Source organism: Thalia democratica, chromosome 7 (assembly GCF_965202585.1).
Source record: "Thalia democratica chromosome 7, ktThaDemo2.hap1.1, whole genome shotgun sequence".
NCBI classification, from domain to species: domain Eukaryota; kingdom Metazoa; phylum Chordata; class Thaliacea; order Salpida; family Salpidae; genus Thalia; species Thalia democratica.
This window is the reverse complement of record NC_139171.1, coordinates 4,304,304-4,376,392: the sequence shown is the minus strand read 5'-3', so window position 1 is coordinate 4,376,392 and position 72,089 is coordinate 4,304,304. Positions and strand designations below refer to the sequence as shown.

Sequence of the window (72,089 nt, the reverse complement as noted above, 5' to 3'; positions counted from 1 at the left end):
ATCAAAGTTCGTAGAAAATTTTGTTATTGAGAAACTTATATTGAATTTTCCTTGGCTGAATTTTTATTTGTAACACAATTAAGAATTTTTCTCCTTCAGTTTTATACCCAGTTGTTTGTTTGCTTTTGATAAATTGTAATTTCTCATTCTTTTCAAGGGTTTTGTGTTTTTTAACTTATAATGGATTATTTTTTCTCAAATTTCTAAAGGTTTAAGTATTTGCTTGTTTACGTAATAATATTTGTGCTATCTGATTATTTGTTTATTGTTCTGCTATATACTTACTTTGTTACACAACTAAAGATTACTTACTAGTCAAATACATATTAAGGGCATAGGGGGGGTAAACACCCTTTTTTGGTTTTTGATCTTACTTTATATAGTTTTTACTAAGTTACAAGATGCTTTTTACAGATTTTAAAAATTCAAAATAATTTTTGAGATATAGCCGGTCAAAGTCGGAGGCAACAATAGGTTTCTTATGGGAGGCACAAACTAAAACAGCAAAAATAGACTTTTTCACTAAAAATCTATCTTCTCCTACGTTTTTTGAGATAACTACCTCAAACTTTCAGGAAACGTTCCTTGATATATTTAGAAAATTCTGTCGGAAGGAATTTTTTAAAAATTGAAAAATAAAAATTTTATAAAAAAAATAAACAAAAAAAACAGTTTTTTTTAGTTTTTTTATTATAAAATTTTTATTTTTTAATTTTTTTAAATTCTGTTCCGACAGAATTTTCTAAATATTGCAAGGAACATTTCCTGAAAATTTGAGGTAGTTAGCTCAAAAAATGTAGGAGAAGATAGATTTTTAGTGATTTCTAGTTATTTGCTGTTTTAGTTTGCGCCTCCCATAAGAAACCTATTGTTGCCTCCAACTTTGACCGGCTATATCTCAAAAATTATTTTGAATTTTTAAAATCTGTAAAAAGCATCTTGTAGCTTAGTAAAAACTATATAAAATAAGATCAAAAACCAAAAAAGGGTGTTTACCCCCCCCTATGCCCTTAAAAGGATTAATACTCATTCCAACAAGTTATTTAAACAACAAGTAGTTATTGAAGTCCATATTTAGTTTGTTTGGTCAATAATACCACAAATATACAATATATTTCAAAGTCCAAGTTTAAGTAGGCTATTTCATGTTTGATTAGTACCACAATATTACATGTTTATTTAATACAAGTACAAGTGTTTTGATGCAAGTTATTAAAGTACTGTTGTTAACTCGTTTTTTCTTTGCTGTTTATACATGATTTACAAAAGTTTCTTAACAAGTTACTCAAAGATCTAGTTTAAAGAATTTAATAATAAATTTATTTCTATTTGTCATTTCAAATGTCTAAATTTATATTTTATTAAATGTAAACAGTAAATGTGTGTGGGCACAAGTTTAAGTCCAACTATTGTTACTATTTATATTTATGAGTGTTAAATAAATATTATACAGTTGTACAGAAATCTAAGACAAAATTCATTCAAAAACATCTTTATTAAAGCAACAAACAAGTAAAATCGATTTCGGCTAACGCTTTTCAATTACTTTTGTTAGCAACTAATTTTAAGATTAAATTTTGAGTATATAAATAGTTAGAGGTTACATCAGAAAAATCAATTAACACTAATTAGCATAATTTGAGCAAAAATTAATTAGACATTCACAATTCATAAATGCATATATAAAACAGTTGATCAGTAATTTAACTAAGATAAGCAACATTAAAAACAAAATAAAAATAAGCGACAAAATTCAAATAAAATCTATAACAACTTATAAAGATTAGGTTTATAAACGTATTGTTGCTTACACAAATAACAACAATACGTTGCAACAATACGTTTATAAATCTAATCTTTATAAGTTGTTATAGATTTTATTTGAATTTTGTCGCTTATTTTTATTTTATTTTTAATGTTGCTTATCTTAGTTAAATTACTGATCAACTGTTTTATATATGCATTTATGAATTGTGAATGTCTAATTAATTTTTGCTCAAATTATGCTAATTAGTGTTAATTGATTTTTCTGATGTAACCTCTAACTATTTATATACTCAAAATTTAATCTTAAAATTAGTTGCTAACAAAAGTAATTGAAAAGCGTTAGCCGAAATCGATTTTACTTGTTTGTTGCTTTAATAAAGATGTTTTTGAATGAATTTTGTCTTAGATTTCTGTACAAGATATGTAGTACTAAAAAGTTATATTATATAGTTATTGAATACAGCTTTATAATTCTACAATAGTTGTACACAATTGTTTAATAAGAAAATACTTGTTAACTTTAACTACCTGATAAGTACTGTGAAGAAGCAAGAATTTCTGAATATTTCAACTTTTTAATAGTTTTACATAATTTTTCAAACACAAGTTATTAAGCATTACATAATTTTAATGCATGTAGTTCGTTCCAACTAAGTTATTATGCAATTTGAAAAAGTTTAACTGATTAGTACAAGTATTTAGTGATATTAGCAAAGGTATTTTGTAATACAAAGTTTGTCTAGGCGAAAATGCCAACAAAAGTTTTATAGATATAAACTAGTATAGAAGTTTATTTAAAATGCAGTTGAAAGGTTATTAAAGTATGTTGCGTTTCATATTGCCTAGGCAAAAATTTCCCACAAAAAACATTCTTTTTTTTTGTGCAAGTGATTGTTTTCAAATATTTTGAAGTTTTTAAATCATGTTATTAAAATAAATTATTTGTTTTCTGAAAACTAATAAGTTTACACATTTGCTTTTTTAAGAGAACTGTTTTATGAATTTTTAATATTAGTAGTAATAAGTTTTAACAAAAAAAAAGTATTATTTCACATGTTGAAATTACTGAAAATGTAAGTTAATATAAAAGTATTTATGATTTTTTACTTTAAGCTAATAAATCCTTATAAAATTTAGACCATGTGTAGCCTATTTTTATCTTTTCAAAGTAACTCATGTACAAAAAATGTTTTCTACATTGAATTTTGTGATTAAAGGTAACTATTGTGTAATTATAAAATATTAAACATAGTAAAAAGTAAAAAATTTTAAAAAGATTAATAAAATAAATAATTTACTAGTTTTCTTTATTATAAATAGAATAGCTAAACTTATGCAGTGAATAATATTTTATTTACTTATCATTAATAACAACTAGTTTTAATTTGGCTAAGTTTTAGCTTCGCATTTTACAAAAACATATTGTTATACAAAAATTATACTACAATGTTTTTATTCAATGTACTTGTACCTCTATCAATACTAATCATACTGTGTATATACTTGAAAAGTAATAGACAGTCTCACTGAAGTAAAAAAAAAGTAAATAAAAAACTAAATTAAAGTTGAAAAACCATAATTCTATGTATAGCAAGTAAAAAAATACGTCTTTATATGTTTTTTTGTAGTTTAAAATAAAAGTTTGTTTTCTTTATAAGTATTTTTAAACTGGTATAAAGTTAAATTGATATTTTTATTTACACAGTGTTACTATTTTTTATTTAAGTTTATAACTTGAATATTACTGTTCTACCATAATATAGACTAAGTTTTGAATAACTAGAACTTATATTATGATATTCAACTGTAATTTTGTTTTAAAATGTACAGCTTTTAGTATTAAAAACATTTTAATTAAAAAATTATGTTATAAAATTTTAGGTCATTTTAACTTTTTGAGTTTTTGAACTACCAAAATTTAAATAATAAATAAAGATATTAAAGCTATTACTTATGTTTAAATTTTCAACTGTTAACATTTTTTTTATATATATCTAGATATAGATTATAGTATTAAAATAATTTTGTTATAATAAATTTTGTCTCAAAATTACAAGTCAATTTAACTTTTTTAGTTCATGTGACCTTAAGTAGATTTTTCGGTTAAGACAATTTAAAAAATGTTAGTTATACAAATGGTTGCATATCAAGAGCTTATATACATTACCCTAACATAGCATAGTATATGTATTACGTTAATATATTTAATTTTTTATTAAATTACTTATAATTTTAAATATACAAAATGACAGCATAAAAAATAAAATTTACAAGTTTGTAAATAAATAATAAATAAATTGATATTTTTAAACAACGTTAGATTTTTATCTGGATTAGCGTTGTTATCAAGTTTGAATATAAAATAAGTTTTATTGTTTAAGAAGTTCAAACCAGTTTGTTTATTCGTAACAAATATGAATAGTTAATACGTTAAATAAAATTTAAAATTGTTTGATTAAAAATAAAATAACTGATAACGAGTTTATTAGTAACTGTGTTAAATTTACTTGCAAAAACAACTACCTTAATTTACTTAACACTATTTTGATAACAAAACTTTGAGTGTTTTTCAAGTTTACAAGCCTCATAAGGTTTACTCAAATAACTTTAAACTGATAAATTAAAAAAGTGTTTTTCTAAGTAAGTTGTGCTTAGTTTAATAAAAATTTCAAAAAGTTGTATAATTATGTAAAAGGGTTTTGTTAAATTTCTGTTTTTACATTAAACTACAAATAATCAAAATCACTTCAAAATAAGCTAATATAACTTTGCTCAATTAATTTTTTCAAGTACTACTGTTACAACAAACATATGAAATCACTGAACATGATTTAGCAAACTATCATTGGTAGCATTACCACTGTGAAACTATATTTTTATTATTAACTTATAATCTCTGAACAGTTTATTAAACTAAAGAAATAAGTTTAAAAATGGTTTCAATATTTTGTTAAATGTTTCTAGCAGAAAAAACAATCAAAAAATAGGTAAACTGTTGTATAAAAAAAGTAGCAGTTTTTAGCTTGTTTCTAAAGATAAGCACATTACTTAGTTTTAAGAAGCACGCATTCAGAAATTATATTAATTAAAATAGTTCTTTTATTTCTAAAGCAATACTCAATGGCTGAGATATTCAAAGAATATACACAATTTGTGTTTAATAAAATAAATATTCAATAAATAGTTGTTTTGTTTTTACAACTATACTCAATGGCAGAGATACACAAAGTTTTTTCTTAGTAAGTTGTGCTTAGTTTAATGAAAATTTCAAAAAGATTGTATAATTATGTTTAGGGTTTTGTTAAATTTTCGTTTTTACATTAAACTAAAAATAATCAAAATTACTTCAAAATAAGACTTTGCTCAATTAAAGAATAAAAGTTCAAGAACTTCATATAAACTGTTCAGGGATTAAAAATTAATTTTAAAACTATAGTTTCACATTGGTAATACTAACAGTGATTATGACTAACATGATTATGAATAACATGCATGAGACATTCAAACGCATATACAAAAATTATGTTTAATGAAATAAAAATTCAATGACAAATAATTATTTTGTTATTTACAGCTATACTCAATGGCTGAGATATTCAAACGAATATACACAAATTGTATTTAATAAAATAAATATAAGTAATAAAATAACTTTATTTTTTACAGATATACTCAATCGCTGAGATATTCAAAGAATACACAAATTACGTTTAACAAAATAAATATTAACTAACTAATAATTTAATTTCAACAGCAATACTCAATGCATGAAATCTTCAAACGCATATACACAAACTACGGTGTGAGAGGTATCTACAAAGGGTTGACAGTTACAATTGTCAGAGACATGCCCGCCTTCGCTGTCTACTTCTACGTGTTCTCATACCTTTCCGAAGATGTTTTCAATGTTAGTTTTATTTATTTTATTAATATTTTTAGTTGTTTTCATACCTTTCCGAAGACGTTTTCAATGTTTGTTTAATTTTTTCGATAGATTATTATATATGTTTTGATATCTTTCCGAAGATGTTTTCAATGTAAGTTTTATTTGTAAAAGTTATGAATGTTTTGTTCTAGATAAATTTTTGATATTACATTTATTCTATTTTTTATATGCGTTTTTTACTTATCTGAAGATGTTTTAAACGTTCTAATTTATAAAAAATGTTATAAGTATAAGCTTTATTAATTAACGTTTAGCTTTTTAATTAAGGGTAGAACTGAAATTAAAATTATATGTTTACTTTCATATCCTTAAATTTACAAAAAAAGTAGTAGAAAACAAAATAATCCAGTTCATTTAATTAATATTTGTTTACTAAACTTTTACGGAACACATTAACCGCTGAATTCCGTGTACGCAGTGTAAACTCAACAAACCATCAAAAAACGAAATATTTCGTCAGTAATTTGACCTAACGTTACATCAGTTGCCACTTGACATATCACAACTTCTCAATAGCGACCTCTAGTGGATAAATTTTACACAAATTACACGAACATTTTATCAAAATGAAGCGTATAAGTTATCTCAATAATATTATTAATGATTATTGCCTTAATTTAACTAAAAGATTATACAAGTTAAGAACACCGACTTTTACTTCTTAAGTAGCATATAACTAACACAAAAGATTAAAAAAAAAATTCCTATATTACAAGTATTTCATTCAATAAATGACCAAATATTTCACGTATTATAAATGCCGGCAAATTTCAGCAATATAATTTAACTAGATATGACTAGCATAAAAATCTTGAAAATAATTAGATACATTTAATTGTTTAAATTTTTCTATTGTTCTTCCACTTATTTTCTAAAAGATTTCACACTACTTTACTTTAATTGCAGAACATTTATTAATTGAGTATCATATAGCTAATATAAAATACCCAACATATAGTGCATGGAAATAAAACTAATGAGATATAAACAAAAAGTTGTTTAAATAAAAAAACTTATAACAGATAACGAACTACTTCACCTTATACGGGTTGATAGCAGCAACATTCAGTGGAGGTATTGCAGGATGCTCTTCGTTCGCCTGCAATTATCCGGTTGACGTCGTTAAATCGAGGGTGCAAGCGGATAAAATAAGCGGGCACAAAACTAAGTACAATGGTGCGTACGATTGTTTCAAGAAATTGTACAGGAGCAAGAAATCAGTGAGGGGAAAATGTAAAGTTTTCTTCAGGTTTGTTGTTTGTTTTTTACTTTAACATATATCGGGCATGAAATGTTTTCTTTACCTTTTTATTGTAGCTCTAAAGTTATAAACTTTAAATACAAAATATTTAAAAGTTTCGGTTTGTGTTTCATATAATAAAAGAATAACGTCTCTTGAGTGTATATATGTGTGTAAGTATTTTTTTTTACTTATACCTTCACTTACTTTATTATGTAAAACAAACTTGAATTTTTTTTTCATCAAACTAACAAAAAAAACTTTTTGTATGCACTAAAATTTAAGGGGCAGCAGATCAAAATTCCATAACTCTGCCAAGGATATTTTTAGATTAGATTTTGGTTTAGTAGTCAGTGGCAATTTGTTACATATTTTAACTGATAAAAGTTTTAAGAACAGATGTTAATTAATTAAAAATTAAGTAACATTAAGTTTTACAGTTCAAGTTTATGGGGTAAGTTTAAATGTTTGGGACTAAAATTAAGTTTAGCAGTTGAAATTTAAGTTGATATATGGTTTAATAAGATAGAGCTCGAAGATTAAAGTAATGTTTATTCATGCAAAATTAATGAAATTAATAAGTAAATTAAACTTTCTACATACAAAACTTTAATTTCTTTAACATTATTATAAAACACAATATTTTTCAACAGTGGTTTCAACCCAACAATGGTGAGAGGGTTCATACTGAACGGGATAATGTTCTACTCAATAGGCTGCATAAAACAGTACATGCAAATGTTGCAAAATGATAGCACGGATGAATACACCACGGGAAACTCCCTGATTGAAAACTCGTCCAAGTGGAACGCTGTGGCAGAAAATTTAACTGCTGATCTGACGCTCAGAAAAGACTTATAATATTTATTATATATTGATTTTTTACTAGGGACGCATTTTTCCTGCCATTTTCGGGTTTTGTCCATCAGAACGTCGTTTTTAAATTTAAAAAAATTAATGATGTTTTTTACAAAACACAAAATGAAAACAGCAAAGAAGTTTGATTCGAAAAGCATTTTAGTGAGGTGTTGTCATATAAAATAAAAAGTAAACAAGCTTATTCTGTAAAATTAAAGTTTTTTTTATTAAAAGGTTTAATTAAGTCTACAATCTACATACAATACTACCAACAATAAATTAAAACATGTGTTGTATTCATATTTAGTTTTATTCATTACATCAGGTATTCAAACTAAAAGGTTTAATGTTTCACAATATTTTCTTTATATACAACATAAAATGCACAAAAAGTTTTCATATTGCAATAAAAATCATCTTAGTTTGGCTTATTAACCTTTATTTAACTTAAATTACACAATTTTTTTTAATTTATATTGCTTTTTTACATTTTAAATTAATTAACATTGAGTTTTTACCAATCTAATTGTATTCAAAATTAGTTTCTTTTTTTTATTTTAGGTTAACATTAAAAAAAAACTTTAATAATCAACATACAAACGTTACAACTGTTTTTTATGTATTTTTTTTTGTAATTTTATTGATTTTTTTTTCATACAACAATAATGACTTTAGATTTTTTTTTATTAACTCAAACTATCTATTAATAATAAGTTGCAAGTTTCAAAATCATAAGCAAAATGAATAATTTAAAGCTTGTTTTATTTATTGCATTTTTTTACAGAATATGCATAAATTTGATAAGCTTATATGTTTTTTTTATCAATACCTCTATTATTTATCCGATATTTATAAAAGTTGCTGAAAATTAAGTTTATATTTTGAATTGCTTTTAATATTATTCAAAGAATGGTTGCCTTATTGTTTGTTTTTGTTATTTTTATTAATAAATTGCACATACAAATGTTTTATTTTAAATAATAAGTAGTTATAAAGCGTTGGTGTTTAATAAAACAAAATTATTTTTTTCCAAATAGTTCAAAATGTGTTCATATTTTATAATTTATTTGAGTGTTAGTCAAATTTATTCAGCGATTAAAAATTTTTAAATGTACAAATTCAAGTTCTACAGAAAAATAAAACTGTGTGTAATTAAATATTTGGTTTACTACCATTAGTACTACAGACATAAAATGTGTACGTTTTTATTAAAGAAAGTCATGTATATGTGTTTTTTTTTATAGAACTTCTGTAAGTTTAGATTTAGGTTAAATAACTTCTAGTTTTAGTTTTTCAACAAAAACCCCTTTAAGTTAAAATATTTGTAATGTTATAAGTTCTAACATCTAAATTACTAACTTACAAAATTTTTAACCGTTTTTTATCTCCAGTGTCCATAACAGTGCTAACCCCCTTGTTCAGACAGTAAGCAATTTAAATTAATACTAAGAACAAAATTTCGGACCAGCTATAAAATTTTTATTATAAAGTCTTACTTTATGCGCTGACTGTATTGAAGTTTGCAAAATGTATATTTTTTATTTATTAAAGACTATAGTAAATTTTTTTCTATTAGTTTAAGATTAACAAATAGTTGTTTTGCCACTTTAGGAGACTAGTATTTTATACAAGTTAACAAAAATCTAATTGTTTATAAAGGTTCAAGTTGACTTTGTCAAGCTAACTGGAATAAATATTTGTTTTAGACACTACATAAAAAAGTCAACTAATATTTTATGTGATATAGTGTTTTAGAACTAGCAATTTATTATAACATAATGCTTTTCTACTGTTAAAAAGGTGTAATATCCTGAAAAATTACTAACTGGTTAGTTTTTCCGTGTGCTTAAAAGTTATTTTCTGTGTTTTATAAAAACTTTAAAAGTTTTTTGCAATTGGATTTATTTTACAACTTTTTTTGAACATTCAAAATACTATATCATATTTACTTTTTAATGAAAGTAACTTTAGTATGTGAGTAGTAAATAAAGTAACTTTGTAGTTTACTTTCAAGGGAAGTATTTTAAGTAATTCATAATTTTAACTTTTACAAATTTGAAATAACTATCCAATAAAATAGTTACTTTCGTTTAAGAAGATTTAAATGCAAAACTTCATTTAAAAAGTTTAAAAAATGTTGTTCTACTAAAAACTAAATAACTCGCAAAAACAAGATTTATAGACTCTTTCTTTAACGCTAAGTTTTAGAAACAATTAAATAAGTTAAATTTCAAGGAACTGAAGAAGAAATATTAAGCTTTTTAGATACTTTTAAAGATACGGAATCACTGAAATATAAAGTTTTGTTGAACCAGCTTTAATATGATTTTAAAATACTCTGCAAATAATATTCAAAACTGTTTATTTATTTATAATGATCTTTGTTTTGGAATTTCATACAGAAAACTATATGTTGATTTTTTGAAACTGCAAATGTTAAGGTTATTCTTAAGAACTGACAAATTTATGTTTTGTTTAACTAATCTAACAGGTTTAGCTATTAGTACCACAAAAAGCAAATAGCTTTATAAAGCACAAGCTAGATTTTACAACGTTTAAGAAAAAAAAATCTTTGTTCTGTTTTGTTTTATTTAAAGCAAATCGTGTGCTTTGTTTGAGTGACTTAAGTAACTGCATAAAATACGTAGAAAGGATTTTAAAAAGACTAATCGTTGCCCCAGAGTAGCTTTTTATGAGATTCACCGTAAAAAAATTCTTCGTGAATCAATCAAAAAAAGTCCTTTTTTAGTCCCCACAATATTTTAGAAAGCTTTTAGCTTAATCCAAAAAAAAAAGCAAATATATATTTTAACAAACATAAAACAGGTATTTAATTCTGGCCACATGCAAGATGGAGCGTATTTATGAACTTAGTAAAAAAGGTAATCTTATTTCTGTTATTTTATTTGTTTTCGAGCTGTAAACAACGTAGCTGGTCAAAATCTTTCGAAAAACCTGACCCGAGGGCAGTAGTCAACTTATCGCTGTTCAAGAGTAACTAGAAAATGATACTTTTAACTACTTTTTGTAAAAAGTAGAGCTTAAAATTTAGTTATGTAAACTGATCGTCGTAAAAAGGCTTATATTTGGCTTATAAATAACATATGTAACTTTTCATAAACAACTTGTACTAACTATTATAATGTCTTTTATGGCGTCAATGTACTTTTAGTTTTTGATATCTGAGGTTCTAATGCTCTTGATTATCTATCACACTACCCTAAATTGCTTGATCTAATTTATGCTTTTGGTACAAACTAGTTGATGTGACAAAATTTGTAAGACGTCACAAGTGTTTCAAAGATCATTTAGATTTGATCAGATTAGTAATTTTGATTTCTGAAGTCCAAGTAAGACTTAAAAACTTCGATTTATGGCCATCATATTCAGCCAGCTTTACATACTTTTTAAAACACAAAAGTCTGTACAGCTGGAAGTCAAAGAACTTGTTAGTAAGTATAATAATTAGTTTCGGTTTAAACTAGTCGTTACGCTTTTTGTTACAAAAGTCTTAAAAAGAAAAAAAGTTGTGCTGAACATATAGTTTTTATTAGATTTAAAGTATGAAATACTAATAACAAAGTTAAAAACTAACTCTAAACAAAAGTTAACTACTTGAAAAACATTGTTGCCTTTGTAAATAAATAAATTTAAAAATTAACTTTGTCTCCAAAACCAAAATTTTCGAGACCTGTTGTGCCCAAGGAATAATCCTTGCATATATACTTGAAAAACGTACGTTAAGTAAATTAAGTTAAGTAACGACTAGTTTGTAGTTAAAACTAGTTTCACTTCTAAATAACTACTGAAAATAACTTGTCTAAGCTAAATTCAAATATTTAAATGGAAAAAGATAAGATTTTGAAAACACTTATAGATATTTGGTATACTTACAAATTCCACTTGCGATCATTTCTTGACCATGACTTGTTTTTATAGCTGATAACATACAAACTTTTAAACTTAATTAACTAGTAAACTTTAAATAGTTTCTTACTGTTTCTTATGCTAAAAATTCAAATTTAGTTTTTTTTTCTGAATTAATTAGCTATAACTAAAATTTAAACTTAGATGCTTTTAAAATAGGACTCACTTAGCTTTGTAAATAGCAACAATGGTTCTTAATTAAGCGTTAGAGATACTTCTACCAAAGTATCTACATAAGAAAGTTGCATTTTTAAACCAGCGACTACTTAAGTTTATTCTTAAATGAAAACTGAAAAAGAGAGTTATTTTAAATTGTAGTTGTTACATGCTTTATAACAATCTAAATATATTAAATATAATTTTATTGAAGTAGTACATTAGCTATTCATTAACTTTTTTGGATTTCTTATAAACTTTTAATTTAAATTTTATCTACAATAGTTTTTAGAATACCTTCAGTTTGCTTAAAATGCTACTTATAATTTTTTTTTACACATTTAAAATCACCGTTAGAAACAACTTTTATTAAGATTATGTACAGAAACATTTGAACAAAATAAATTCAAAACTCACTTACAATTAACAATTCATTTATAGAGAAAAGTGTATTTTACATCTACATTTAGTACAATTTTAAGTTTATTTTTAGTAGCTTAAACTAAATAAAACACAAAAAATGTAGGACTGTACCAAACAATAGCTCCAAAAAGATTTTTGTAAAATGCTAGTTGCAAAATAGTGTTTTGCTTTAAATGCCGCTTACAAAAGCTTTAGATCAGGGTTTCTTTTTTTTTCAAATGACCCCCTTTGAAAAAATTAAAAAAGCTATGGCCTCCTTGTACCAAGGTTTCTAAAAAACTACCATAAAAACACCTAATATGTTTTTTTTGCTCTTCATCAGCAACTCGATAATACCTAGTCAAGTTTCAAACTATGACCTCATACCCCCCTTGTGGCTCCTTTACTACTAATGCCCCCCTCCCCCCTTTTGCCCCCTAAGTATACTTTGGGAAACCCTAATTTAGATAGATATTTTTTGATCATAATGTTGTTGTAAGTAACTGTAAGAAAACAAAAAGTATTAGTTTAATTTAAAAATTCTAATTCGACTCTGAATAACATTGTAAATAAAAAATTGTTTTAGAGCTTTAAACATTAAAAAGACTGTTAAGACATTTCAAAAACCAAAACGTTGGTTAAATTCAAACAATGCAAACATTGATTAAGGTTGAGTAACTAAATCAAAGTAGCCTTAATAATATCCAATAAAATGCATTACTTTTACACATATTCAACTAAATTCCTAATAAAAATTTTCTTGCGTTCATTGTCTTATGTAACACATTTGAGGTAACATTTAACTATTATTTAATAAAAAAAATATTTAGATTTACTAAAAAAATTATTACGTGGACTGCGTAGTATAGTAAAATAAAATCTATTAAGAGTAAAATTTTATAAAATGGTTGCCTGATGCACATTTTGTTATTGAATAAAAATTTTTAGAGCACACATCAAACACAAAAGTTCAATTTTATTTGAATATGTAGTTTTAAAGCTAAAAAATACGTCGTGAGTCAAAGTTTATGCCTAGCAGACTGTACGGTTCCCACATCTGTACCAAGTATTTAGATGCACACTGCCACTGGTTTTTAATAAATTTAAGGTTTTTGAAAGTACACGTTTTTACGTCGATTTTTAGTTTAAAATTTACTTTAAGGTAAAAAGCTGTTTTAAAAAGTATAATAACACTGAAAAATAACTGTAAAGCTACTTTAATAGTGTTAAAAAAAATTTGATGATGACGATAATTTACATCTATATGAAAGATTTTTCGTGTCAATTCAAAATTTTATTACCTAAAATGTAAAAGATGTTTAAAATTTCAGTTTTTTCAAAATCTCTCAAACTCCAGATTTTTCCAGGCTTCCAGATTTTGTGGCAACCCTGATTAAACGAATCTAAATAAAAAGCTAACATGATATATAAATTAATAGTTTATAATATAATCTTGTTATAACAGTTACAGCAAAACTAGCAACAAGTTACATTATAAGTATGTTTAATTTCTACTTGATGTTAAAAATATAAAACAAACAAAAAAGTGAATTCTTTAATAATACATAAGACACAGTTACTAAGTTTGATCAAAAAATTTATTCGACAAAATTTAAACAAAAAAAAAATCGAAAGTAAAAAGTTGTAATAAAAACAGTGGAAATAAAAATAGTACCGAATTTAATTAATTATTGCAAATGAAGGCAATTTTGATCGTTTTTATTCGTTGATAAAATAGTTGATGCTGTGAAAATTAGTCGGATTTATTTAAATTACAATAATGTTTTCAAATGTGATACTTAGAAAGAAAAAAAAACTGAGTTTTTAAGTTTATTTTTGATAAACTTTACTTGCTAAGAAGTCATTTTATAACTTAGAAGTGACTTATCAAAAAATTCTCAAATTATAACTTATCTTAAATAAAAACATTTTTGTTCACTCATAAATTAAAAAAGTTTTTGATGTGTTTTTGTTTCTGGTTTCAATATAAAAAAAAACTTTATAAGTTTGAATTTAAACAAAGGATATCTATGTGCAAAACTTTAACTTGTAGTTCTCAAGAGTTACGATAAAACTTATTTATAAAGGTAAAACATGTTGATAGTAGATTAGGAAGTTTTAAATGTTTTCAAAATGATAATAACTAAAAGTTAGTATTGTTTTATTTACTGTTGATTTGTACAATTAATTTGATTTTTAAGAATTTAGAATTTAAACAAATAAACATAATAGGTAAATAAAACAAATCACAGTAACTTTAAAAAGTGGAAATAGTATTTGCCATTTCTGAAACTTTTATTTTTCACATTCTTGAAAATTTTTTTTATTTTCTTGTATTTCCTTGCTTCTTTGCTTTCACTAAAAATAAATAAACTTTTATAAAAATGTATTTTATAGAAATATACATCTAAAAAACTATTAAGGTAATAATTAAGATTGATTGACAAACTTCTACGTTAAGAGTTAAGTAAGCTTATAAAAATAAACTTCAGCTTATCTATTTGTCTAAACAAACTAAACTATATAATAAATCATAAATTTCTATATTTTATTGACTTATTATTTACAACTTACATTAATTGATATGTAGGTTTATTTTAGGAGTCTTTTTAAACATACTGTTTGTTATTTAATTATTTTTTTTTATACTTACACTTATTTACATGCGGGAGTCTCCTAAGAAGAAATTATAATTATCAACTTTAGTACTAACACTTATATTAATACGGGGTAAACCTTCAAGGTCTTTACTCACAAATACTTATTACAAATTTACAATAAATTTCAGTCTATACTTAACCAAACTTACACTTATAAATATGAGGTAAATCTTGTAGATCTTTCCTTACAAATTTACAATAAATTTTAGTCTATACTTAATCAAAATTACGCTTATTAATATGTGGAAGTCTTCTAGGTTTTTCCCCACAAATACTTATTACAAACTTATATCAGATTTTTGTCTACACTTAATCGAACTTACGCTTATTAATATGAGGTAATCTTCTCGGGTTCTCTTTACAAGAATCTCTTTTTCCTCCCATCAGATGTTTCTTCCAAAATTCCTCTCCTGCGTTTTACAAGTGTTAGCAACAAACAAAAAGTTGACAAATAAATTGTTTGTTGTATTATTTACCTGAGTTGATGTTCTTGTTACACATCGGACAGTGTTCTTGAAGCGCTGGATTCAATACTGTTGAGAATGATTAGTGAAATTTTAGAAAAAGTTGTAAAGTACTGTATATAATTATGATATATATTTATCAGTTACATATCGGACTGTTCATAGTGAAATAAGTATCTAAGACTGTGAATAAGTCTAATATATATAAACAGTAATAAATACTGTCAAAGTAGTAAAACATCAGAAACTAGTGTGAATATACTTTGTTCTATTGTTTAAGTGAATGTATTCCTGAGTTGATTTTATGGAAATTAAAATGTTGTATAAATAAGTAAGTACTTGACATTCAAAAATTAATTTTCCTACAATTCTGGATTCAATTCTCAAAAGTAATAGTTTTTAAGAAACCTTAGCATTCGTAACATAACTCAGTAGAAAACTTTTAAGAGTTTATCATCAGTAACTAAAGTTTAGTAAAAATAGGAAAGTTTCTTGAGTTTTTAGTAATAAAACTGGAAATTGAAACAATAATATAACTTATCAATTATTGTGATACGAAAGTGTTATAAGAAAAAAATCCGAGTTTTTGAAATTTTTTTGATTTAATACTAATAAGTGTACTAAATGTTTCTTTTAGATATTTAGTTTGTAGAATAACATACTAGTCTGTTTTAGGGTTTTTTCTAGTTTAGAAGATTCCTAGTAAAAATTAATTTTAAAAACTAACAAAACTTTAAATCTTCTCACAAACTGCCAGTATTTTTATGCATTTACAAACTTTTAAACATTGAACTAAAAGTAAATTTTTGGACAACATATATACTAAAAATAATTAAAAGCAAAATAATAAATCTTAGTTTTTATTATTGAACTGTTGTAACAGTTTAAGAAGGTTGAATATTTCGTAAATTTGCAAACAAAATAAAAATTAGTTATTTTTGAAACTCAAAACTTTATAATTTAACTTGTATAAACAAATTTCATAACTATTTTTTTTTGTAAAAAAGTGTTTTTTCTACTTATATAAAAGTTTTTGCCATAAAAACACTTTATGTTTTATGAAAGCATTAATACAAATATTTTCATACGCTTAAATAAACATAATTTAACACAAAACACATTATTTTGCTTTTATTTATATTGTAACCTGAACGAAAACAGCCGTACATTTATCTAAATATGCACAATAAAACATCAGTAACTAAAACTACTCTTATATTTAAGTAGTAATTGGTATTGTATTTAAGTACTTAGCTATAAGTATTAAAACGTTGATTTATGAAAACTTTGACAATTATCAAAACTTATAAAAGTTTAGTATATATAAAAGTTATAAAAACAACAGTTGATAACGACTAAACATTAAATACAGTTGAAGTATGTAATTTGTTATTATAAGCTAATTGTTTAAAAAAATTCAGTTTATTTAATATATGCTTGACATATAGTATGAGCATATTAATTATATTAAATGTGATTATAATGAAAATATTAACTGTGTTTTATATTTTTATGAAGTACATTTTGCTTTTAAGTAATATATTTTGAGTAAACATTTTACAAAAGGTATACTTATAACTGTTTAAATAAAGGTCTTTTGTTGTGGTTCATAAGTTTGTGTACAAAGCTTTTTACAAAGTAGTTCACACATACCTTGTAGGAACATTAATCATATACTCACTTAATTTTTATCAAATAGATTTGACTATATCACAAAAACAAAATAACTTAATAAAGCTTGTTGAAAAGTGATATATAGTTCACACATTAAGATTCGTCATAATAACTAACATTTACTGTAAAAAAAGCTTTGAACTTTCGCAAAGCATTGAAACATAAATCATTATAGTTCTTAATGTTAGGCATACAAAGTGATTAAAGCCTAATACTTTTATACAACTACAAATTTATAAAAGTCCTAGCTAACACATTTAAAAATATTCATTTATGAACTAAAAGAAGTAATGAAATTTACTATTTTTTTTGCTTTTAGTAACGAACCAAACTACTTTACAAATTATTTTCAAAAGCAACACATATTTCGACAAGTTACGAATATTTCAGAAAAATCAGTAAAACATTTTTAAACGATTTCGTTCAGAGTTCAAGTAAATTAAAGGTGTGTTAGTTGAAAACTTTGGTTTTGGTTTAAAATTAAACTTTTGTTTGTATACATTTTTAGTTTAAAGAAAAGAAAGTGCATAAAGTTTAAGTAACAATAGTTTATATCTTACTAAATCGATTGATAACCATAGAGGATTGATTTTCAACAACTTAAAAATACTCACATGAATACTTATATGGTGTGTTTTTTATCTGAGCAATTGTTTAAAAAAAATTATGTTTAACTTTTTAAACTTCTGAATGAGTTTTTATTTATTAGATAAGGTTTTTGCGGCAAAAATTTATTAAGCATGGTACTATTTTGAACGTCTAATTCACCATGACATACTTTGTTGGAACAGCATTCAAATACTCATTTAACTTAATATAAATTAACTCATCTATAGTTTGAAAATAGATTTTTACTCATTTAGGCACTTTTTGTAACAAAAAAGAATAAAAAATATTTTTTTGTTTTTTTCAGAGAAAATATCTATGGATTAATCATCCAGGACAATTTTATGAGGTAAAATTTTATATCTTTACTTACCAGGACACTTTTTGACAGGAACATTTGTAGTTTTACTTACCAGGGCATCTTTTGGCAGAAAAACTTACATTTTTAATTACCAGGACATTTTTTGAAGTGAATATTTTAAAATACAACTTACCAGGGCATTTTTTGGCGGGAACGTGGGTTTTTAGTTTGGTTTTCAACATGACCTCACCACATCTGGGACATTTTCCGAATTCCGATTTTCTTTCGCACTCGTTCAATAGATGTTGTCCGTATAACGGAATTTCTACTACCTAAAATGTTATTATGTGCAATAATTTAAAATAATTCCCCATTTCAGATAGCTCAAACTCAATACAGACTAAGATTAAACTTAAGTTTATTGTTCAACTACATTTTTTTGGTTATTTACACTGTTTGAACACTTTTTCCAAATACACTCAATCAAATAAATTAAAATAATTGCAAATTTATGAATTAATTAAATATACCGGATTACAATATTCGCATCTTTTCAACATTGGAAAATCTTATAACTAACAAATAATTAAATAAAAAACCTGATTACAGTACTCGCATCTCTTAAGCATGGGACATTCTTTCCAATAATGCATGTCTAATCCGGATTCTGTGAAACTTTCATCATGCTCTCCACAAAATATGCACATCCTGATTTAAAAAAAATAAAAAATAAAAACAAAAATGGATTCATTCAGTATAATAAATAACTAAATAAAATATTTTCCGCAAAATATACACATTCTGTAAATATCACAAGAATGTCAAAAAAAAAAAGTTCACGGAATATGTCAATTTTCAGGGTTGCCACTCATTTTTCAAGTTTTTTTCCAGGTTTTCCAAATTTCTTCCAGGTTTTTAAAAGTAAACATTTTTGGGTCTATTTTTAGTCTTAAGTTAATTTCTATAAAAGAAACTGTGTTAAATAGTACAAAAACATTTAAAAGATGCTGTAAAGTTACTTTAAATGTGTTTTTTAATAAAAATTTTTTTGATCATGACAAAAAATTCTTATTCATATGATAGATTTTTTGTGTCAAATTGAAATTTTAGCACTGAAGATGTTAAAATTTTTTAAAATTCAGGTTTTTCCAGGTTTTTTGATCAAAATTCCAGGTTTTTCCAGGTTTTTTTTTAAATTTCTCAAATTCAAGGTTTTTCCAGGTTTCCAGGTAAAGTGGCAACCCTGAATTTTGAAAAAAAACCTTAGCTAAATGTTTTTCGAAAATGAAAATAAATTAAAACATAAACATTCTGAACAAAATATAATAAAAAATACTTAAATTACTTGATAATAAACACGATTTTTTTTAAATTTTAAATAATAAAAGTGAAGACCGAAAATTAAAAATTTTTCAAAATAATAATACAATTTGCACACAATTTATGTTTATAACAAACGTTTGAAGCCTAATTGTAATAATTTATACAAAATGATTTAAAATAAGTAAAACATTTGAGAAAGTTGTGGTATAAAAACAGAAGTCATGTTTTAAAAATTATTTGTAAAATTTTCTATATAAATTATTAATATTTTAAGTATACTAACTGATGTTAATAAAAATAATTTTCCATTTTTTAATTATATTTAGATACTGTTTTTGTTAAGATCTTTAAAGTAAAATAACGTTGTAGATTGCTTTAGTTCAAAAAAACACCTTAAAATGATGTTGATTTATTTCAAAAAATATATTTTTTAAAACGATCTTATTTAAATTCTAAGAAGTTTTTTGTTAGCTTAAAATTTAATATCACGTTTTTATTAAATATACCTCAAAATATACGGTTTTAAAACTGCATTATCATGAAATATACAACATAATAAAATATACAAATTGTAAAATTAATAAACAATTCATCTATAAATAATAAAAACAAACTTGTCCATGAATTCTTCGGCTTCAGTATCTTCCACAGGAGCTGGGGCAGGCTCTGTTTATTTTTAATTAAAATAACAAACTATTTATGTAAAAAGTTCTAAAAGTGCTACTGGCACTCTTTATTATTAAAAATTGAAACATTTATTACTTTAATTTTGCTTTTTACCAATGGATGCACTTTTGTGAGATTTTTAAAAGCTGAAATAATAACTAAACACAAGAAAAACACTCACACAGTTTTTATAAAGCATTTATTTTCTAAAACACATTTTCAGCGCTTAAATATGTAATTATTTATTTACTCTCATACCTGGCTGAGGAGTTGGTTTTCTTTTGGTTTTATTGTTGTTGTTTTTATTTGCGTTTTCCAACTGAAAATAATAAGCTTGTTTCGTAATGAAAGGAAATCTACATTGTAATTTATCATAAAACTTAAACACAAGAAATTTAGAGTCAAGATAGTTTTGTAACAAATGTAGAGAATCTTTTTGTAAGTAAATTTACCTTCTTGAAAATAAGTAAAAGTTCAGGAAAACTATGTTACAATGTTTTATTAATTTTTAATTAAATTTTGAAATAAAAACCAAAAGAATTACTGTAAAGTCAACTTTACTATCAATAAAAAAAATATTATAAACAAACATCTTTATTTTGAGCTCTCAGCTGATTCACTTGTTCTTGCAAAGCGTCCATCTATTAAACAAAAATAATTATTTAGTTTTTATACAAATTTTATCTGTATTCGTATTACAAGCTGTAATCAACAACTTCTTATTGATGTGTTTGTTATCTAAAAGAACTCTATTTTAACTCTATTTAAAACATTAACAGACAAAATTATCTGGTATTTCAAAATCTGCTCAAAAATGGTTCATAACGTCTTGTATTATCAACTAACTTGATTATTAACATTTTCTTAAAAGCTAGTTGTAAACAAAATTAAACAAAATATCTTTTTAAGAAAAACAAACAAACAAACTTCTTCTTTTTTTCTTTTTTCTTCTTCTAATGCTTGTTGTTGAAGTTGTTTTTCTGTTGGTTTTCCGTCGATTACATCAAAATTGTCGAACAAATTCCTGTTTAAATAAGTTAATATTTATACAACAATATTGATGGTTTGTTTTAGTTTTACAGTGAAAAATTATCATACAACAGCTGCTTAATAAGAAAAAAAATCAGTTGGAGTTTGAAAATATAAAAATTTTTATCCACTAACAAATAAAGTACAATTTATTGTCAAAAAAAAAATGTAATCAAATCCAGGGTTACCAAATTTTTATGGCAAAATTTTTCCAGGTTTTTAAAAGTACACATTTTTGGGTTTAACTTTAACTTAAAGTTAAGTTTGAGGTAAAAAACTGTGCTAAGTAGTATAAAAAAATTGAAAAGATACTGTAAAGCTATTTTAAATGTGTTTTTTAATAAAACAATTTTTGATGATGATAAACATTTCTATCTATACGATAGATTTTTTGTGTTAAACCGAAATTTCACTACTTAGCATGTAAAATTTATTAAAAAATCCAGGTTTTTTTTCGAAATTGTCAAATTCCAGGTTTTTTAGCTTGAATTGTCAAACTCCAGGTCTTCCAAGATTTTTGGCAACCATGCAGATTTATATAAGTTATAAAAAATTCTTACACCTTTCTGTATATTGGTAAGCCTTCCATTACCAACTTAAGATTTTTACGGTATTTTTTTTGTTTGTTTACTCATGTTATTTAGTCATTAAACACTGTTTTTGTTAGAAATATGCTTATAAGTTGGTCTTTTAACTAGTTTAATATGCATTTTTACTACCAACCTATAAAGTGGGCTTCACAATAAATACCAAAAATCTTACTACAATCCTATAAAGTTTCAACAAATACTAAAAATCTTATTACCAACCTATAGAGTGGATTTTTCTTCAACTTGTTATCAGCTTTTGGGAGGTAACTCTTTACTTCATCACCACACAACTTGTAACACTTTATTATTATCTTGCTACTTCCTTCCCTCACTCCTCCGTTGGAGTGTTGCAACGAGGGAACGGCGAATTTCATGAACGAACCACATGTTAGGGAGGGTTCCTTGATTCCTGTACGAACGTATAACATTTTAAGTTAATTTTTTGCACTTATTTGTTGTTTTTGATCTTTGTGCCAGATGGTGCGCTTGTTTTAGCAGATTAGAAAAACAGAATACCGTTCAAAATACACAAATGTTTATTTGTCTGTTTAGATCATTTATATGAAGATTACTTTTAGAGATCTTTGACAACTAAGAAGCAAAGAACAGTTACAGAAAAGTTTTATAATGTTGTATTTTATACTAAATTTTTTTTTAACCCTATGCCAATTAAAGGTCTTCTTTTAGTAGATTTTACAAAAATTTATATAAACCAACCGAATCTATCGAGCAAATTTTCAGCCATCTCAACTCTACTGAGAGCCATTCTGTTAGCAGTGTCTTTCTTGAAGGGTTGCAGTAACTTTTGGGGTACCACGTTCAGGGGTTCCACCGATGGAAATCCTGACATTTTGTCGATAAACTCTATCGCTGTTGTGCGAGATCTTACAGCCTGTGTTTATTAGAAACGTATATAATTCAATTATATACAGTGTATATAATAAAAGTTTTGTATTATGTATAGGTATGCATTAAACCCTGACATTTGATTGACAAGTTCATCTGGATCTCACAGCCTAAATTATTATAAATTTCGTAATTTATAATAATTTAGGCTGCGATATTTATTGCGTAACCAATAAAATAATCAAAACAGTCTACGTAATTGTGACAGTTTGTATTTACTTCTTTAGAATAAAAGTTACCTTATACTGATGTAAAAAGCAATTTTTAGACTTTTGACAATATACCTACAAACTAATTGACTTTTGTATTTTGAAATGAAAATGTTAAGTTCAGTTAAACATAAGTTAGATAATAGACTTTGTAGTTAAAATAACACTTTGTAAATTTTAAACTAACGGTTTCCCCAGTTTTTTGAATGAGATTTGGAAGAGTTAGATTTACGCTTCTTGAAGCTTCGGATCTTCCCAACTTGTGTCTTGGGATGAAATCTACCAAGACCATCTCAAGTAATCTCAAACTAGCATGGAATACTGAGTGTACTTTGTCTGTGTTAAAAATAGTATTGTTTATGTTCAATAGTATCCTCGGTATAGTATAGTAAAAACAATTAACATGATGTATGAATAGATTTCTCTGTTTATAATATTTGCTATTACAAATTGCGTTTATTTACACTTTAACGTTATAACAAGTAGTAAAGTAAACAAAAGTTGTTCATGTAAAATTTTTGTTTCAAGCTGCTTTGGTGAGTATTTATTTTAATATCTACAGCAAAACTATTTCATTTTTTTATTATAAAAGTCTACGAATAAAGCAAAAAAAAATTCAAATTTAGTATAGTGTAATTTTTTAGTTTTATTGATATTTAGTTGCTACTACTTTCTGGTAATAAACAAAATAAATGTCTGTAGGTGGAAACCTTACCAACTTAAATGTCATAAACATCAGTTTTTATTTTAGTAGTTTATTGGTTTAGAATTTGACTAGGATACATTTGTTACTAAATATATATATATATATATATAAAGTTTATGTTATCATAACCTAATATTTGTGGTTAAACTTAGTTTAGTAGTATTGTTTTTATTAAAACTAGAAGATAAATTTTTATATTTCAATGTTGAGAGCTTTTTCAGCACAACTTTATTCAGTTGTAAAGCAATACTATTTTTTAAATTAGGTTAACCATTATTAAAAACTTTTAGAAAAAATAGAATAAAAGAAGTTTTTTGAGTTAAGAAATTACTAAATAAACGGACTAAAAAAATACAATTGGTAGCTAATAATGTTGGTATAAAATAATAAACATTTTTGTAACTTTTTTGTAACTAAACTTAGTCGAACAAATAAATATAATTCTTTATCTTATAGGTCATTTTAGAAAAGAATGTATTTTGTTTGTGAGCATAAATAATTTATTTATACATGGAAACATTTTAAAACAAAGAACAATTTGCTGTTTGTGTTTTTCTGCATAAAAATAAGTGTTTAGAAAACTCTGAAAAAATATGTGGTTAATTATTTTCAAATTGAATTTTATTATACATGTTACTCTTTTGAAATAAATTATCTTGTTTCAATTATGTGAATTTTTTTAAAGAAATTTGAAACATAAGTAAATATCTTGATAGATAAAACTTGGCTTTTACACCTGTACTGTTTAATTTTTTATGTAACATAATTTTATTTTAACACAAGTAAACTATTAAAATATAGTATACATTTACATGTTTTTTCTTTTTCAAATGGTAACAACCAAATAAACTAATTAATTTTTGAATTATAAATGGTGTTTGTCTGTATAGAAAAATAGTTGTAACTAGATATCTAAAATTTTACAACCGCTTTTTAATTGTTTTCAATAAAAAAATTTCAGAGCTATACAAACATATACAGCTTTATTAAAGTACGTTTCATCTCTAAAAAACTTTCTGATGATAAATGAGCATATTTTAACACTGCCAATTAAGTTTAGAAACCGAGCCAAATAAAAACTGGGTTAAGTTGTTTTAATGACAAATAACTGTACTTGAACAAACCAATATCAAACAAGTAGTATAGATCAAAGCATATTTTCAAGAAACTGAATAAACAAATATTTGGTTGTTATCTTTTGTTTGGTTTGTTAATAAATAGAATTTTTAAAGTTTTGTATCATTAGTCACAAACTAACCATATGCTAAATAAATATGGCGGTTATTAAACGTTTTATTGAATTAACATTAACAAAAGCTTTGAAATTATCTTTTTCTTAAAATAGCGAAATAATTTAACATTAAAACTATAAAGTTAATTATTAAATAAAAAAGGTACCTTCCCAAATATAAAAAGTTTTAAAAAACTAGTTAACAAAAGTAAAATATTATTCTTTAAAGTGATATATTATTAATTAAAACTTTTGATAATTAAGAACTTGATTAAAAAGTATAAATTTGTTTGTTTTATATGTACTTAACAAATATACATTTCACAATCATAATACAAAAGATATTCTTTACTAGTTAAAACAAATTACTATGTTTTTTAGACAAATTCATCCCAACTTATAAACGCTTTGTCATAAAATAATAATATTATAAAAATTATGTTTTTTTTATTGTAATTTTTTATAAAAATTCCCTAACTGTTATAAAAAGTATGCTAATAATTTTTTGTGTTGAACAATTTAATCACAAACACTTCAAGCAAAAATTAAGCTAGAGAGTCATTTCATTTAATAACTTCACCTAAATTTCTAATAAGCTAAATTATATTATTCACTTAATTGTTTAATTGAAGTTTCTTAAAAACTTTTTCGAAATCTTGTAATGAAACACACTTAAAAAATTACAGATATTTGCTTTTAATTTTTAACCTCTAACACTTATCTTAACAAGTAAAAACATATATTTTTTCATACTATTTATTTTATTCCTTTTCTTTACCTCTAATACTTCTTTTAACAAGAAACAATGCTGCTTTCAGCTTCAATTTAAGGTCTTCCTTATCTGTGTCTTCAGGAAGCTCATTCAATATTTTGTATACTGCTAATAATGTGTCTTCTCTAAAACTCCATGTTTTACTGTACGCTCCTGTTAGAATGTGTCAAGTTTTTTAAACTTTAAATTTCATTGAATAACCTTACAAAAGGTATTGAATCTCAAATGAATAAGAAATATAGACAGCGTACGGTCTGTCGTTAGAAATATTTTGCCAATGATGTACTTTTTAGCTTAAAAAAACTTATAAAACAAAATAATGTTAGAATTTTTTATCACAAACGCTTTCAAATACACTTTAAATTTGAATTTTAGTCCAAAGTAGTGCTTGTATTAAATGACTATTATACTAAAACTTTTCTTTTTAAATACTTTATAGTTTTATAGTACAATTTTTATAAAAAACATCTATGGTGAGTCTGGCCAGATCCTATTAAAAACCTAGTTATGACGTCAAATGTAGTTATGACGTCACACTTCAACTTAACATTGGTATTATGACGTCACATACCTGCAACAAGCGGAAGTCCGAACACGTCGATGGCTGTCGAAGCTTCCCGGATGTTTTTCTCGCTCATCGCTTCCGGTCCGCTGTTGTTGTTAATTGTGACGTCATCGTCAAGAGGGTTGTTCGATCTGCGCGTTCTGGCTACGGGGGAGGGGTAAGACTGAAGAAAATATTCATGTTTCATTACTTTTATTATTTTAATACTTCATTTGTAAAACTAACACTGAAGTTACAATTAGTGAGTTATAATAAAAAAATATTAGGCCCTTGACCCCGAGAAGTAAATACTTAAACAAAAATAAATGAATAAGTCAAACAATACAAATTTAAAAAAGCCTATAAAGGATGTAAAATTGAGTTGTTGTAAAATTTTGAAAGCACCAAACTGAACACAAAACTTGAACAATGAAGCAAACTGATATAGTAACATATTGAACATTACTAAAGCAAATGAACAAATGTAGCTATAGAATAAAACACTCTCTTACTAAATGTACAAAATAGATATTAAATAATATTATAATAAAACAAATCTTACTTCATCTGGGAACTCATCTAGTGGTTGTTTATTGTTTCTATTTGCAAGAGCAGGTATTACTTTGTCGTCGTAATTAGAATTTGAAAGTGCAACGTTTTCGTCAATATCCTGTTCTTCCGATGTAATGGGCTGAAAATAATAATAAAAACAAGTAATAAATATATAAATAAAATTTGAAAGAGCAACATTTTCTTGATCATCTTGTTCTGAAGTTATTGGCCGAAATAACAAAAGTAAAAATAACTTGAAAAATAAAAATTAGAAAGTATAACAATTTTATCTACATCATGTTCTTTAGATGTCATTAGCTAAAATACGAATTGAAATAATTAAAATTTAAATTTGTTAATTAGAACTTAAAAATACTACATTATTATATAATTTCCAATTAAAGCTATTGGCTGGAAAAAAGTATAAATTAGTATATATTTTCGATTGCCAAAAACTACTATTACATAACAAAACACCAAATTTAACAATTAGATAGCATTAATCTAATGACAACTGAACAACTTAATTCTTGTTATTTGTATTTTTGATAGTTCAAAAAACTAATAAATTTTAAAAATAGCATGCAAACCAAGCTAAAAATTTTCAGATATAAACAAAAACAAATAATATTATTAATTTGTACTGAGAATAAGCAAACATAAAAACCTGCAAGTTTAGCTGTGGAATCTGGTTTCTGGGCGTGGGACTCGTAGTAGTTGGTTCCCTCAAATAACCATTTATAGGACCATTTATCTCTGATGGTGAATGGTAAGAATAAGACTGACTAATGGTGTCATCATTGTTATTATTGGTGTTTGTGTTTTGCATGAAACTATTGTTGGTTCTATTTTGTTGCTCGCCTGATTAATGATTTGTACTTGTAATATAATTTAAATACATTGACTTATAATTATACAGTCATTTGTGTTTGTGTTTCAATATTGTTTGTGCTGTTTTGCTCGCTTAACATTGTTTGTTTGATTGATAGAAAACATTAAACTATTACTGTTTCCACTTTTGTACTGTTTTTACTTATTTTAACACAAACATTATCTGAATACATCTGTTTTCTATTGTTACCGTGATAAAACATTTATTAATTTTGTGTATTTTCCTTGAGTTACTAAATAAAGTAGTAACTACCAAGTATTACCTGAGCTACAAAATTAAATTAAACATTAAAACTTAGTCTTGATAAGGACGTTCTATCGCCAAGGAGTTTTAACTTATTAAACAAGTTAATTAAACAAGTTGAAATTAAGTACCAACATCAAACTAAGCTTTTTCGATGAACAAGTCTTAAAATTCAAATTGTTACTGATCATTTGTTAATAAAACAACAACTAAATAAATAAAATTTATACAAACTCTGTCTGAGTGGAGATGTCTTGGTATCAGGGTTACTGCTGACTCCAGCGTGTTCCAACAAATTGTATTTTTGGAGCTGATGGTAGATCTTCATCCTGTAATCTTCCATCTGATCTTTCTTCACCTTGGCAAGATCGTAATCTTCGTTCTCAACCGCCTTGCGTTTCTCCAACTCGTATCTGTTGAAATATTGTGTATATTGTTGATTATTTCAATTGTGTTTATTGTCAGTTTTTGTATACAACTGCCTTTCTTCAAGCATGTACCGGACAAAACTTTATTGAATTACAAGGAAAAATATTAAAAAATTAAACAAAAAATAAGTTCAGCTAAGTCAACAATACCAAATGAATTTTTTTTTTCAATATTTAGATTAAAAAATCAAAGTTAACTCTCAATCATATTATGTCTTAAGTAACCAACATAGATTGAAATTTTTTAAACATACAAACTTTAAAATTTCACGGAAATACTTTAACACTTAACTGGGTAAATTAAAACTAATTAGATATTGTATTGATTATTTTTTAATCAAACATTTTTAAAACTGTTTTAAAAAACAAGTTATGCACTAACTAGAACACATAAATTAGTTTTTTTATATCAATGAATTTTTTTTTTTGTAATTTTAATGGTTCTTAAAGTCAAACTTTAATACATTTTTATTAAAAGATATAACATTAACTTAAATATAAACTTAAATATAACTTAATAAAACTTAAATTTGGAAAAAAAAATGTATTATATAATACATCAGACATTGATCTAAGTTTTTTTTAATTACATAATTGTGTATACACCCTATAATTACAAAACCTTTGAATGGTTTTACATTAAAAGTAAATGTTTAAAATACTTACTTTTATTCTAAAATATATATACTTAAACAGGTTAATCAGTTACATAAATTAAAAAGTATGTGTTTATTGAAATCTAAATCTGTTTGAAATTAAAACCTAGTTTTATAAAGAGTTAAAAAAAGTATACTTTTAGTCCAGTTTGAATTTCATAATTTTAATATAAATAGTTAATTTTTAATTTTCTTTTCATATTAAGAATGAAATTCATATTTCTTAATATAAATACTTGAAGATATTTAAAAAAATAAATATTTGAAGTTTAATACTTTTGTGTAAACATTCATGTTATATTTTTTTAGAGTAAACAATTTAAACTGATTAAATATTAAAACACTAGAGAAATCTTAGTGGCTAGCTTACAGCTGTTATTATGACGTAATAATGAAAACAAATACATAATTCATGTTTTCGTTGTTCTGAGTTATTGAAAGTGGTAAGATATAATACGATTTTTAAATCTTTTAAAATTACAAAAACACGTTCAAAATACGAAAACGTGTATAAATATTGTATATTTTATAAAGTATTTTAAATTATTTGTAAAACAGTTTTGTTACACTTAGTGTTTAAAAATTTGAAAAAATAAACATAAAACTATTTTTATACATAAAACAAGTCTTTTTCAACAACACAAATATATTTCAACAATTTTCTTCAGTGTGATTACAATTGTAACAGGTTAAAACAAATTTTAAACTTATATAGCCTTTTTAATTATATGAGAAATTATCAATCAATTAGCAAAAAAAAAAACCCTAAACTATAACAATAAATTAAAAACAACAAGGAAAACATAATTAACTGTAACAATTTAAAACAAAACAAACTTCTAGGCATTTAGAAACAAGAATAAAAGAGCACGTACCTAAGTGCGTGAAAGACCATATCAAAAATCAACCGAAGAAAATGAGTATTGCAACCTTAAACGCAACAAAAAGATCATCAATTTCAGAGCACTTAGTAAAAAATCCTAAATGTGGTAATAATTACAGTGAGACAAAGTTCAAAGTTTTAAGAAGTTGCACGAACATTTTTGATTTAATTAAAATAGAAGCTATTTATATTCACTTAGACAAGCCAGAATTATGCAAACAAAGAGAGTTTGATTACTCATTATCCTTGTTTAAATTAGACTAATTTTGTTTTGTTTTAAATTGTTACAGTTAATTATGTTTTCCTTGTTGTTTTTAATTTTTTGTTATAGTTTAGGGTTTTTTTTTTGCTAATTGATTGATAATTTCTCATATAATTAAAAAGGCTATATAAGTTTAAAATTTGTTTTAACCTGTTACAATTGTAATCACACTGAAGAAAATTGTTGAAATATATTTGTGTTGTTGAAAAAGACTTGTTTTATGTATAAAAATTAAAATTAGCAGACATATGTTTAAAATTATAAAACTATTTGTTTATAAACCTTATAATAAAATAATGGTGTTATAAAACGAACAAAAGGAGTTTTCGTAAAAAAGTAAATAAAAAAGAACTGTATAAACATATCAAAACAAATTAAGACTTTGCAGAATTATAAAAAAATCAGAAAAAAAAAATTATTTTTAACCTTGCTAATTTTTCTCCCACTTTTTGCAGATCGTTAATTGCTTGCTTCATTCTTTTCGCTACTTCGAAGTTTTCCTCTGTGAAAAAAAAAAGTTTTTTAAAGTCTTAAAATTAAGTCAATTAATGTTTTTTCATTAAGTCAAAGCCAACTAAAATATTTTTATTTTACATTCAAATTCACTTTTTGAAACTATTTTTATAACCCTGTTTCAAAGAGTTTAAAATCTGTGATTAAAGCTCAAACTGTAACTACATTGTTTAGGTTTTAAAATGTACAACGAAAAAAGGTTATTACTATTTTTTGTTAAATATTTTTATAGCTTGTTATTTTGAATCAAAAATATATTTTAAATTAGATAAATTTTATGAAATTATAATATTCAAAGTAACTAAATAGAACTTCTAAACTTCCAAAAAATCAAAACATGCAATTATTTTCGTTTAAACGGCATCATCAAAAGAATTCATTATGACATCACAGTATTAATAAAAAACACTTCAGATAAACTTTAAATTGCTATAAAGTTGCTCTTGCGTACTTAAGTGCTTTATTTGTAAGTTTATTAAAATGTATTCTTTTTTTTGAAAACTTACAAAACTACACTGATAAACAAATTCAACAAATGTTCTAAAATATATTTTTACTCAAAAAAAAGTCTATATTTATTCACAAACATATTTAGTTTAAAAAAACCATGATAACACTAAACATGATAAGTTTTAATCAATTATTATATTACAAACTCAGAAAAAACACCTAGAACTGAAACTTAAGTTTTTTGGTTTGTATATATTTTGTTACTTAAAATAAAACATGAATTTACCAAAACAACAAAAACATTAGCTAGTAGCACTTTTTGTAAAAAAGTTAAACTTTAAAAAGTTTATAAGATATAAAACTAATAACTGATAAGTTTTAAAAGCTGATATAATAAATTGATTAAAAATGTATTCTAACTACCTCTAACTGCTTGCTTTTTTCTTTTGTCCAGTCTTCGAATTATTTCCGCCACTTCTGGGTCCTGTAATTAAATTTAAAGAAATATTTTTGAATTTATAACAATAAATTAATAAAATTCCTATTGTTATCAATTTAGTACATAAAAGAAGTATTTTTTATTCAAGTTATTATATTTGTAAAAAAATGTTTGAAATATAGTTTAAAGTAAAAGTTGAGTATGTCATTGCTGTATGCTTTATCAACATTTTGTTCTTGCATTCAGTGTAAAGTAGTCAAGAAACTAGTAAAAACATTTTATGGGACCAGTCGAACAAAAGCTCTTTTGAAAAATTTGCGCTTTAAAGGTCACAAATGAGAAAAGTATTAGTTTAAATAACTTTTCAGTTCATACTATTCTTAACAGTGCTTTTGCTACATAAGTAACAAAATCATTGTTATTATTCATTTATTAAATAAATAATAAAAATACATTTATTTTTACTTAAAAGTTTAAAAAGTTAATTAATTCATTTAAATAAACAAATAAGAATGACTATATATTTATCTAAATTAACGAACATTACAAAAATATTATTTTAGTGTGTTTAAAAAAAAGTCGCTTCAAAATAAACAAAAAGTAAATTTAAGTATAAATTTATGACATGAATAAAACTACAATCATATTTCTGAATGTTTTAAAAAAACAAAAAAAAAATCTTTAGGCGCTAATTGGTTTTTGATTTGTTTAAGTATATTACATGATACCAAAATCACAGCTTTTTTTACATTAACATCATATTTAATGTACAATTACTTTGATTTCCTATCATCATACTGATTATAGAACTGCAGCAGTACTTTTTGAATTCCTATGTTTTATAAAGCATTTAATTAAGCATATTATGGCCATAGGGGGGTAGACCATGTTTTTTACAAGTTGATCTTATTTTATAGAGTTTTCACTAAGCTTCAAGATGCTTTTTACCGTTTTTAAAAATTCGAATTAGTTTTTGAGATATGACCGGCCAAAGTCGGGCCGCATAACAGGTTCCTTATGGGGAAGGAAAACTAAAACGGCGAAAAAAGACTAATGCATTCAAAATCTATCTCCTCCTTCATTTTTTAAGCAATCTTCTTCAAACTTTCACAGTCTATTCTTTATACAATAACAAAAAAACGTTATTTGTGACTTTAAAAAATTTCAAGTAAAAATACCTTTTTTTTGTAATTTTATGACAAAAATTAAAAAAAAAAGTGAATTTTCATCAAAAAAAAATTTTTTTTACAAAAAAAAGGTATTTTTACTTGAAATTTTTTAAAGTCACAAATAAAATAGAGTTTACAACATTATTTAAATAAAGCACATTCAAATGCAACAAAACCAAAAATGTTTTATTAGAAAAATGTCACTGTAAGAGGAGATTCTTGAAACATAGAACAAAACTAGTATAGTATTGAATCTTTTTATAGAATTTATAATATATAACAATAAATGTAACAACAGTTACAAACCTGGTACATATCGAAAGCAAGGTCATCCATTGGGCTTATGTAATCTTTATTGTTGCTAGAAGCCGATGTGTCAATAAAATCATTGTTATTCGATGTTGACGGGTCTCCTATTACGTTGAACGCCATAAGACATGTCTGTTATTTATATATATTAGATTATTTTTGTTTTTGTACTATATCTAACATTTATAATTTTTATTATTATTATTATCTATTTATCAGACAAATAATTTTTTATCTCCAACAACATTGAACCCCATAAGAAACATAAGCGTTTAGATTGTGAATAACTAAAAAATATAGAATTCATCTTATAAGACATGTCTGTTATTTATATATTTTTTTTTGCATACTTTATTTGACATTTCAAATTTTTAGTAGTAATATCTATTTTCCGGATAAATATTTAGACTATGAATAGTTATAAAAATACAGATATCAGTTTGTTGAAAATATTTTAAGTAATCTTGTATTTGGTAAATAGTTTTTGAATATTCAGAAACTCAAAACTAGTCAGCATTGCAGTACAAAATATCTTAACTTTTTTTTAGCTTGTAATATAATATTCTACTTATGCTTATAACACTACAAGCTAGTGCTTTAAAATGTTGTTTAAATAAAGATAATCATCATTTGTGTAAGAATAAACTTTGATTTACTTTATAACCAATGATCTTCTGTGCTTTACAACCTTAGAAAACAAATTTAAACTAAATAATTTTAAGTTCATATAGTACAAATTTCTCAGTACAGTTTAATACTACATTATTTAGGTCATGGGGTTCTTTTTTACAAAATGGTGTTATTTTGTATATTTTATATTTAAAATACACATACATGTTTTATAGCTTAATAAATCAAAATACTTTTTGACAGATTAGGTATCAAGTTCACAAGTTAAAATTATGTTCTGTATAAAGAGTACACATAAAAAAGCAAAACAAAACTTCATTTGTAATATACATTTTTCTACAACTTTTAATTAATTTTCTTAGATTTCTAAAAGTTATTTTATACTTTGTTATTTTATACTTTGTTATTTTCAAAATAAAAAAAGTAAATTATTTTAGTAATGAGAAAAAGTCCTCTTTTTTTTAAATACATAAATAATTTGTAAAAATAAGTCTGTAACTTTAAAAAGAAAACAAAATTAACTTTACTGAGAATATAAAAATTTTTTAAGAAAATAAGGACAAAAATTTTAAATAGAAATAAAATATATGGTTAAGTTTAAATGCAATAACAGTTTACACTAAAAGATTTTGTACAAAATCAATATTAACTTAAGTAAAAAAACACTCTTAACTTTTTTGTACCATGCCTTTCTGGCCCTAACACTGTATATTGATTGTTTTTAACTATAACATTTTTTTAGTTGAAAGATATTCAAACAATAAAATTTTTAATTTAAAACAAACCTGATTGTAAATATTGAACTTGTTAAGATGGTTTTTATGGATTAAAACTCTAACAAACAATCCTTCTGTGTTAACATGAACAGACTTTAATTCTCTTGATTTAAATCCGGTTTTTTCATTGTTTGATAAATATATGTATCTGAGTAAAAAATTATGAATTAAAAAAAAAGTTTTTTTTTAAACAGATATGAACAGGTTAAAAAGATACAGTATTTACAAGAACTTTTGAATAAATATTTTATAATTTTTATTGTCTATTTTAATACTGTTAAATTAATCACTATAAAATAATTCAAATAAAAAAATAGAATGTTTGAAAATTTATTTTCTGCAATAAAAAATTTTTACACTTTACTAAATATTAGCTTACTCATTTAGTTTGTAAAGTATTTTTTATTTTACATTTTAGCTACTTAAAACACAAGTAGAAATAATAAATCAAAATCTTACCCAAGTCTTTTAAACTGATCAGGACTTTCTCTTTTTGCGATGAAAAACTCAACTTTAGACGGGATCATGTACTGATGAGATAACAACTGCAGCTTTTTTATCTTGGTTGACTCATTCAAGCGCAGAACCAATTCTTGAGGGTAAGTGCAAAACCTGTGATATTGAAAAATGATTTTAAAAAGTATTTAATTAAAAAATCAAACTTGTTGTGAATTGGTGAAAGAAAGCAATTTGTCATTTTGTTTTAAAGTGTATGATTTATAAAAATAAAGGTTTTGTAATGTCACAACTTCTAATTTGTGTAAAATGAATAAAATGTTTTTTCTATAACTGAGAATTGATGATCAAGTGGGTGTAGTTTGATAATAAAAAAAAACTACTGATATAAAATTGAAAGTTATTTTTTGATACAAATTATTAAGCAATACAGCATCATCAGCTGTAAATATATATAATAGGGTTTTGAACACTTTTTTTTTACAATATACAGTAACCTCTCGCTTATTTACGCACATTGTGTCCACAGAAAAAGTGCGTAAAGATATGAGAGATCGTAAAGAAACGAGAGGTACCAAATATACTCACTATAATGGCTGTTTTTAATATTGCTTCTAGTTAAAAGCAGACTGGGCACTTTCCCACTTTTAAATATTTGTTTAGTTTGATTATAAATATGAAAACAACAGATAAAACTATACATATATTAAAAAAAGGATTTGAATTTTATAAAATAATAATACAAGTAGAAATAATTTTACTATTTTAATATTTATTATTTTATATGTGACATTTATATTTTATTCTACTTAGCAAATTCAATTTATAATTAAGCATTTATTTACAATTATAAAATGATATTTATTAATATATAGGGCAAGACTGCTTTGTTATTTCTTTGTGTTTTAAACTCTCATTATTTCATTATACTTTCATTATTAAACACAGTCATGTTTATTTCAAAATTTTGATTTAATCTCTTATTGTTGACAAAATTTCTGATATACTGAGGTATAACTAAATGTTTATCAATTAGTCAAGGAACATAAATATACAAAGTCTAAAGATATAGAGAGGTGTGTTAGCATTCAAAAACATATTTTAATTTAAAAATATACATTGAACCTAATTTGTGCAATATTAAAAAAAAAATATTTTCTGAATTTTATAGAATTCTGAAATGCGTAACTAAACAAGAGTGCATAACGTCTCAAGTGCGTAAAGATCCGAGAGGTTACTGTACTTATACTATAAAAGTTATATACTTAAGAACAATTGCAATTATTAATCTTAAACTATTTTATTATTGTTGTATTAAAAATCTAAAATTGCAGGTAAAATTAAATATGATGTAACACACTAACTTTTCCCCAGAAAACGTTTATCGTTGCAAAGGGGAAGTGTTTGAGACTGATGTTTTTTTACCATAAAAAAAAATAAACAAATAAATTAGTTTACTCAGACAAAACAATTGGTAACTTTATTATGGGCATGTGAATTGTGACTATTAAAATTCCTTAAAAAGAACTCCAAGGAGACACATCTAAAAATAACTAGAAATTTAGAACACTAAGTGGAGGTCTAATTAATAAAATGATGATGGTAAAAAAAATAAAACAACAACTATTGAATAAGAAATTTGATTTAATTACAATAAACTATTTTTAAAACCTTCTTCTAGACATATTTAAAAAATAATAATTTAGACTATGAAAAAGTTTTCATGTAGATATATAAAGATTAAATAGTAGAATTTTTTTTTAATTATATTGATATGGATAACTAACATTTACTCAGATTTGTTAGAATTTGAATTTTCACCCACCCCTTTATTATTATATTACTAATAAATTTGAATATGAAATAAATACTTTATCCTAAAGAGTTTTAATTTTATATATAAAAATTGAATGTTAAAATGGTTAACATAACTTATCTTATTTTTATAAAAAAAAAAAATATTTGCAAACATAAGATATTTTTTAATAAACACAAAAAGGCAAATGATATAATTTAGTATAAAGTATGTAATTCATAAATTCATTTTTTTCTATAAAACTTAAAGTTTTTATTTCAAAATAAAAATCTGTCATTTGTATGCTTTTTTTAAGTTAACTAAATGTGAAATTTTTAAAACTTAAGAGAAATGGATATAGTACATCATTCAAGAAAAAAATATTAAACAGCAGATATATTTAATATTTTTTTTTATTTAACAGTTTCAATTTGGTTTAAGTGTTTTTATTTTATTTTAACATTAATATAATTATTAAAATACCGTGTATTTCATAAACAGCAAAAAATATGTTTTAAAATATAATGTTATTTACTTTCAACATAAAATATACAATTCAAAAAACAAATACCAACTGACCAAATTGAAATTCAAAACTTCATAGACAACTTTATTTTAGTTTTTATTATTCTACATTTAATGAAGTAAATTTACCTTGGTGTCTGCCACCCAGTAACTGTTGGAGTGTGAAGTTCTAAAGATTTTGCAGAAAACCCTTCAGCTTCACCTGAAGCCCCAACGACCGTGTAACCAACTTTTGATGGCATCCTTACATTTCAATCAGCGACTATTTGTTCAACTATTATCTTCTTACTTAAAAATATAAGCTGTTTGACAATTACATTTAGACAACAAACATATAAGTATCTGTTAAGTTAGAAGCTTTTTTTGCATAATATTGTTTTTGTTTACTTATTCAGTGTATGAATATATCTTACTTTATATAGGAGTATACAGTTTTGAAGTTTTAGTAATAGTATTATCTATTGAACAAATGTGTTAAAGAAAGAAAGAAAAATGTGAACACTCACAACTAAGGTCAATGGATTGGTGTGGAGAAAGACCTTTCGGTCATCGAGCTGACACCATTTACTTGTAACTAATTTTTTAAGCTAACTTTAAAACAATAATAAAAAAATAATAACAAAAACTTAAAAAAGTAACTGTATATACAAATCTTTTTTTTTAAGTTTAAAAATGGTAAGCACCCTTTTTAACCCATTACTGCCAATATTGACCATGGAAACCATAGTCTACCATGGGCTCCACACCGTCTCCTCCCTAGATTTCTATTTTTATGACCATGTACATTCACATTTTTCTTCTTGCCCTTTCTACAAGAGCAACCGCAAAAAATGCAACAGATATCTCAAAATTGAATAAATATGAAGAGCTAGTAATGTCAGTATACATAAAATATTTAGTAATGTCATAAAGCTGAAAGAGCGCCATGTATTTTAAAATAGTGTCTTTAAATTTCTAGTATATGTGTTTGTAGGTAAATAAAAATAGAGCAAAAAATAAAAAATTGTTTAACTGTTTTATAGATTTGTAAACAATTCAGTTTTAAAAAATAAAATCTAGCACTAATAATTGATAGAATTTGTTTAAACTACTTAAAATAAAATCACTCATAACAATAAACAGCTAAAATTAAAAAACAAAATATTAAAACTTAACAAATATTCTAAAAAAAAATAAAGTAATAATAAAAGTATTTAATTGAGCTAAATAAACTGTTTGTAAACCTAAAACTAACTTTTAACAAATAAAATTAAATAACCAGAATGTCTAAAAAATATCAAGTTTTACTTCTAAATTTAAAATCTCTGTCTTCTGAAACAAATTGATAATTAATATATAGTAAACAAAAAACTACAAAATAGAATTAAAAAAGAAAAATAATAGAGATTTTAAGGTTAAACTTTGTTAAAAAACTTATTTTTCACTAGAAACTTAACAAATTAATATTTTTTTAACCAATTTTTATTGTAATATTGTGAAAACTTAGATTTTAAACATACAAATTCGAATTATAATTGTTTAATTTAAAAATATTCATTATTAGAGCATTATTGATTAAAATAATAAAGTTTTTTTTTGTTAAATTTTACTATTAGCTTGTATTTCCTACCCTGGCAACGTTTTTTACAAAATAAACATGATTAATTGCTCAACATTCAACTTTCAAGTTTAAGAATGAATTTAATCTCTAAAACTTCAAGTTCAGGGCGATGTTTGTTTAATCAAAAACTTACAAAGCTAATGCCGTTACCGTTGTAAAAAATTATATTTTATTTAAAAATTATGCTTTTGAATAAAAATTTAGAGGTATTTTTATCAATCAGAACAGACATTAATACAACTTCTGAAATATTTTTAGTAAATGAACGTTTTCGCTATTGAATTTGTAAGTAATTTTCTTTAAATAAAAATACTTAAAAAGGGAAGAACTAAAACTAAAAAAGTTAATATAAACAGCTGGTTGACTAAAACTTTTGTAGATTATCAATAAAAAATTTAAATTAAAAACGAATAAAATAAAGCACAGCTATTTATGCTAAACTAACGTTTTCGATAAAACATTTTTTTATAATTTTGGAAAGTTAATTAAATAATACCGTAATCTAGACTAGACATGTTAGTTTATTTTTTAACACTCAAAGAAGACTTTTAAAACAAAAGCAAAATTAAAACTAATATTCTTCATTTATACTACATATAGTGAAATTGATTTAAACTTAAAACTTTTATTGATAAAAATTTTTGATTTTAAGGTTATGAAAGTGTCATTTTTATTTTTTAATAATAAAACTATATTATTAGTGTAGTCATCAGCGGTTGAATATAAACTAATTATTTTAAACAAGTCTTTTTCTGAAATATATATATTGAATTTGTATATATACAAAAATAAAAGATACTTATATAAAAAATACAAAAAAAAAAAAACTAGAAATAATTACTGAAAACTATAACCATCATTAAATTATTTCATGATATTTTTATAATAGATTTATTAAGTAATTAAAAAATTTACAAGGCATTTTAAGATACTTCATTGAAATGAATTTTCAACTTATACTCAAAAATCTTAAACAATTTAGCTGATTTTTTTTGATTGTTTTCCCATTGCTTTTTCATATTGTTAAATTTATAATGAACTTTTTATTGCATACTTATAAAGAAGCTCGTAAGAATTCTACCAAAAACTTTGAAAATACTAAGAAAATGTATAAGGAAGTAGCTAAATATGTATGATTGAATAATTTTTTCGTAACTACGTTGGTTTCAGGTTGCTCTCTCGCAGCTTAACTGTTATTTATTTCTGGATAAAAAATGTTGTCTTGTTAAACAGTTTATTGTAAGCCAACCACTATAAAATTTATCCAGACTTTTGATTTTGACTAAATTTTACAAATGTTTTGTCACATTATTAGCAACACTTAGTATGTTGGAGATAATTTTAAAGCAAAAGATCAAAGCTGCAAATCGATACTCTTTTTCACTTATATGTTCGTTATCTGCATATAACTGTAAAAAACGAAATGATAAAACTTTTTACTTGGTAAACTACTATCCGCAAGTCAAAGACCCTACAAGCAGAAATATCCGTAATTTTAAGCTTAAAAATAAGAATTTAACAAAGTTTAAAAAAAAAACTTACAACTCCTATAGCATACATAAACAAGTATACAATGCAGTAGTAATTATTTAAGGATAGTTACATTGTTATTTTACCGACAAAAAAGTTTTGTTGATATGTTTACATGATTTTTCAAAGTTACAACGACCTGCCAATTATTAATCTTTAAATGTTGCAAGCACAAAAAACAATTTTAGTAATAAGTATAGCAAGATACTTACAAACGGTCGCCGACTTTTACTTTATAAAACAAGTATATACTAAACAGTTATATTTGCATATATAATTGTTACAAAACACTTATTTAAATGTTAGTTTAAACATCTTAGCAAACCTAAAATACATATACAGTTTCTTTAAAATAAAACTAATGTTAGTCATCATACACTTTCTTAAATGTTTGTTTAAACAATTAAAACACTAAAAACACTTTTTTTATTGCGCTTGTGTCTATTTTCAAGTTTTTGAAAAACAAAAAAATTACAAACATTAGAAAGTAGCATTTGTTTTATGAAGTCTAATTATTTCTAAAAGTTTAAAATGATCACATTTTATAATTTAACTACTTTTTGTCATTAAGACTTAAGGTTCAAAAACTCATGTTAAGATTTTTTAATTAACAAACAAAAATTTTCAAAATCTAAAAGCTCGTTAATTCTATCACTTATTTATATGAAACTGCGTAACGTAAAAAAAGTGATAAACCTTGATTAAATAAAACCATAAAATAAACCCAAAAAGTATTAATAAATATGATTGAATTGTAATAGAATAATGAAGTTTCTTTTAATACCTTTAAACAGTTTAATTTTGAAAATTAATTAAAATTGATTTATTCAATAACCAATTGATTTATTTGTGTGTTTAGAACAACAAAGTTTTAAAAGTACATGCCATCACTTTAAACTAATTCATTTATTAAATTCATCGTAAATTTCTCTTCTGAAGTTTTCTACAACTTCATCTTTTTTGTACGCTGGCTTTTTGTACTCATGTGTGAACAGCTGTATATATTAAAATAGTTTGAGTTTTAATCATTAAATTTGTTATAGTGTTTAAAATCTTAACTATAATTGGTAAAAATGTAAGATAAATTCTGTTTGTAATTTTTTTTGTTTTTACCTTATTAAATCTCATTATAAACAATTTACTACTAAACGTTTTTATTGAAACAAACTGCGTTTTTAGTTTTTATTTTACTTTAGAACATAAAACTTAGTTTAAGCAAAATAAGAAAAAAAAAACTTGAGTCTTATACCTACACTGTAGCGAATAAGATATAAGTTTTAAATAGTGATGTACCGGACCCAGAATTTCGGGTCCGGCCGGACCCGGATCCGGACTTTTTTTTCAAGTTAGAATCCGGCCGGAACCGGACCCGGACTTTTTTTTCAAATTAGGATCCGGCCGGAACCGGACCCGGACTTTTTTTTCAAATTAGAATCCGGCCGGATCCGGATCCGGACTTTTTTTTCAAATTAAAATCCGGCCGGATCCGGATATCAGACAAAAATGGCAATATCCGGCCGGACCCGGACCCGGATAGTGAGTCTGCTACATCACTAGTATAAACTAGCCTGAGTCAGAATTAGGTTTTTAAAAACTGAAAAGAAAAAACTTTAATCTAATAATAAATAGAACAGCTAGCCACAAGGTTTACAAATTTAAGTGTAATTTACAACTAAAAATCTGAAATTAAGTTCTTGAATAAAATACACTAGAAAATTACCAAATATTGAAAACTGGATCAGCTCCAACTCATTCAAAATTTAGAAGAAAACTAGCCTGAGTTTTTGTAAAAATCTAAACTAGCCTGAGGCAGTCCAAGATTTTCTGAAATTCCCAAAAATTTTCAAATTAGCAGGGTTGCCACCGTTTAAGTCAATAAAACTAGCTAGAGTGAGTATAAACAAGCCTGAGTCAGAATGAGGTTTTTAAAAACTGAAAAAAACTACTTTAATCTAATAATCAGTAGAACAGCTAGCAAAGGTTGACTATTTGGTAGTAAAGTTGTGGACTGATTGTGGTACACTTAACTTATTAGTACTACCCATCATAATTAAATCCTAACTTAATTAATCAATATCTAACAAATACTAAATTCTAACTGAGACTACTTTCTATAATTAGACACGGCAATTTTGAGTGATGAATCTTTTATATAAAACACAACAAGAAATACTAGCATATACAAAATTATTAATTACTTTGGTAACACTTTAAAAACTGGAAGCTATTTAAATCTATATCAAAAGACTTAAAGCAATAAACTAAAAATTAAATAAAATTTATAGTAAAGAAGAAACTGTAAAAATTTTAATAAACTATTAAACTATAAACCTGGCTTAAATATTTAAACAATTAAACACTAGTTATATATTCACTTTTAAAACAAAACACTACTTACAATAAGCATTCACAAAAAAATTCAAAATATTTTGTTGCTTTAAGCTGCACACCAAACTAACTGACTGCTTACATTTAAACTGCATGTCATGTTCTGATGTTTTGTTGCACCAGTATTTAGTTTGAAACATTTCGTCATATGATTCTTATTGGCTCTTACATTCAACCGTATTAACTCTTAATATTCTCTGAGCTCAATTTTAAGCAGTAAATAATGCAAGTATTCATTTAAAAGTTTTAAATTTTACAACATATGTAAAGAGTTGCATTTCTGAAATGTTTATTTCATAGTTTAAATGTAAACAAATGTAAATTAGTCACGTGTACAAAATGAGCCAATCACGGTAGGTGTTTTATTTTAACTGACGAAAATGACTCTTATTAATTTACACAGGGTTGGTTTTTGAAAAAATACTTTTCAGTATGCTCTTTTTTACTAACTAGATCCGGGTCCGGCCGGATCTCTGTTAGGATCCGGCCGGAACCGGACCCGGACTTTTTTTTCAAATTAGGATCCGGCCGGAACCGGATCCGGATTTTTTTTTCAAATTAGAATCCGGCCGGAACCGGATCCGGACTTTTTTTTCAAATTAGAGTCCGGCCGGATCCGGATATCAGACAAAAATAGCAATATCCGGCCGGACCCGGACCCGGATAGTGAGTCCGGTACATCACTAGTTTTAAATTTTAAAGTTATACTAATTTTATTTATCATAAAAACTTATTTTTAACAAAAAAAAAAAGTTTAATACTAACTATCTGAGTAGGCTTGGTTTGATCAACATTCTTCCATTGTTCTGTGTCACCAAAACGAGTTATTCTGTGAAGAATTTTAAAATACAGATTTAAAATACAACTTGATCACAAATATAACTTTATATTAAATAGAGTAAAAAAGTAAAATAAAATTTCAACATTTAATCTTAACTATCTTTTTTAACAATTCATCAAATGTACAGAAGCATCGCTAAATAACTACTCTTTTAGGTTTTAGAACTTATATCAGTTAACTTTTAAAACTCTTTTATAGCTTACTCGATTAAGTTTAACAAAAAAAAAAGTTTTTTAACAAATATTTAAAATTATACATCTTTAAATCATAAACTTCGAAGAAACTAGTAAAAAACATGTTGTTATATAAGACTTACTTGACGTCTGCCTTTTTGCTTGCTCAGTAAAGTGAACTAATTCCAAGTATTGGGGAGCAAGTTAACAATATTAGCAGTGGCACAACCTGTATATAATATTATAAATAACAAAAAATGAGGATTCAAGTAAATATTTTAAATTAAAACCACTCCGACTTTCCGGAAAATAATAAATTAAAAATAACTGTGTGTAAATAAATTAAAATGAATAACTAACTCTTATATTTTATGTTAACGTATACAAAAGGTTTACTAAGCTAAAAAACATATTGAGATTAATTAATTTAAATGCGTTCAAATATTATTAGTAAATTTTTCAATTTCATTTTTATATTACAAATCAATAAAAGCGTAATCGTATAAGTATGCATTAACTTGACTTTGCTTAATCATAAATTAATCATGTATTTGTTGAAAAATAATGTTTTAGTTTAAACTTGTACTAAGTTGAAAGCAGTTTGCAAATAAAAGTAAAAATGACTTTAAATTGAAGAAATACTTTTTTTTCCAACAAAAATTTTGGGTTTTAATAATTTTTTTTTTAAATTTGATATAGTTAAAATATATAAAAATAAACAGTTTCTTACTTTTATCGTTTAAAAGCCTTTAAATAACTTAAATCAATTTGCAAATATAAACAAATATTTAAACAAAATAAAGAAATTTTTAAACTCGAAACGTTATTTAAAAAATACTTACTTGAGGTTGACTTTTTGCTGTGTGCCCGATTCCTTTAAATAGTTTTATTATAAAGTTTTTCATTATTTACAAAAAAGTAATAAACTTTAAAAACCTGTTTAAAGTTAAAACTCAAATTTAAACCAGGTTGAGAATACTACTAAACTTAAATGCTTAAACTTTAAAAAATGTTAAAGAATGTTTTTTTAATTAATCTACCATAAAACTAAACTAAGTTGAACAATTAATTAAGTTTTATTTTAGCTAAACCACTAGCTGCATTTGCTGTAAAAAATGATTGTCGAAACAATAAAATTAAATATGCATTTTAACTAGTTATTCTAAATTTAAAAGTACAATTTATTAAAGTATACGCATTAATACAAAAAGTATTTAACGTAGCATTAGTAGCTAATCTAAAAATAACTTTAACAAGTTTACTCATATTTATATTTAGTTGTGTATAGAATTGTTTTAATTAAATTTTGTAATAACTTTTGGAACACATTTTTTGTCATTACACATTTCAATAATCTCTTATTTATAAAATTGGTATAAGTTAAACTTATGTTTTCAATTAAAATGATATGTTTGTACATTGTTTTATTTTAAACAAACAATCAAATGTTATATATAAAAAAGTATTAAAAGATAGCTATTCACAATAGTATTATATTTAGTTTTTCAATATAACGCCTTAACTAGTTTAAAAATAATAATATATCATAGCTAAAAATTATGCCAAAAGGAAGACTACTTGCAATAAAAGATTAATTTTAAAAAGATTAATGGTTTAAAATTCACATAAAATACTGCGCAGTAATTAAAAAACACAATCATATCTGTACAAACATCGATATATTTTTACAACTTAGTTGTTTTAAAAAATATATTGTTATATATACACAAGTTTTAAGTTTATTAAGAGCATTCTAAAAGTGTTTTCTTACGTTGTAAATGCATACTTATATCCCGTTAGACTAACATCAAATATTAATAAAAATTTGACTTGTGTATTTTATTTTCTTAATTAAGCAATTCTCGTTAAAAACAAAACGTGACAGTCATTTCAAAATTTAAAACTTTTGTGACGTCATAACTTCCTAGTTTAACGTAACAAGGATGTAATTTTTAATTTTTTTTTCATTGTTAACTAAATGATTTATTTGTGCTTATAAACAATAAAAAGCAACTTTAGTATCTATTTCTAAGATGAAAGTTTTAAAAACAGTTTTTGCTTTAGTCTGCTGTTTTAAAGTAGCAATCTCAAAAGAAGGTAGATAGTTTCTTAGTTTTTGTTTTTAGTTTTCTTAATAAATTTAATTTTCTGTTGGTTTTTCATATGTTAAATTTAAATAGTCTCTTGATTCATCAGTAGTATCTGTATAGATACATAATAACTTTTTTTATATGTACAGAAACTTTTCTGACTTAGAATTTTCGAAAGATTAATAAAAATAATTTTTTGTGACCTAAGTTCTCAATACTTTCAGCTTCACAGTTTTTCTTTAACTTCAAGCTCAAAAGTTAGTAACGGTCTTTACCGAAAAGACAAAATAAATATAATAAGTCTTTGTTTTGTTTGCTACTTAAGACAAAACTTAAAGTTCAACATATTAAACAAAACTAGTTAAGTTTGTAAATGTCGTTTTATTAAACTTAATTTTTCCTATTACAAATATTATTTTGATTTTATTTTTACAAATTAACCATGGTCAACCAGAATGAAACATCTTAATGTCCTGGACAAGACGTTAAAAGGTATCCAAGTGGTGTGCGACCCGATAATCGAAAAATTTTTCGTGCACCAGGTCCTAGGACCAAATATTTGTTTCTTTTTAGTCGTTCAATAAACAATACTAACCTTAACTTTCCATTAAGTTTAAAAAAAAATGCATATACAAATAAAGATTATTTTTTTAGATCCAGATCACCCTTTCATAGTTGAATCAATACAGAGGGACGGTGGGAACACGTGGTCTAATGGGTACAATGGGACGATGTACAAGGCAACAATAGGACGTAACAATGACGTCATAAAGTTCGAGTATGCGGTAATAGTTGAAGGGGGAATCGAATACGTCACAAGCTTCAACCCGAGCTGTTGTGATGACAACCAATGTAAAAAGAGGTAAGTGTGTGACAACCGTTGTGAAAAGAAGTGAGATATCAACTAGCTTACTGATTTACTATTGATAAGTTTCAATCATTTTGAAAATAGTTGAGATATCTATGTACTGATATAGCTGTAGATTCAGATTCGAAAAATTTTATCTTGTTAAGATGCTATTAACATAGTGGGACATATTTAAAAAGGTACAATTTTTTTAGTAAAAACAACTTATAGCTTTTAGTAGTTTTAAACGTTCAAAGACAGATACTAGTTTATAATAGTTTTACGGATTTTCTAATGAAATTTTTAATGCTTATATCATGTTAATTTTATCATTATTTACTGATTAGTTTTGTAATTTCTTGTTTAAATTCACGACTGTATTGTTTTTATACAAAGACAAAATACTGTTAACAAGTATTTTAATTTTCATTAATAATTTATACTTGTTACCATTGAAAACAAACTTAATTCTTTTAACCAAAAGAGTAAATAAAAACTGACTTGGAGTAAAACAATTTTTAATTATTTAAGAGTTTTGTTGTATAACTTACAGTTTATCGTAAAATACTTACCAATATTCACTTAATGTGTTCTTTTTATTTTTAACATATTTTTAAAAATCAACATAAAACTATTAACATAAAATTTAAAATTAACTAAAAACTATTAAATATAATTAAGTTTAGTTGAATTTTTTTAATAATGAAAACTTAAGCTTGAGTAAACTTTTTTTTACAGAAAAGAAAACTGTAATTACATTGTGGAAGAAAATGAACAGTTTAGTTTTAAAATTGAGATAAAAGGCGATGAAACTTTAACAAAGTTAGTCAAAATAAACACCAATTTCATAAAAGTAACTGGGTTGAAAGTTACGGTAAGATACAAACAAAATATCATCAAATACTTTCAGTACAAAATATTCAACGATGTCCATTTTCAAAGTAAGTTTTTTACTTTTATTTAAAATCTGTTTATAATGTAAAACTAGAGTAATAGCAAATACGTGTTCTGTTAATTTTTATAAACGGTGTATATTTTAAAATATATTTGCTTAAGCATATTAAAAAAAAAATTAAGTTTTAAAATTCATTAACTACAAAAACTTTAAACAAAGTATAGTTTAAAAAACAGATCTTTTAACTAAACCAAAAAAAAAGATTGTAATAATAGCCTCACAGTTTTAGCTTAATATTGATAAGCTCAATATTTACTAACCTTGTGTAGTTATATATTTTACTATTTAAAAAGTTCTTTTATTGCAAGTAAAATTCTAGTATCAGAGTGTTTTGCAATCAACACTGATTATTTGTTTTAGTAGTATACTTGAAACTTTTATAATTTTGCTATGTAAAAATACTTCTCTTTTTATTCAAGTTTAATTGATAAAAAAGAAATTATTTTTTTATAAAATTAGTACAAAAAAAGTTTTAAGTGACAAATTGACACATTTTTAAAATACTAAAATTACAATAAAAACAAATAAGAATTTATTTGAAATAGCACACAGACTCGGAGCCATCAAAACAAAAAGTTACTTCAAAGTTTAACATACATTAAATACGTTTTAAAAATATTTTCTTTATGTTTTTTATTAAATATTAGAAACACAAAAACTAACGCTAAGTATATAAAATGTATATTTTCTTACAAGTCGGTTCTTTTATTTACAGATTGTACAAACACCAACAAGTTCTTGCATACAAATTCACAATCAGCCACTTATAATTCTGTAGGAAGATTCTACTGTGAGAAAGGTTTCAAATTATTTGTTATTAATAAAACTAATTGAATGTGTTATACTAATATTAAATTTGGTTTAAAGCATTAAGACTTTTTTTTTCGTTTTATCTACTAATATTAAAGCTAGGTTTTAACTTATTTATTAAACTGGTTAAATTTTTCTAACTTTTCGTACTAACTAGTAAAAACTAGCTTTGAAAAAATTAACTACCTATTATATTTTTCTAATACCTTATGCTAATATTGAATTAGGTTTCAAATTAGAACCTGAAAATGCAAATGTATCAACTATTTGTACAAGAAAAGGAATATGGAAAGACAATAATAAAGTTGACTGCCTCAGAGGTGAATATAAAGTCCTAATTATAATTATAAAATAAAATCTTTTATTACCTTTGTAAAGAAGCCAATAAGCTTTATTTTCTTCTGTGTTTAAAAAATATTTTTTAAATTTTTTTAAATATTTAAAGTATCTAACGGTATTGTTGTAATATTAAATCTATACACTAAAAGTTAAACATTAGAATCAAAAAAATGAAACTCTGTCTTGAGGATGGAACAATAAAGATAAAACTTTAATAAATTGTTTGAAAACTTTATGTTTTTTTAAGATACAATTGTGAAACTAAACCTTCATAATATTATTTAAGATCCAGTCAACTTTAGAGTTGGTGTCATTGATAGAAATGATACAGAAAATCAAATAATTTATGCGAATGTGAATGAAAGTTTACTGTTAAATTGTGAAAATAGTCCTTCACATCCGCCAGTGTTCTCGAAAATTTATGAAATTTACAGTGAAAACGAATTGATTGAGAAAAAAGTTGTAAATTCGGTTGGTATAAGATTTTATAAAGTTTGTCTTTTATTTTACTCCAAAATAACTTATACGAATTTAAAAATCTTAAACAAATTAAAATTCAGTTTTCTTAAGAATTGAATAAAAAAACATTCGATTTATTTATTTGCTTGTATTAATTTTTATCTAAACATTTCCGATTAAAGTTATTTTATAAATTTACTTTAAAATACTAAATTTAAAAAAATGGCACAATACTCAGAGAAGCAATTTATTTTGAAACGGTTAAAAACGCTTAAATACTAAAAACTCTTAAAATATAATATAAGTATGATAATTATGTTTGGAATTAAAAAATATTCAGCTTTTTATCATATTAATTTAACATTTTATTAATATTTAGCTAGATTATTTTTTAACTCATATTATGTACTTAAACAAAAGATCTATAATTACTTTGAAATTTTTAAATCATTTTTTAATTCTTTTTTATTGTTTAAGATTATCTCTGAACATGTATAGCAGAGTTTACTTACATATATCTAATTTGGTTGATTCTGTAAACTTTTCAAAATTGAGGACTTCAGTTTTATCCAAATAAAATAAATATTACTTTTGTAGACGGAACACTTTCAAATAAACGTAACAAAAGAAAACCACCGTAACAGAATTCGTTGCAGCAGTTTGAACAAGTTTCTTCTCCCTAATGCCATCAAGTGGTCAGAGTTCAGAACAATTTCTGTTAATTGTTAGTTTGTTTTTAACTGTATAAAAACTGTAAAAAAATGTTTGGAATCCTATTTATACTGTAAGTTACAAAAATACTTATTGTATTATTAAAAATATAATTAATCGAACTATATAAACATAAATATCCTTTTTAAAGTACAGTTATAAACAGTTCTTTTAAAATTTACATACATTTACAAACAACGTAAACCAAGGAGACTGTAAGCAGTTAAGACTCTTATGATTCAGTATTTTTCAAGCCATAGAATTTCCAAAAAAAGTGTTAACAGATCCACCTGAAGTAGTAGAAAATCAGATTTCAAGTTGTGATACTAATTGTAAATTCACATTCAACTCAAATGGAGGAAATTTGAGTGCTAATCTTTACGTAGGTAAGAGTACAATTTATTTTATTTTGTGATAAACCTAGTTAGCTTATGAAACTACAAATGCTTGACTACTTTTAAATTAAAATTTGTAATAAAAAGTTTGAGTAAACAACTTTTAATACTTTTATAGTTAAAGAACGAATGAAGGTATTAGTTGAAGCGATTATTATGTTCCAAAAGAATGAAAATTCAAATACAGTTGAAGCTATTAGTATTGAGGTTTGTTTAACTGATAAAAGTTTTGTAACATAAAAAAATTGTTATACTTTAGCACCGTAAACTCAACTATGCGGATACAAAGCTCTTGAATTGATAGAAAATAAACTATTAAAATATAGTACAATAAAACTAATTTATATTTTAGCATTTGGTAAGTATTTGAAAGTATAAGTTAAGAAAACAAAAAGTTAAACTAGATAAATAACTTTTTTTAAAGCTTTTTGTTAAGAACAACGCATAACATACATTTGTCTCTCATTTGAAATTAACTAGTTTTTTCCTGTACAAGCAGCTAGCTTTAATGCGGAAATTACATTATATATGAAAATTTAACTTGAAAGAATGTTTAAAAACTCTACTTTTGTACTAAAATGTTTATTGTGTTTTGTTTTAGGAACATGAAAGACTTTTAAAATTTTCAAAAAACTTTCAACTAGAAGTCTATTCTTCCTTATTTCCAGACGAAACAGTAGTTTTCAAGTTTCAAACAATGAGAAGAAATTTATTGTTTATAATATTATTAATATTGACTTGTTTATTCTGTCTAGTTTTGGTTGTATTCCTAAGCATATACATAAAAAGAAGAACCACCAAAAAAGATAAGGGTATTTAATATCTAATATACAACTACAAAGTCAAATAAAAATAATTATCTTTTTTTTTTGCTTTAAATAACGCTTTTTTAGTTTGTATTGTGTAGGACATTTTTGAGTTATTACATTCTTTAAAGATTTCAGAAATTACTTGCAACTATTTATTTAAACTGTTTCTTTAGCTAAAATCAAAATGAAACAAACTATATGTTTAACATTTGTTGGAGCTAGAAAATTCTCAAAAATACTAAATAATCCTCTTGTTATTTAAAATATTAAAAACGAATACTATTTCAGAACCTTTGGTCTCGGACGAAAGAGAAAACCCACTTTACGAAATGTCTAAAAGAGGTAGGTTTGTTTTTCACTAAATTTCGTTTCAGTAATTAGCATGATATTATTATTACGTAACAGATGATTACGACAAAGAAGAAAAGGTGAATGAAACATACCAGGCTTGTGGAGAAATAGGTTTTGATGTATTTGATATTTGTAACATATTTTTCTAGTTATATTGAAATATTAATGTTTTTTTTGTAAGCTAGGTGAAAAAAAGTTTAACTAGAAATAATTAAACACAAGAAAACAGGACTATGCTGATAATTTAATTAAAAGTTTTCTATCATATTTATATAAGTATATATCAACTTACAATGAATTTTTACAATAAAGTTGATTAGCCTTGAGAGAAAAACTATTTTTTTTTAATTAAAAACTTTGCTCTTCAAATTATTTTAACATTTCAAAGGTTTATTTTAGTCACTTTGCTTATTTTTAATTAAACATGCAATCTGTTGTTTCATAAAAAACTGATGAATTAACTATAAACACTTTACAGCAGACACCAACGAAACGGAAGAAGATGAAAATACATACGCTGAAATTCCCCCAAAACCTAAGCCCCAAAACGCCCACGGTTCGGGTGATCCTAGTTGCCAGGCAAATCGAGTTGGTTGCCAAGAAGATAAACCTGGCAGCCAAGAAACGTCACAAGATGACGTTTATGCAGTTGTCATTAAAACAAATAGTTCAGATCAAAAACCTTCAGGGACTCGAGCGAAATGTGAAACTGAAAACTGCGAAGAAACTGCTGATGACAAAACTGTTTGCGGTGACAAAATTACAACTGAAGACAAAATTTATAAAGATGACAAAATTGCTGCAGAAGACTTGTATGCAGTTGTTGTGAAAAACAAAAACAATGGTTCTAGTGAAGAAGTTTATGCTACGCTTGATAAAGGACATAAGAATTTTCATTGATCAATTTTTTTAATGATAAAAATGATGCTGTGTATATTAATCATGTTGTGGTTAATATGTGCCATTTAAATCACTAACTTCTAAAGACGAATTTGTCAAGAATTTAGAATACTTTTTAGCTTAGCATACGGAATTTCGTTTAGATTTATTTTATCTACATTAATTTTTTTTACATGTTTTTTTTTAATGCCATGTTTCTGTTAGATCAGTAGCACTTTGAAAATTTTTACTAGCATTTTTGAACTTTAAACATTTATTTATCTAGTGATGTTCTTAGATTTTTCTAGCTATAACGCATAAATGTTTTTTTGGAGTTTATGAAACTTGTTTAAAAAATATTTTTAATTAATTTATTTTTATTATTCCGAGTATTAATCCAATCTATTATTATGCATATTTATTATTCCGAATAATTATTCTGAATATATCAATAATTGGAATCCTAAAGGTTTAAGTTGCTTGTAATTCAAATACAAGTTAACAAATAGCAATTATGTATTATATTATTCTTTATTTACTGAGCAATATTTTTAAGGTCTTAATCAATGAATTCATTTTAAATATTAACAAGGTAAACTGTATTCTTTCTTTATTGTACTAAAACATGTTTCTGTGTGTTAACTTACTTTAGAAGTTCTTTAAAAAAATAAACACCGTAAGTAAAGAATAGAAGCTAAAGTAAGTATATATATAATATGTGTTTATCAAAAATAAAAACTATAGATTATTGCAGATTAATAATACTAAATTCATCTTTTTGTAAAAAAAAAGTTGTTTTAAAATCTCATGATTATTTATTTTGTGTTATAAACACCAAGTTATTTTTGATAAAAACTACTTCTTTTTTCCTGTTGTTACGGCAGTACCTGAAATTAAAGTATTCAAATTTTAAATAAAAACCCTTGGAATTAACAACAAGGTAACCATTGGTTTTTAAAAATTTCTTCCAAATTTTTGTTAGTACACGTTTTTGGTCTACTTTTTAACTAAAAGTAAAAATGTCTACAGGATTCCAACTAAAATTTCAAAAAACGTTTAGAGGTAATTCCATAAAACACAGCAAATTTATCAAAACAAAGTATTTTAAACGAACAAATTTTATGGTACATAAAGTAAAATACGTCATAAGCCGTTTATAAGAAATTTATGAAAGTTGTAGTTAAATAAGCTAACTTAAGATGAATTATATTTAGTATAAACAGATTAACTATGTCCGCTAGGTGGCGCAATTAAAGTCATTTCTGTACTGAGATTGTTAAAAAAAAAGTGTTTTTCATCACGCGGTGTCGCTGTTTTGGATTTCAATCACCATTTAGAAGACTACTTTATATGGTTTTTTGAATTTTGATTTAATCTATTTAATAGATTTTTCGTGTCAAATTAAATTTTTACTACTTAACATGTAAAAATTGTTTAAAACCCAAGGTTTTTAGTGGTTTTGTTCATAAAGCTAGGTGTTTTTTAAATCTTCTTAAACCCCAGGTTTTGTGGCAACCCTTTACTAATGATCTTTTATGAAAGTCTAAAACTCAGACAAATAATCTGCTTATCCCCAGATTTTATAACTGCTAAAATCTGAATACATTTATGCCCCTAAAACAGTTGGCAAAATAAAACTTTTAAACATTTTCTAGCCAAGCGTACTTCTTCTAGGATTGTCCAGATGCGTAACAAACATTTGGTTTTTCATGTATAATTTTCTACCTGAACTTCAAATATATTTTAGTAATCAGGTGATTGGCTAATTTATTTCATTTAAAAGCAGTCATTATTTTGCACAAAATTGAAATTAATATTTTATTTTTTCATGTCAACTTGTAGCTTTTTAAATTAATTAAAAAACATATTAGATTCAACACTTGACCAAATCAAAATAACTTGAACTAAATGTTTTAAAAAATTGTCTAAATTTTGTCCTATTATAAATACATTAGACACTAGTAAAGTTTAAGTATAAAATAAAACTTTTACACCATCAAAAATAAAATATTAAAACCATCAAAACTTATAATACTTTCTTCAATAATCTTAATCAAATTTATAGTTCTTAAAAGTATTTAAACAAAAGTATAAGATGAAACTAAACACTTTTCTCAATTAAGAGTATCAAAAAGATTATGATGTTGGTGAAAAATATAAAGTTATTTATCATTAATCACAATCAAACTAAACTATTCACTTTATGGTAAAATCAGTAAAAAGTTTTTTTAAAGCACAAACTTTTGACAACTAAAAAAATGGCAATGAAAAAAATAATAATAACCTAAAGAAAACAGAAAGCTATAATTCAAAAAATGTCCTTATATACGAGCAGTACATTAAATTATACTTATATAAAAACAATTTTATATAAAACTTGGTCAAAAATATGACTTTGTGCAATCATAATCAAATTTCTGGCTCTAATCTTTAACTTTAAGTTCAGATGTGATTGTTAAGTGTTTATTATGTAATAAAAGTTTTTATTTAAATCATTATCTTTTAATTCATACACGGAAAAACAATAAAAATAAACAAATTTTATTTTTTTCTCATTTGTTCCTTTTTAATTTCATTTTCAATTTCTTGCTTCAAATTTTTCACGAATCTCGAGCCGGTTATTTGTTGTTGTTTTTCCATAGTTCCCGCCTAAAATATTTTATAAAAAATAACATAAATATCTGTATTAATTAACAATGAGTTTAATTAATAAACTGAGGTGAATGATAAAAACATTAATGCACTAAACTTTTCAAAATAACTATGTTTAATATAATAACTAATGATTAAAACACAATAAACTTGTAATACTGTTTATACTAAGTAAAAAAAATATTTTTGTAATTTGCTTTTGTAATAGTGTTGGTATGTACATAAAAATATTAAGCTAGTAATTAAACAATAAATTTGTTAAAAAAATATTTGATTAATAATAGCATGTATAAAAATTGAATTAATTGATTAGTTAAACAAACAAATTGGTGAAATACTCGTCAAAATAACTATGTTTTAAAAATGCTAACCAACGGTTTAAACATAACAAATTAACGATACAGTTTATACGAAGTAAAAATATTTTTTATTTCTGTAATTTGCTTTTGTAATAATGTTTGTTATACAACAAAATATTAAGCTAGTAATTATACAATTAATTTATTCTCATGTCATGAAATGGGCGGATCATTTTAAACATTTACCATTTAAGTTTGACAAAAAGTTATTTTATTGGGTTATGGAGTTATAAAAAACTATTTACAATGCTAAAACACATTTTTTAAACGTATTTTTTATATAACATTTTAATTATTTGTTGTTTAAATCAACAAACTTATTGAATAAAAAAACATGATAGAATATTTTGGCAGCCTGTACTACAACAGTAAAGATATCATATTTGTTAACATCATAAACATAATAGTTTGTATCTCTAAAAATATAGTAAACAGAGTGAATTTTTTTACTAAGTAATTTTAGTTTAAAAAATGGTTTTGAAATTAAATAACATTAATAGGTCATACACTTTGTTCTCAAGAACTGAGTTGCATGCCATGTTATTTCTTAATTTTAATTATTTTAACTTTAGTATGATACCATTAGTTGTTGGAAAGATATATTAGTATCAGGATATATATGTAAAACAATTTATGTAACATAAAGTTTTAGATAAGAAATAATTATGTAAGAAAACCTTTGAGCCAGTTTTGTAAGTACATCTTAGCAAACTAGCTAAAAGCCATTGTTTATTCACAATATTACATATTCTTCAATTAAAAAGCTAGGAAAGTAAAATGTATCAACTATTGAGCTTTAGAATAAACTATAAACTAGTAAATCAAAAGACAAATCTCTAAATAAAAAGAAATTCGATCTAAAAAAGTAGAAATAAGTCATCAGTTAACAAGAAGTTCTATATAAAATCATAGTTTTACTTAAGTTCTTTTTTATCCCTTTTAAGAAATCTACTGAAATTTAAAACCTTTATTTCTATTTATTTACAAGATGTATACAAAACAAAAATGTTCTTAACAAAGTTGAAAGAGCCTTTAAATAGAACACCCAGTTCACAACTATATTTTAAAACATTTTGAGAAGATACTTAGTAAAATTACTTAAATTATATTTTGGATCCATAACTTTTCGAATATATTTTTAATATGAGTTTTTGTAAAGATTTTTTTTTCTCAACTACTTTATTTTTTACTGATAAGTAACAACCAAGTTTCTATAAACTTATACCCAACTGCTAATTTAAAAACAAAAGGCAAAAATAATATTATATATTACTTCAAAGCTAAAACTTGACTAATATTCTAATTTGATATTATTTCTACAATATTCATCGCTAAAATAAGCTTTAAATAATTATTTGTAACTATCTGTGTTACTCCAACTGAAAATAAAACTTTCAATATCTGGAAGGCCCTTACAGTAAATTACGTAATTTTAGTTAAAATACTTTAGTTAAAAAAAGCCAGCTGTTTAAAACTTAAATTTAAAGTAAACAGACAATGATATTAGGGATTATTATATCTCACATCAACTTTTACAAGAACAAAAAAAGCCATACTGAACAAAAATTGCTTTAAACTATTGGAAAATACTTATAACTATTTGTGATTTTTGTATAAAACTTAAACTAATATAACTTGTTATTTGTTTATATTCTTCAATATATTTAATAATAAACAAAACCAACTTTAAATGATTGGAACACGCCAACAGTTATTTGAGCTGCTCTTCGCATCAACCTGGTTTCAGAAAGTTTTTCAATCATTTGTGGGTGACCCATTAACATCTGTATGAATCTGTGTATCATCTGAAACAAAAAGTTTGTTATATACGAAAATATTTATTTGATAGCATTATATTTTAGATTTAGGGTAACCGAATCTGTATAATCATTTTCATCATCTGAATAAACAAATTGTTAGTTTTTTAAGACTTATAATTTTAGTTTAAATGATCTTAGTTTTTTTATCATAATTTCAGGGTAGCTCATTAACATTGGAGTTGAATATTTGGAAAAAAAGTTGAATTGTTTCCATTTAGATCAGTTTTCCAAAACTTTTTTTTCAGAAGCCCCCTTAAAAGAAATTAAAAAAGCAATGGCTACCTTCAGTAAAATTTCTTAAGAAAATTAAACTAGAACATTTTTGTGCTATTCATTATGTACTCCAGAATATCTAGTGTAAGTTACAAAGTTTTTCCAAAATATTTACATTTGAAATTTTTCTGTAATATCAAGTGTTAGTTTCAAAAGTATCCTTATATAACCTAAGACCGTTTTATGCTATTCATTATATACTCCAGAATATCTAGTGTAAGTTTCAAATTATGACCTTGTGGCTCCCCTTTTAATAGCTTATAGCCTCCTAAATTTGTAAAACTTTCCCATAACATCTAGTATAAATTTCGAAAGTACCCTTAATAACACTTAAGACCTTTTTTTTGCTCTTCATTATCAACTCTAGAATATCTAGTGTAAATTTTACACTATGGTCATATAACCCTCAAGGGGCCATGTGACCCATTTTGGGAAACTCTGACTTAGACATGATTCTGTACTATGGTTTGCAAAAGTACGTACATTTTTATTTGAAACTTTTTATACACATTTTTTTTAAAACAATATGAATAGAAATAAATTAAGGTAATTTCTTAGAATTTTTTACAAATAAATGTAAAATACCTTCTATTGAATAAACTACTGTTATTTACTACTTACATAATAATCAAATATTCTAAAGGTTATATCTTAAAAATTTTTAAATAAATTTTTACTTATTTAGATTAATTAAAATATAGTTGATTAGTGCTTAAAACTTTCTTATATAATATACAGTAAACCTTTGACAAATTAATAGTTATATTTTATGTTATATAACTTTTAAATCACCTAAAACTATTATTAAAAACTTTAATAAGCTTATTTAAAATGTGCACTAAAAGAATACAAAATTATTTTATAGTATTAAGACTTAATTTTAAATTTAATATTGTTTTTTTATAAGTGTACAAATTAACTAATTTAACTACACTTTGTTTTTTATCACTTTCATTTTTGTTTATAAACAAATATATTAGCTACAATCTTTTAATTGCTGTTTTAAGTATCTGTCAAATATAACTAAAAAACTTTATTAATGTAGTATATTACGTGACAATAAATAAAAATACGAAAAATATTTTATTTACCTTTGTAGCTTTTTATGCAGTATTCCAGAATTTAAATTATTTAACCCAAACCTTTAAAAAATATTTTCATTAAAACATGCAAAATTAAACTATGAAAATTTAAAAAGTCATCAAAGCATTTTTAAGGAGAAATTAAAATTAAATTAAACTACGTCACACAACATTTTAAAACAACATTTTTTTCAATTACTTGTAAACAACAAACTTAACTTTTGAAATTTTAAAAAATTAAATATAACACTTTAATTCAAGTACTAACAATAAAACATTTAATCAAAACTCCTTAAAATTTTCACACAAAAAACATCAAAGAGTCAATTTTTATTTGCCTATATAGTCCATATAAATCAATTTTCTAATTTGCAGTTCCAAAAATTAATATAATTCCAAAAAACGTGTTACGTCATATCTGAAGGGGAGCCACTGTTGTAATGTAATAAGAGGCAAACAACTTGTAGGTTGTAAAGAAGGCAAAACATCTTTCCAGAATAAAACTGTAATTCAATTAAATGAAGCTTCCATTTGAAGCCTAATGAGAGACGCAACTAGAACGTCTTTTGGTAGATGGTGAACGAATTTTTTAGGCCTGAAGGCTTCCATTTTGACTTGGAAGCTAAACAGATAGATAGTAAAACAAAATTTTCAAGTAGCACCTTTGGTAGAAGAAGTAATTTACAACCAAATTAAAGTTTATGAGAGACTGAAAGTACATCTAAAATGAAGTTCAAAGAATCAGAAAATCCTCTGGTAAACTGAAAACCCCAATTGAGAAGCCCCGTAGATGGTAAAACCCCCTACTTTGAAACCACAGCGCCCCCAGCGTTCAAATTTATCTGCTGGTGATCATCTTGATGTAGTCGTTGGCCTGGTTCCTGTACAAAGCCATGGAACCGCCGATCAACGTTCCGGCGACGCAACCGAACAGGAACCTGCCCACCGGAGGGAGCTTCCTGACGTTCTTCCTCACAAAACCGACAACCTCTTCAGTGTTGGGCGACTTGCTGGCCATCAACCCCGGAATGGAGTAGAGCGCTCCTGGTGGTGAAATGAATCTTACTTTAAATACATGAAATGCAAGTTTTATTTATTTAAATCAGTTCATATATATCAGGGTTGCCACTCTTTGAGTCAAAAAACCTTCCCTGAGTGACCAGAAACAAAGTAACCTTAAACTTCTCTGAGTTTTTTTCAACACCTTAAAAAAAATTTATCAAGTAAAAAATTACAAGGTTAATTCTAAGAATATTAAAGAATTAGCCGCAAGGCTAAAACATATCTAAATAAGCACTTAAAAATGAATAAAATTAATTATTTTGAAATAAGTATAGAAACTGGATTAACTAAATCTCATTCAAGATCTAGAAAAAAATTTCCCTGAGTTAAAAAAAAGAATCAAAATTCCCTAACTTTCCCTGAGATTTTCTATAACTTGAAAATTCCTTGAGTTCCCTGAGTTTGTGGCAACCCTGATATATATATGTATTATATTTAAAATTTTTAAGTCCAGTCTGTTACACTTCTTTGGAAACATTTAAATCAAGAAAAGCTATTTTTTATTTTTAATGTATATTATCATATATATTTAATAAATCAACCCTTGGGATTAGTTAGAGAGAAATTTGTAATGTATTGTAACTCCTGAACAGTACTATTGAAAACTTATCTAACTCATAATCTTACCATAATTAAGTGCATAGGGGGGTCTAACATTCTTTTACTAAAAATAACATTGCATCTTACATGAAAGCTTGAAAGACAAACTACAAACCATTTTTTTTTTTAAATCAAAAAATTTATTCAACTTAAAGATATTGTAATTATTAAAAAAAGTTTCTGATACAAACGTATGGACCGCAAAATTTTCAGAATCAATTATTTTGGAAATTTAAAAATCACTAAAAATATATCTTCTTCTTCATTTTTTGAGCTAGAGACCTCAAATTTTCAGGAAATGTTCTTATTATAGTTTTAGCCAGTAGATCGTGCGGTGAAGTTCATTGTTTATATACTTATTATAGTTTAAAAGGCTTATAATGTTGCAATTTTAAAAATATCTAGTAATAAAAATTGAAGATATAAAAAATAGGTGGTTTTTAGATAAAAATTTTATATTTTAATATTAATTAAATTTCTGCATTCAATCTTATTAAAATTTAATAGTAGACTATCAGTAAAAACTTGAAGAACATTGCTTAGAAAATGAAGAAGGAGATAAATTATTAGTGAAATGGTCTTTTTTTTTTGCAATTTTAGTTTGGACCTTCCATTAGGAATTCATTGAGGTCACCAACTCTGATTGCTCATATCTTAAGAACTACTTTGAATTTTTTCAAGGGTAAAAAATATCTGATAGCTCAGGTAAAACTTAATAAAACAAAATCAGCTTGTAAAAATCAAGGTGGACACCCTAGCTCTTAACTTAAATATTTTTACATTTGTATAATATTATCTATACATACACATACCTGCCACAGTACCACCAACAATAGTGTTAATCTCGTCGTCTTCTTGCCTCAATTTCTCGCAGGCGATGGAGCAGAAACAGTACAAGAAACCTGCTGCACCAAATGTTTTGGCAACGTGTGCCGTGTTTTTGGTAAAGATTGTGATCGCCATTTGCTTTGAGTCACCCCTGAGCAGCTGCAACCCGGAATATCTGTGTCAATTTATTCTATTTATTACTATGGTAATTTGATGTTTAAATTGGTAAGCTAGTTATTTATTAAGAGTTGTAAGTTAATTAAATCATCGCCATTTGCTTGGAATCACCCCTAGAAATTAGAATCTGGAATATATGTGTTTCTTTAACAACGTAAATCTTTGAGTATAAAACTGGTTACATTTAAAAATTATCAGATTTTCTTTTGTTATGTAAAATTTCAAATAAGGGTTTCCCAAAGTGGGCAATGTAGCCTCCTTATGAGCCATGGCAGATGTTGAGGGGGCCACAAGCAACATAGGGGCCACAGAGGACCCATGAGGTCATAACTTGAAACTTACACTAATGTTCTGGATTTGATGAAGAACAGCAAAAAAAAAATGTTTTAGGTGTTTTTATTGGTAGTTTGAGTAATATTGTTGAAGGGGCCATAGCTTTTTTTTTATTTTTTCAAAGGGATAATTTGAAAAATTTTTTTTTTAAACAAGGGACAGCCCCCTTAATTTGAGAGCTACTGCCTTAAGACCCTGAAATTAATTTTAAAGTACAGTTCCAAACTAGCACAGCCATTTAAAAAAAAAGGCTGAATTTACAGCTATTTTTGACTTAATTATAAAAACCCACATCACTCCAGTGGTTACCACATCTAGTGGTAAATTAAATACCTGTTGTAGTAACTTACTTACTAAATATTTTTTAAATTTAGAAATAGACTTTTAAACAATATACTGTATTCCAATTGTTTAACTTAAATTTTCAACTATAAAATTTTTAATTAATGAACATCTAAATTAGTACTGTAAAGCTTATTTGAATATGTTATAAAATAAAATTATGATGACAAAAATTTTATTTATATGACAAATTTTTTGTGTCAAATCAAATTTTACTTTTTAACATGTTAACAGGTTTTTCCAGGATTCTAAGTTTTGTGGCAAACCTGTTTATACCCATGAAAATTTTGAAAATAATGTTACCGCATCCTCTAAAAAGCTGAGTAAATATAAATTTACCCGCATAATTAATAAACAAAAAAAATTTTATAAAAAAAAACTTACCTTACACTCTGAAGTGCTCCGAGCGCACCCCCTCCGATGCACGACATTCCAACCGTCTGGGTCAGCGTCTGAAACCTGCTTTTCTCAGCGCCGTGGTCCTCCTCAATCCTGATGTATTCGTTGTTCAGGTACTTTGGGTCGATTGACAGCAATGATGATTGGGCGATCGGGCTGCCGAGTGCGGTTGAAGGTGCGTCGTCACCGATTCCACCTGAGCTCGGGCCGAATAATCCTGATAGTGACATTTTTACTGTAGTTTATGCTGGAAATTTTGTTAGATTACTTTTTTATGCTTAAAATTACAAAAGTATCTTGCTAGTAATTTTCTTAAATTATCTAATTTAATAAGTAGTAACTTACAAGTTAAAAATCAAAGGATGATTATATATAATGATGATCCTGACAGCAACACTTTTATAATTTATGGTGGAAAAAGTGTTTTTTTTTTTTACAAAATTTTTGTTGGTGTGTCTGTTTGTACTAAATATTGCACTTTATTAATTTTTTTATTTGGAAATTTGATGTAAAACACTCAAAATACTAATCCTGATAGTGGCTAATTTATGCTGGAAAAAAAGTTACTAATTTAACTAATTTTTAGTTATCACCTGTGATTTTTGTATGCACAGGTTATGTTTCTATGTATTTTAAATAAGCTTCACAGATTTAAAATAAAACTTTGATCATGTTTAAAATATTTAAAAAAATTATCCATATAGTGAAATTACTATAATAATAGGAGATTTTGCAGGGAATTAAGTAAATAGTTTAAAATTCTATTTGGTTTAATTCTCTACAGATTGAAAAAAGAACTCGAAAAGCATAATATAATAACACAATAAGACTAAAACTTCTAAACTTTTGATAGTGTATTTTTTAAAACAGGCTATGTTTTTTTTTTGTTGAAATATATTTTATTTTAATTAAGGCTTTTTACATAAAACAAAATAAATTTAATGTAAATCGAAGCTTTAATGATTTAGTTGCAAAACTTTTATTATATTTCTTTACACAAAAACATATTAGCAGTACAATTTTAACCTGAAAAAGAGTTTAATATGAAAATTTAGATAATAAATAAACATGTAAATAAGTAGGTAGTTTTTATAAACTATAAAATATATTTCTAAACTTTCAAATACAACTTAAAATCATAAATCATATAAATAATACTGTATAAAAAGTTAATAAAGAACATTACATAGAGCTTCATCTTATTTGAAATAGTATACTATTTCATCAGTAATTTTAATATTCTGAAATATTACTAAAATAATTTAAGGTAGGTTTCAATAATATAAATTCAATTTTTTTTAAACTAGTGTGTACATAATAAATTTACCAAAGTATTCAGAGCTTATAGACACTTTAACAGTGTATAGTGCATTAAAATTACTATTGATTAGACTTGGTTTTATCTTTATAATTATTATAAACTTTTAGAAGATTAATTCTAATATAAAATAGTAAATAGTATGTTTGTAATTATGCTTTGTAGTTTAAACTACAAATCATAAGAGAACCTGTAGAATTAATAGTAAGAAAATAAGATTTAGAATTAGCTTTTGAATATTTTCTAAAATATAAAAAGGTATTTTTAACTAAACTAAAAAATGGGTCAAAAAAAAACTATTCTAAAAAAATCCACTTATAAACAAAATATTAAATTTAATAAAATTACATTTACATAAATATTTCACAGAACTTTATACTGTAGTGCAAAAACCAAAACATATATTTGTCCTTTTTTTAGTTATTTATACTTGTTGTAATTAGTTTCCCCCTACTTTTTTTTTGGGATACTATAATAGTTGAATATTTTCAAAGCTGTAATTTACATATGTTATATATATTGATGTTATACTGTTTTATTAATGATTGTTTTAAAAATTTTTAAGTCAACCCTTAAAAACAAGCTTAAGTTTAACTAACTATTCCTGAGACACTAAATTGACTATTTTTTAGAATAATTAAAAAATATTAACTACAATTTTTATAAGAAAAAGACAACAACTTATAACTTTAGGTAAACAAGTCAATAAAATGGGGTTATTAAATTATTGCTAAATTAAATATTATTTAATGCAATGATATATAATTTAGTTGAAGACCCTAATATAAAATTCACTTTAAATTAATTGATTATCTAATTAAACTCTATTTTGTTTTACATAGGAACAAACAGACCCTAAATTTTAGAGTATCAAAACAAATCTATTTTTTAAAAACTAAAGTTGTTACAATCATCTCAAAATTTACTAAATCAAATAACTAACTAGCAGATATTACATACAATTTTTTAATTTTATCAGAATTAAAAATAAATAAAAACTAACAAGCTTAGGAAGTTTTAAGCGTTTAAGTTTAGAAATATATTATTCACTAACTTATAGGTTTAATCAACCTTGAGCTAGTTTTTAAAATAAACATGCTTATTTAAATAAACTTTAGATAACTTTAAACATTATATAAGATTCTAACAACCCATGATTAAGATAGGTTTTTTTCATTTTTGTATAAATACAAATTAAAAAATTTAAGTTAAAATTACTAGAAAACTTTAATTCTGATATATTCTAAAAAATACTTAAAAACTTATAATAATATTATTTCAAAAGGAGTAATGTTTCTATAAATATAAAACAAAAGTTTTCTTAATTAATAGTTACACAACTAAATTTTGGATACAGGTTTGTATCTATTCTCAGGGTTGCAAAAAAAAAAAAACATTATTTACAGCAAAAAAAAAATAGCCAGCTTCAATAAATAGTGCCTCTTTTAATTTCAAGCCAGACAGAGCGTATGTAAAACTACTTATAATGTCTTAAGGGCAAAGGGGGTCCAACATTTTTTTTACTAAAAATGACATTGGATCTTATATGAAAACCTGAAGAACAAACTACAAGCCAGTTTTTATAGAATCGAAAAATCTTATTTATCTTTTGAGATATTGTAATTTTTTAAAAAGTTCCTGGTACAAACGTATGGACCAAAAAAATTTCAGGATAAATTTTCTTGAAAATTTAAAAATTCACTACAATCTACCTTCTCCTTCATTTTTAGAGCTAGAGACCTCAAACTTTCAGGAAATGTTCCTTTAATAGTTTAAAATACTTTGAATGTTGGAATTTTAAAAATATTACAAAATGAAATTGATAAAAAAAAATTTTGCATTCAATCTTTTTAAAATTTAATAATACTGTTTAGGTTAAAAATTTAAGAAGATTGCTTTAAAAATGAAGGAGAGATTTTTAGTAAAATGGTCTTTTTTTGTGTTTTTAGTTTGAGCTTTTCATTAGGAACCTATGGAGGTCATTGACTTTGATCACTCATATTTCAAAAAATACTTTAAATCTTTTTAAGCGGTTAAAAATCTCTGATAGCTCAGGTAAAACTCTATAAAATAAGATCAAATTGTAAAAAATCAAGGTGGACCCCCCTTCCTATGCCCTTAAAATTCTTTTACATAAAAATAAGCAGGGTTGCCACTTGCTTTTTCAGAATTTTCCAGATTTTCCAAATTTCTTCTAGGTTTTCAAAAGTACAAACTTTTGGGTCTATTTTTAGTTTAAAGTTAAGTTTAAGGTAAGAAACAGTGTTTAATAATATAAAAACATTAAAAAGATGCTGTAAAGGTACTAAAAATATGTTTTTAACTAAAAAAAAATTTTGATGATGACCTAATTTTTTATAAATATGATAGATATTTTAAGTCAAATCAAAATTTTATTAGTGAACATGGGAAAATTGTTAAAATTCCAGGTTTTTAAGGTGATATTTTTTTCAAAAATCCAGTTTTTACAAGGTTTTTTGCAAAATTTCTCAAAATCCAGGTAAAATGGCAACTTTGAATAAGTTTGAACAAGTAATAAAAAAGTATTGTTGTTTTTAATGCCGTTTTATTCTAAATCTATCATAAATGTATAAAGACAATTTATCCTTGAAAATATATTTTTATTTAAATTGGCTAGGGTTCATAAAATCTTTATCAGTGATTAAGAAAATTTAAGATGTTAAAGAACATTTTTTAGAATTAATGTTTTTATCAACTTTAAATTTATACACTAATTTAATAACTGAAAGGAGGAATATAAAACTATTATATGTACAAAAGCTTTTACAATTAGTTTACTTTTACTTTATATAAACAAAAGTATATGGGTAATACTCAAATAGAGCTAGACACTTATAACCTTATAATTAAAAAAATGAGAAATTTGAAATATAAAAAAGTAATACATGACATAAACTCTTATCAAAAGTTTTACAACTCCTTTAACTAAAGGTCAGTAAAAATACATTAAAAAGCTAGCTTGAATTAGCCTAAATTAAATAATAATATTAAGAAAAGTTAAAACTAGCCTGAGTGTGTGACAACCATATTAGATAGCTAAATAGTGTAATAAATACAACTTATTAATGTAGTATTTACAGCAAATGACTATTGATTGTGTTTGGTATTAGTTACTGTGAAAACAAATTAAAAACATTTTTTAAGTTTATTACAACAAAACAAATATTTATATTTATGTCTAAAATGTAAGCTTCAGAAAAAAACTAATGTATCAGGTTTTTGAACAAAATAACAGCTTAGGTATAAAACTAAACTTAGATAAAAAAAATTAATTTAAAACATCTAAACTAATACAGATTAAATTGGAATTTAAAATAATTGCTTTTTCAAATAATATAATATATATACAGTAAAATTATATAGAAATTACAGTATAAATGTGTTTTTTTTAAATAGAACTCTGAATAAAACAAAAATTACTTATTATACTTAATAATATTGCTTATCAAACCCAAATCTCAATATGTATAATCTAAATATATAATGAATAATATCTAATAGTTTAAGTTTTGTTGCATATTTTCAATTTCTTGGTGAAAAGGGGAAGCAAAAAGTCATCAGCAAATTTAAAGTATAAATAATTTTTCCAGAGGACATTTCTAGTTAAAAACCAAAACTGTAATTTTAGTAAAGTTACTTCTAATGTGGTTATGAATCTTTGTACAAATACTATTAAAAACCATTATGTTACCATATATAAGTTTTAAGTTGAGCCAAGTAGTAGTTATGTAATCATGAGAAAAATTCTGAATTTATAAAAAACAAACTAACACTTTTAAATGCAATTGAAATTCAACTAAAATAAAATAATATTTTTCCATATTATTTATACAAACTTTTTAAACTATATAAGCACTAGTTTTATAAATGCTGAAGGTCTTAGCTAAAAATAAATTTTAAAAAGAGATATTCTAAAACAAGAATTTTGTATAAAACAAGCATTTTCACTCATGTTAGGTCTGATGACCTAAACATGGTCCTAACAACTATTTATAAAATATTTGAGTTGATCATTACAAGATTGAAAAACAAGGGTCAAAACGTATATAATAAAATAAAATGAACTGTTTAAAGACTAAGTCAAAAATTTTTAATTTTTATAAATTTAATAATAAATTCTTATATACATTAATTTTTTTATCATAAATACGAAACAATTTTAGAAAAATTGTCTAGTAAGTATTTAGCATCATAGTTATCAGTTATAATTGAAAATTCTGGTTGATTCCAATGTCCTTGGTTTTTTTAATATTCAAGAATTTCAAAACAAATGAAATTCTGCTCCAAGGGAATTAACCTAAAATTTTTTGTAAAAGCCATATTGTACTGTACTGTTTTTCCCATAGCCAAAATTACCAAAGCATGATATTTAAAGTTAAAACCAACAAACCTAAGTAAGTATTCAGAATACTTTTTTTTTGTAAATCTGGTTTGCTTTACTAAGTAATTTAGTAAATTCTTTTAAATTAACCTATATTGTTTAAGCATAAAAAAGTTTAAAAATATGGTACTTAAGACTATAAAATACTAAAAGTAGGAAAGTATAGTTGAAGATCAACTAACTTTTTCAAAGCTAGTTTTTATTATTTTTTCTATAGTCTTAAATCTAATTCACTTACGCAAAGATTTTAAAAGCTAGGCTAAAAATTAATTTTTTATAATTAAAACTTTAAAACTCATAAAAAATCCTTCAAAAAAATAGATAACTTAGCAAGTATGTAAATCAGACTAAACATTAAATATACTAGCCTAAAAACACTTAAATAACATTTGAATTTTTAGAGTTCATATTCCCCGATAAAGTATTAAAAAAAAGTTTCTGTGAAACATAACAATATGTGCTATGAAAATAAATGATTTATGTTACATATTTGATAAGAAGTTGACTAAGAAAGATGTTATCAGTAAAAGTTTAAAACAACTTAAAAGTTTATGTTTATATTTTTTGAGTTAATATTTTCCAAGGTTAAATTGTTTTTATAACTATTTAGTAAATGCACTAGTAAAATTTATATTGTTTTTCTTAAGTTTTTTTTTTCTATATTAGTTAGCTATAAAGAAAAGGCCAAGTAGATATTAAATAAGTTTAAATATGATTGGTACAATGAGTTTGTTTTAAAAGTAGTACTTGTTTTTAATAATCAATAATTTTAAAACAAATTAAAATTGAGTTCCACAATAAATTAGAAGTTGACTGTGAAGGTAAAGTTGTCAGTAAAAGTTTAAACATGTTAAAAGTTTAAGTTTTTTAAATTAACAGTTTCAAAAGTTAGAGTTGTTTTATTAAATGTTTAGTAAATGCACGGGTAAAATTTATACAGATTTTTTAAATAAATTCTTTTTTGTATCAGCTAGATATAAATAAAAATTAGTAGATATTAAATATAAAAAAAAAGGTTTGGTACAATGAGTTTATTTTATAACTAAAACTTTTTTCAAATAATGAACTCGTCAGTTTACCTAGAAACCTGGTAAAACCTTGAAAATCTAGAATTTGACAATTTATGCAAAAAAAACCTGGAATTTAAGAAACTTAAAAAAAAAAGTGGAATTCTGAACAAAAATCACTAAAAAACTGGAAAAACCTGGAATTATAAACAATTTTTACACATTAAGCAGAAAAATATGATTTGACAAAATAAATCTACCATATAGATAAAAATTATTGTCATCATAAAACTTTTTTTAATTAAAAAAAACATATTTAAAGTAAAATTCAATATCTTTTTCATATTTTTATAACATTTAACACAGTTTTTTACCTTGAACTTAACTTTAAATAAAAAATAGACCCAAAAATATTTAGTTTTAAAAACCTTGGGGAAATTTTAAAAACCTGGAAAAAATTTTTGAAAAAATGAGTGGCAACCCTGTGAAATATCAAGTTAAAATTTTTTTTATGAGATTACTTTGCAGTTTAAAAACACACAGTTGTACCAAGTTTTATAAACATTACCTGCATACTACATGCACTTTGATTTCAATTTAATTCCAAATAGGAAACTCTAATTTAATTATACATTGCTTTAGTATACTTTTGTTGAATTTAATTCTAGTGAAAAAGTTTTGTCCATATTTAAAATATTTTCTAAATTATGATATTTCTTTATGTGTTTTTTAATACAAAATATAACTACCAAAAGTCATGACTAGTTTTTATAAGTAGTATATTAAGTAGTATAGAATACATTTTAATACCATTTAGTTGTAACTTAAGTTTAAATTTAATAATTTTTTCTAGTGTGGTTGTACAATTCAGTACAACCATATATGCATACAATTCACTTGTGTAAGATAATTTTGAAAACCTCCAATTAGTTTTTATGAGGAAATCAATGTTATTTTAGTTTTTCAATACTTTTATAAATATTTGCATGCAATTAAGCAGATTTATATGGGAGCTGTTTTAAAATATTTTTTTTTATTAGCATGTGAAAGAAATGTCATGTTAGTTCTTTTAAGCTTCAATTAATTGAAAAAAAACCTTTAATTAAAAAAAAATCTTCTTATCGCAACCTTTGTAAAACTGATCTATATTAAGCTACATAATTAAAATGTATTTATAAAAAATTGTTTGTTATGTTAATTTTAAGAAGTTAGTTTTTATAACTAGAAAAGAAACAAGCAAACATTTAATTTTTTAAAGTATTTTGATTTCATAACTCAGAAAATGGATAATTCCGCTTCTAATAGCGCTAATTTGTCACTAAATGAAAGCAAAGACGATGAGGTCAGTTAACAAAATGTTTTATATCATAACAATTTAGTTTATTAATTGGTCTTGTAGAGTTTGAATATACATTTGATATACAATGTATAATTTAAAATTATAGCTTCTTATCAAAATGAACACATGTTATATGTATGCGTATATATATATATATATATATATATATATATATATTAAAGGTTTTATAACAAGTTCTGATCGATAGTGCTCGACAAATTAAATTTGAGCTAAATATTTATCTAATTATATAAAAACTATAATTTAAACAGCTGTATCACACATTGAAATGTAAAATTTCATGTGATCTTCAATAAGTTACAGTTTATTATAATAGTGAACAGAAATTTCGATTTTAAAACTTTTATAATAATGGTGACGTAGTAATGGTACAATTTATTGTACGATTAGCTGAATTTGAAATACGCTGTGAATGTTATTTTATGCTTTTTAGGAAATTTTAAAAATGTTATTTTGGAAAAATGTTTAAAACTATTAGAATAAATTTTTTAGACAGCTGGGAAAAATGTTTTAAAATACTCGTGTCTTTTTAAGCTGAAATAAAAGCAAGATTTTTCGCACAAAAAAGAAACGTACCAAGCCACGTCCCCGTGACAAAGTAATAATGAAGTTAATGCACTTAAAGTCAAGTTAAAAAATAGTCTGATCTTGTTAGCTTAAGAACTTATGCATTTTGAAAACTTTAAGGTTGTATTTTGAAATTGAGTTAAACTGTATTAGGAAAATGTTTAAAACTGTTCGTGTTTTCGGCTTTATTTCACTCTGAATATATTATTAAGTTTGAATGAATTTTGCTAAAAAAGCAAATTCAAAAATGAAAAACTAGAAGTTACTGACAAAATATTTGCTTCCATTGACAAAAATACTTTTTTAGCAGTTAAACTAACTAATATTATATCAAATTAAAAAGATACTTTTTATTGGTGTCCTAGTTCAGAAGTTGTCAAGCTTTAGGTACTTGGGGGCCAAGTTTCGAATTAGAAATATGTTCAGGGCCGCAGTTTTAGTTTTAGTCAGACATTTAAAATTATTTTGTTTTAAGCAGTCTAGTACTTAGGTCAAAGTTAAAGTTGTTGTCGACCCCTGTCCTAGTTGCAGCACTTTATTTTTGCAAAATTTTTCGAAGTTGTTCAACTTATATTTTTAATGACGTCATCAAAAGACTTGGATAAGTTTTTCATTCTCTAACTTTAGCAAACAATTTAGAAGCCATCGCAGCAAATTTTAAGTGTTTATACAGTAAATCAAATAAAAAATCTTTATTAGAAGCTTTTTTATGGTATATTATATTGTTTTAAGTCCTGTAAAAAAATTTTTAAAGATATATATTTTCTTAATTGATATATTTATATGTAATAAAATTTAGTTTTTACTTAATTAACGCTACTATAATTTTCAAAAGTTGTAGCCAGCCCTTTAAAATCTAACAGAGATTGAATTTGAAGTAGACTTTTTTGAGGTCTTTAAACGAAATTTAGTTTGTAAAACAAATTCTTGAAAGAATAAATTCATAGACTATTTTGATATACATGACAAAAATTATTGAACATCTTTGTGTTAGCCAAGTTTTAAAATTTTGTTGGTTTAGTTGTAAATAATATTACAATGTTCAAAAAGTTTTGGCTAGGCGACTTAAATTGTGATACGGGTCACTTTTGCACGAGCGTCACATTTTTACGGTGACATTTTTGTACATCGACATTTTAGCACAATTACTTTTTTGAACAAGACATAATTTTTGCTTGCAGAAAGATTAAAAAATGTTTTAGCTTGTATCAAATATGTAACATAAAAAGTAACTGAAAACTAAAATTTTAAAACATACTTATATTAAAGGCAAAAAATAAAAGATTTAAAATCTTAAACAGTAGAAGTGAATGAAAGAAACTAACATAAAGTTAAAATAAAATAACTTCTAAAAAATTCATACTAGGGACAATAAA

General features: G+C 24.5%; 5 protein-coding genes and 1 long non-coding RNA gene across 6 annotated transcripts in view; 3 read left to right on the top strand and 3 right to left on the bottom strand.

Annotated features, from left to right (window-relative positions):
• LOC145840794 (solute carrier family 25 member 48-like) overlaps nucleotides 1-8,222 on the top strand; it is a 13,624-nt gene extending 5,402 nt beyond the window's left edge. The window contains exons 5-7 of the mRNA XM_082948128.1: nucleotides 5,522-5,674; nucleotides 6,736-6,962; nucleotides 7,607-8,222. Coding sequence (XP_082804254.1) covers nucleotides 5,522-5,674; nucleotides 6,736-6,962; nucleotides 7,607-7,814 — 588 coding nt within the window. The 3' untranslated portion in view covers nucleotides 7,815-8,222. The remainder of the gene's footprint in view (nucleotides 1-5,521; nucleotides 5,675-6,735; nucleotides 6,963-7,606) is intronic.
• A 5,953-nt stretch (nucleotides 8,223-14,175) lies between these two features.
• On the bottom strand, nucleotides 14,176-37,247 carry LOC145840163 (centrosomal protein of 104 kDa-like). Its single transcript, XM_082947316.1, has 23 exons — nucleotides 37,085-37,247; nucleotides 34,639-34,791; nucleotides 34,189-34,327; nucleotides 32,771-32,905; nucleotides 31,280-31,340; nucleotides 30,320-30,395; nucleotides 27,899-28,077; nucleotides 27,197-27,390; nucleotides 26,540-26,668; nucleotides 26,005-26,161; nucleotides 25,440-25,586; nucleotides 22,912-23,060; nucleotides 22,327-22,501; nucleotides 21,829-22,018; nucleotides 20,918-21,014; nucleotides 20,581-20,631; nucleotides 20,249-20,309; nucleotides 19,939-19,990; nucleotides 18,601-18,709; nucleotides 18,195-18,333; nucleotides 15,433-15,489; nucleotides 15,280-15,366; nucleotides 14,176-14,654 (listed from the first exon to the last, which is right to left on the bottom strand). The coding sequence occupies exons 1-23, from the start codon at nucleotides 37,195-37,197 to the stop codon at nucleotides 14,620-14,622; spliced, it is 2,685 nt and encodes an 894-aa protein (XP_082803442.1). The 5' UTR covers nucleotides 37,198-37,247; the 3' UTR covers nucleotides 14,176-14,619.
• Nucleotides 37,248-47,261: 10,014 nt separating this feature from the next.
• On the top strand, nucleotides 47,262-48,508 carry LOC145841055 (uncharacterized). Its single transcript, XR_014370142.1, has 3 exons — nucleotides 47,262-47,365; nucleotides 48,095-48,178; nucleotides 48,417-48,508. It is a non-coding gene; the product is annotated as an uncharacterized LOC145841055 (long non-coding RNA).
• A 352-nt stretch (nucleotides 48,509-48,860) lies between these two features.
• LOC145840911 (uncharacterized) lies at nucleotides 48,861-52,382 on the top strand. The gene is made up of 8 exons (XM_082948263.1): nucleotides 48,861-48,999; nucleotides 49,585-49,711; nucleotides 49,983-50,084; nucleotides 50,212-50,300; nucleotides 50,695-50,905; nucleotides 51,191-51,244; nucleotides 51,308-51,364; nucleotides 51,732-52,382. The coding sequence occupies exons 4-8, from the start codon at nucleotides 50,223-50,225 to the stop codon at nucleotides 52,151-52,153; spliced, it is 822 nt and encodes a 273-aa protein (XP_082804389.1). The 5' UTR covers nucleotides 48,861-48,999; nucleotides 49,585-49,711; nucleotides 49,983-50,084; nucleotides 50,212-50,222; the 3' UTR covers nucleotides 52,154-52,382.
• A 1,797-nt stretch (nucleotides 52,383-54,179) lies between these two features.
• Nucleotides 54,180-58,381, bottom strand: LOC145840459 (uncharacterized). The gene is made up of 3 exons (XM_082947723.1): nucleotides 58,328-58,381; nucleotides 56,829-56,948; nucleotides 54,180-54,781 (listed from the first exon to the last, which is right to left on the bottom strand). The coding sequence occupies exons 2-3, from the start codon at nucleotides 56,946-56,948 to the stop codon at nucleotides 54,674-54,676; spliced, it is 228 nt and encodes a 75-aa protein (XP_082803849.1). The 5' UTR covers nucleotides 58,328-58,381; the 3' UTR covers nucleotides 54,180-54,673.
• A 4-nt stretch (nucleotides 58,382-58,385) lies between these two features.
• LOC145840458 (mitochondrial import inner membrane translocase subunit Tim23-like) lies at nucleotides 58,386-62,302 on the bottom strand. Its single transcript, XM_082947722.1, has 3 exons — nucleotides 62,045-62,302; nucleotides 60,793-60,983; nucleotides 58,386-59,362 (listed from the first exon to the last, which is right to left on the bottom strand). The coding sequence occupies exons 1-3, from the start codon at nucleotides 62,287-62,289 to the stop codon at nucleotides 59,157-59,159; spliced, it is 642 nt and encodes a 213-aa protein (XP_082803848.1). The 5' UTR covers nucleotides 62,290-62,302; the 3' UTR covers nucleotides 58,386-59,156.
• Nucleotides 62,303-72,089: the final 9,787 nt, after the last annotated feature.

Bases quoted from the DNA above. Each gene is read 5' to 3' on its own strand.
- LOC145840163 (XM_082947316.1), bottom strand. From the start codon at position 37,197: ATGCCATCAAAAGTTGGTTACACGGTCGTTGGGGCTTCAGGTGAAGCT. The intron at 34,328-34,638 runs GTAAGATTTTGA...TTTTTTACTCAG, and splicing joins GATCAGTTTAAAAGACTTGG to ATACATATATTTATCAAACA. The intron at 23,061-25,439 runs GTAAAGAAAAGG...TTTTTAACACAG, and splicing joins TGTTAAAAGAAGTATTAGAG to ACAAAGTACACTCAGTATTC.
- LOC145840911 (XM_082948263.1), top strand. From the start codon at position 50,223: ATGAAGGTATTAGTTGAAGCGATTATTATGTTCCAAAAGAATGAAAAT. The intron at 50,301-50,694 runs GTTTGTTTAACT...GTTTTGTTTTAG, and splicing joins TTGAAGCTATTAGTATTGAG to GAACATGAAAGACTTTTAAA. The intron at 50,906-51,190 runs GTATTTAATATC...ATACTATTTCAG, and splicing joins AACCACCAAAAAAGATAAGG to AACCTTTGGTCTCGGACGAA.
- LOC145840459 (XM_082947723.1), bottom strand. From the start codon at position 56,948: ATGATACACAGATTCATACAGATGTTAATGGGTCACCCACAAATGATT. The intron at 54,782-56,828 runs GTTGGTTTTGTT...AAAATATTTTAG, and splicing joins GCGTGTTCCAATCATTTAAA to GCGGGAACTATGGAAAAACA.
- LOC145840458 (XM_082947722.1), bottom strand. From the start codon at position 62,289: ATGTCACTATCAGGATTATTCGGCCCGAGCTCAGGTGGAATCGGTGAC. The intron at 60,984-62,044 runs GTAAGTTTTTTT...AAATTGACACAG, and splicing joins GGAGCACTTCAGAGTGTAAG to ATATTCCGGGTTGCAGCTGC. The intron at 59,363-60,792 runs GTATGTGTATGT...TTTCACCACCAG, and splicing joins TGTTGGTGGTACTGTGGCAG to GAGCGCTCTACTCCATTCCG.